Source organism: Mixophyes fleayi, chromosome 4 (genome assembly GCF_038048845.1).
Source record: "Mixophyes fleayi isolate aMixFle1 chromosome 4, aMixFle1.hap1, whole genome shotgun sequence".
Classification (NCBI taxonomy): Eukaryota; Metazoa; Chordata; class Amphibia; order Anura; family Limnodynastidae; genus Mixophyes; species Mixophyes fleayi.
Genome location: NC_134405.1, coordinates 47969850 through 48035216, shown reverse-complemented (window position 1 = coordinate 48035216; position 65367 = coordinate 47969850). Strand labels below are relative to the sequence as shown.

Here is a 65367-nt window from a genome sequence, read left to right as displayed (position 1 = left end):
GAATCAGCACAGGGTAATCGGTTACATGTCAACCACTTGTCTTTTGCCTGGCCTGATACTGCTTTGGGCATGAAATCTGGTTGCAAATTGGGCACAAATATAATTTTGAATAAGTAGCTGTAGTTTTACAAGGGTTGATGCTTTTTATTAAAAATTGCAGCAAAAATAAATTTCATATCCAAATGTCATGTCCAAAATAAAATAGACTACATCAAAGGGTAAAAAGGACCAATAGGAACAAAACTTCACATTATCATAACCCCAATTTTAGTACAATCCCTCCACAAAACTACTGCATCACTTCACAAATAAGTTAACTATATAAATCAAGGAAACATGACATCTCCTAACACAATACTCTGCATTACAACAACACCGACATCAATCTATAATATCACCCATACACTGTTTACTGTCAGTAAATGAAAACAAACTTTAAATGTATGTAAACCTTACTAAAAAAAAAATATTTCCACAAGTATTGAAAGAACAAGATAAATATCCAATAATCGAGAGACTGCCAGATGTTAGCTACCACCTAGGGAGATCTCAACCCCCGCCAGAATCTGTCCCAGCTTGGAGCATCCACTAGGCCCTTCTCCATTTCCCTTATTTTCCAAACCTTGTGCAGAATACTATCTCCCACCTCACTACTAGAAAGGATTTTGCCCCTAATGAACACTAAACACAGTGCATTCCACGTGTAAAATCTAACAATTGCGCAACTAAAAAACGAGTGCTTTACAAATTCCCCCCCCCCATCTATCTTAACCCCCACCCTGCTCCTCCTAATATTTTGCAACAGAATATTAAAACTTCACACTCTTATACAACTCTTGGAGGTATTATACTACAATTTCTGCATATTTCAGTCCAACTTAATGTATGTTTGATTTGCTCGTTCTTTTTATGTGTCTTTTTTATGTGTTTCTATGTATTGGCTCGGTCAAGTGCACAGTCCTTGTCGATTTATAAATTGTAAAAAAAAATCTTAAAAACCCCCCCAAAAAAACCTGAGTGTTTAATTTCACGAGCCGACACTCTACTCGTGATGGCTTTGGCCACTACCTCTCTTCGCGTCCCAGTTGACTGTCAGACAGCTGGGATGTCACATCTGGCCAGGACTTCTCGGTTGCCTGGGCAACAGCCGAGACGCCCCTGTCAGATTAGCTGTGTTCCTGCATTGGGGCAGAATGCTGGGCGCATGGGGTATAATGAATGAATCATTCGCTGCCTATGGCAAATTCTTGGTGCTCCCTGGGCCCCATCCTATTAACAGACAGCACTATTTAAGGCAGGGAGGGCTTAGCCTCCCTGCCAGTTGCAGCGGTCATGTGGTGCATCCCATGTGATCACACACACGTTTTAATTCATGTATTTTAGTTCTAAACTTTGCTCTTACGCTTGTTGCCCTGACCTCTGCCTGATTACCGGACCTCGCCTGATTATCGGACCTCGCCTGTTTACCAGTTGCTTCGGCTTGTAACTTGAACCATTCCAGATTGTTCTGTCTCCTGTCACTCCTCCTTCCACTCGCGTTACAAGAAGAATAAGCTTAAGCAATATCTATAGGATACAACATTGTACTGAATTATATAGTGGTAAAGTTATTGCTTCTGATCTCTCCAGTGTGGGCGAGGAGTGATATAAATGTTGTATCCTTTACATATCGCTTAAGCTTATTTTTACCGTGTGATTTCCAAAGAAGTCTCTTTGGATTATTTTAATACTTGAAGATAATTTTAGTTCATGTTAAATATACCTAATAAAAGTTACATTTTAAATTTGCTATTTGTTTGTAAGAGTCAATAAAATATAACAGAAGTTTAGTGGAACCACCCAAGAGCAACAACAATAAAAAAACACTAGTAAGGCATATCCCTAAACTAACTGACAGAGAGAGAATTTATCAACCATACAATGTTAAAAACTTTCACTACTCACCTTTGAAAAATAAATGTATAATCGTAATAGTTATTTCCAAGAGAAAAAAAATGATAGAATTCTCTCAAGGTGAGAGAGATACCAATAGAGCAATAGAGGAGAATGCCAAAACCCTAATGTTAAACATCTAAAATGAAAATCAGATTAAAAAGAAGAAAATAATTATTTCTAAGGACTCTGAAAATCTTTTAGAGTTCTTATTCGGAACAGAGGATTGTGTGGGAAGCTCTCCAATAAAAGAATCCCCCAAAATAAAATGAAAGAGAATTACCAAAAGACAAGAAGAGGGACTAGCGGGGATAGAAATAGGACAATAACATATGGAAATAACAATACCCACTCATTACAAAAAGGTAGCATTTTTCATATAAGTAGTAGTTAACTAACAGAGAATCAAGTGAGACTACTTACCAAAGGTTTAAAATTTGCACCACAATCTCAACCGAATAAGTTTAATATGTACTTGGACCTTACTTCTGGTATGAAGGAGATTTCTACCAGCAAATGACAGGTACGGCAATGGGTACGCGTTTTGTACCCAGCTATGCCAATTTATTTGTGGCAAAATGGGAGGGCGATCATATTTGGGCCAAAAATCCATAGCTTAATCATTTTGTTTGTTGGAATAGATATATAGAGGATGTCTGGGTACACAGATAAAACAACTAACTCAGTCAGCATGACAGAGTGATCTCCAGCCTTGTTCTTGTCAACACTCTCACCTGTGTTAATGAGAGAATCACTGACCTGATGTCAACTGGTCCTTTTGTGGCAGGGCTGAAATGCAGTGGAAATGTTGTTTTTGGGATAAAGTTCATTGTCATGGCAGAGAGGGACTTTGAAATTAATTGCAGTTCATCTGATCACTCTTCATGACTTTCTGGAGTATGTGCAAATTGCCATAAACGGGTATGTGACAGGATGGACCGCCTATGCCACCCTGTCTGTTGCTGCTGGGAACTGGCTGGGCTTACTTTGCCACAGTTCCCTTACGTTATCCCAAGTGCGCTTTCTTGCAGCAGTAGGGGCTTACAATGCTGCCCCTACTGGACTCTATATCTGGCATCCAGTACCGGGTTTCTTCTGGGTAACTGTCACTGCTAGGGTATCCCCTTGCTGGTGTACCTGGGCTGGTGCTCCTGACCCCTTACTATGAATCAGGGTTGCTGTGGATGGATCCCCCTTGGCCTATCACACTGACCAGAGCTGCAGGGTAGCCGGAAGAGCAGTGGTACCGGAAAAGCTGGGTTCTTACCTCAAAAACAGCTGGGAACAGATTAGGTTTCGGGTCTAATCTGTAGGTCACAGGCTTTTCAGCATGGAAGATAGTTTCAAGCAGGTCTTTGAAGCAAGTGATGTTTATTTGCTCCTCACTGGTTAACGGTACCAGTGATCGGGTCAGATGAAACAAGAACAACAACTTTTAATACAAAACAGTGCTGTTTTTATACACATTTGAACACAACCTCACTTGGTAAGCCAACCCCCTCAAGGTCTGAGCTATTTTTAGAATCTTGATGTAACCTGTTTATCCAAACATGGATTAACATGCAATTCAAAGCTAACTCTATTTACACTTACCTGTGATATCTTAAGAACCTTGCTATGATTTCCTGCATCTTGTCACACCTCGCTTCCTGGGTATCTCCTTGATCAAGTGGCTCCAGCTACTGTTCATACTTCACATCGACTTTATTGTCAGCCGTTGCACACTAAAGCATCATGACATCTTCACAAACTTTCTTCGCAAAGCAGACCATCATTGGCGTAAATCTTGCACTTCTACTGATTTCCTCACATATACTGCTACCTACCAGTCCTATCGAAATGCTCTTTTGCTAAACAAACATACTTGCTATCTCTCATCTCTACTAAGGCTTCCTACCCCACACAACTTTTAACACATTTAAATATCTTCTCAACCCTTCCACCACAAACCCTTCGACTACTATCAGTGCCCAAGATCCTGCATCCTACTTTAAAGAAAAGATTGATAAAGTCTGACTTAGACCCTTTTCAGTCAGGCTTTTGTTCAAAACATTCCACAGGGACTGTACTTACAAATTTGTCAATGATTTGATCAAAGCTTAATCTAATGGCCATTACCCACTTCTAATTCTCCTGGATCTTTCTATTGCTTTTGACACTGTGGACCACTCTCTTTTCATACAAATGCTACAATCCTTAGGCCTTCAGAACACTGTCTTATCCTGGTTCTCATCCTACCTATCTAATCGCTCTTTCAGTGTTAGTTTCTCTGGATCCACCACTCCACCGCTTCTTTTATTAATTGGAGTACCACAAAGCTCAGTCCTAGGTTCTCTTTTCTTCTCTATCTCTACCACTAGTCTTGGGAATCTAGTAAGTTTCCTTGGATTTTAGTATCATCCCTATGCAGATGATACTCAAATGTATCTGTCTTCTCCAGATCTCTCGCCATCTGTGTTGTCCCATGTTACTGACTGTATTTCTGCCTTCTCTTCTTGGATGTTCTCGCCAACTCAAACTTAATCTTGCAAAAAAAAAGCTAGTAATATTCCCACCAGCCAACAAAAGTTGCAATTTCTGTTGACAACATGATAATAAATCCTACTCCAACTGCCTAAGTGTGGTCTTGACTCAAAACTATCCTTTGTTCCCAACATCCAATCTATATCAACATCCTGTTATATACATCTAAAATACATATATCCAAAATACAGGCATATTTCACACGACACTGCAAAAACTTTCATTCAAACACTCATCATCTCCCATATTGACTGTTGCAATATTATCCTTACTGGTCATTACGAAAATCAAACTCTCACCCCTACAATCTATTTTGCATGCGGTGGTTAGATTGATTTTCCTTGCAAGTCATTATACTATTGCGGAGGCACTCTGTCAATTTCTGTTTTTCACTGATTCCAATTTAAACTTCTTATATTAACATACTTGTCTCAAAATATCTCCATACTTGACACCTCTGTTCTGCACAGACTCTGTGTCTCTCATACACTCTCATTACCTGCTCCCATTCCCACTTACAATACGTTTTTCAGGCTCCACCCACTTTGAGGAATGCCTTCCTCACATAATAAGACTTTTCTCTAGTCTCCAAACTTTCAAGCATTTTCTGAAAACCCACCTCTTCCGGCAAGCTTATAAAATGCCTCAACCACCCTCTTAACCTCCCTAGGATACCCTATTACCACCCTTTACACAGGACCCCCTAACCAACATTGCTGTGTGACTGGATCATATAGCCCACTAAGCACTTTATACCTTTGCAATTTGGCTGGACCAATATACAATATGTAGCACTTAACCTCATGTAGCAAACTCCCATTATCCCATAGCTTGTACGCTTGCGAGCAGGGCGCTCTTACCTCACTGTCTGTCTGTATTACCCAGTGTTGTTTAATTACTGTGTATGTTTGCAATTGTAAAGTGCTATGGAATATGCTGTTACTATATAAATAAATGTTGCTGCTGAGGAAATACAAGCTTAAAACATGACCAGACTCCCAGGTGGAGATAAGACTGTCTGGGGCCTTTCTACAATAGTTTGGTGGCCTACTTTTAGAAAAGACATTAAAGCTTTTGAGTTGTGTGTGATAAATAAATCTTGTTCTGCTTTGTTTTGGTCTGCTTCCTCATTTGCCCATCCCTAAATAACCATGTACTGATATATCCTCATTGTTTATTTACCTATATCCAAGCAATTCCCTGTTATTTGGGTGGTTGTAGATTGTGTCAGTAAAATATCTCTTTATTCGTTTATCCCAATTACCTTCTGTCAAACAATTGTCCATGATATTCCTTGATGAGGTATCATAGAATTTCCAAATAATGTCTGACAGAGGTTCCTAATTTATTTCTAAAGTTTGGAAAACATTCTGCAAAGTTTTAGGAATTGTGTTGTCTTTTTCTTCCCTTTACGACCCTGGAAGCAATGGCCAGACTGAAAGGACTAATCAATACTTGGAACAGTTCTGAAGGCGTCTGTTCATCAATCTGATTGGGCTAAATATGTAGCACGGGCAGAGTTCATTCACAAAATAAAAGCAATTTGCGGATAGTCATCAGAGACAAGTTTAAAGTAGATGACAAATTTTGGTTGTCCACTAAAACTGTCACGAGGAAGATTGCGGCACCTGCGGGTATTGGCACTGCTACACTTAGGAGGCGCGGAGTCTAACACACCGCCGGTCTTCACCAGGGTCCCCCGCAAGGAAGTTTGGTTTTTGCGGCAAATGACGTGCAGGTCGCGACCCTCAGAGGAAGCTACCTGCAAGATGGTGGTGGTAATCATGATCGTACTAGCAGAGGTTTGGAACTGTGCAGGTGGATAAAGTACCAAACCAGGAAGCAGAGAGTAGGCAACAAGCCAAAGGTCAATCCGGAGAGTATAATGCTGAACCAAGGGAGAATCCAAAACAGAGTCAGGGAGAGCCGGGTTGGTAAACAGGAAGCAATCAGGATGTGTAATATATATATATATATATATATATATATATATATATATATATATATATATATATGTATAAACGCTGGAGGCTAGGATACTAGGAAACTAGTTGCTTTGGCACCCTAGTGGTGTCAGAGCAGGATATTTATACATGAGAGTCTGCTCTCACTGGTGGGCAGTGGGTCGGCGGTCAGACACACTAACCGCCGTCAGGAAGCAGGGAAGCGCGTCCTGTTGCTAGGCGGAAGGAGCACCCCCGTTGCCTAGCAACGGGGCACTCGAGAAGAGAAGACGACCGTCCCCGGCGAATGAGGAGGGGCGGGTACGGCGTCTGATAAAAACATTTTCACCTCCTCGGCTAAGTTAGGTCCTAACTTCATAGGTCCATTGCAAAAATTTTGAACTGAGAAATTCCATTACGTGTCAATGTAAGCTTTACATTTTGGGTTATCTATTAAGTTTTAGGCATACCTTTATCAAATAAATATGGCAAAAGCATTGGTGACAAATTTACACAGTTTATAGGAATTAGTATATGTTACCAGTGGGTCCTCATTTTAAGCCTTACTCCTTATCCACTCGAAGATGTGTAGATCACTTATTATACCCATATTTATTCCAGAAATAGAGAATTGTCTACTGGACTGGAATGGAGACGACATATTCATCAATACCCACCCTGCCCAGTAAGAGGGGAATATTATAATAATATATAATATTAGAAGGATACATTAATTTTAACTTTATACATGTTTGGTTAAACCTACAAGTCATTCATAGATATAAATGTATTTACTTTATTATTAACACAATTACCTATAAGAATAGTTAGAGAGAGAAAAAGACAGAAGGGGTAGATTTAAAAAAAATGAAAAGTATCATAATAAAATGGTAGTAGTACTTATATTGTATGTTAGATGTCATAGCGTTGGGTGAAACTTAAGAGGGGCATGATTAAAAAACATTCTGGCAATTGTATAGACATTCCTAGTTACACCTCTGGCTAGAACGGCAATGCTGATTCTCCAGCTGAATTAGAGTCAATTTTCATCACATAGTAACAATATTATAGAAATATGCAAAACATTTATATATGTATTTTGAATAATTCTTTAGCACAGTCTTTTCCACTTTTAATAACCAGTTCAATATGTTCACCTTATTTTGGCAAATGTTGTTCAAAACTCATACTTAACTTATAACTCAGAGTGTTACTGTTTAATAGTGATATTAAAGCTGTACAAATGATACAAATAAACAATATGGTTGAACACAATAAATCATACACAATAAATCTGTAAAAGACTGCCCTATAATATATCAGTCTATTAAGCTTTCCACAATCATATATCTGACTTCTTTATTATCAAACTTGGCTGTGCTCCAAATATTAGTTTGAAAACAGGTTTAGATTTAGCTGGGGAGTCCGGAAACGGAAAAAAATGAAATTGGCTTTATATGATTTGCAGAACCATAGATCTTGCATTTCTCTTATGATATTGCAAATCCTGCTGGTCATCAATAGATTTAATGTCTTCACTTGTCCTCATTATATTGGTAAATGGCTTAATATATTCTCTTCATACTGCTCATACTGTGATGTTTGGGATAGACTTGATGATGTTGATTTCTGCTGAGTAAGATCATTTCTCCCAGCCACCTATGGCTCCTCTGTGCTCAGAATATCTTTCTTCTGTGCTTTAGAGGCTTCAATGTATCACTGTTTTATTGGACCTGTTGGACACTGCAACAATGTAACAATATATTATTTGACCTGTGTGACACAGCAACAATGTATTAGTTGATCTGTGGAATTCTGCAATAATAAATTTAAAAATAAATTTGAAATCTTGGTGATTGCAGTAATGTTACAATATTTGACTGAAGCTACATTAGGCCAGTGATGGGTAACAGGATCCACCAGCTCCTTCCTGTTTTCTGCCCTGCTGGTCTCAACTCTTATTCTCTGCTTATATTTTCTATAGTAGAGAATAACTTAACCTTGCATATCACCTGGTCTCCTGCACAACAATGCAAGGAGATCATGCAGCTCCAACAACACATCTGATATCAGGGAAGGAGGATCATGCTGTTGGTACAACAGGATCTTCCTCTATGGGAAAGAGTTGTATAATTCCTGCTTTCTTTATTAAAGCAAGGTGAGGATTTTTCACGCAGGGTGTTATTAGTCACTATGCTTATTTATTATGCTCATTTTTGAGCAAGCACTTTTGGAAAACAAAAAAAATGAAAATATGCCTCAATCTTGGGAAATTTTCCCAAGCTTAATTATGAGTGTAACAATGTGATATTGGATCTGGGTGATGTTGCATTAATGTAACAGTGGTATAATGTATAGTTGGATTTGGGTAACTGAAACAATGTAACAATATATTTTTGTAAGTAATATATTACTGTACATGAGTGGCCCTGGACCAATGTATTATTGAATGTGGGTGACTCAGAAATAATGTAAAAGTGTAAAACTATATTATTAAACCACTCAACACTTGGACCTGGATGACTCTGCAACAATATTATAATAAGATAAAAGTAACAATACTAGACTTACTAATTTAATTGGTACAGTACTGCCCGACACAACCTCAGACTCTGATTTCCTAGAACGGAGCCTGCGGAAGCCTCTACTGTACTCGTCTCTTACCTGTAAGTGTGACAAGAACAAGATTATAATTACAATCAGAGGCCAGGGAGGCATGGTGGTTGGTCCAATTATTGCACATCACTGGACAATATGCCAGAGCTATGTAAATAAAGTATAATTATAACAAAGGTGTAAAGAATTATGAGGCAGAAAATATAATATTTTTGGGATCAGCAGTGGTATTACATAACATTATTATATACATTCCCATTGTCTCCTACTGTCTCTCTTCTCCACTCCCTCTAGAATGTAAGCTCTCACGGCACTGTTCTGTTCCTTATGTCTTATGTCCGACCACTGTCCATCTACCCCATCCACACCTTGTGCGGTCCTTTGCTGATATTTGTTTGAGTGCTTTGCTGTTTGTTCACCCTCATGTGCTGTATTTGTGCCCGTTTCTATAATTGTTTGCGTACCACCCATTCTCTAGTTGAACCTGACATTGCTATTCTTTTAGTATGGTAAACTGTGCTCATGTTTCTGTTCATGCTTACTGTACTCATGTATGTCAGGATTTGTAGGATGAATGTCCAATGGTACATAATCAGTGGCTACCTATAAATAATTGTTGATGATGATGATGATGAATATCATCTTGTGACAATATAACAAATGTAATTTTTAATTGCACATATTGATCAGGTCAAACATATAGCGCTACAATTTAAGTTTGCAATTATTTCACTTAAAGCAAAGATAAAATTAAATAAATGGAAGTAAATTATAGAATAATGCTACAGGCTCTATAATAGGCAGCTGTCTCAGGCAGCAAGTTTTGGGGGACAGCATAATAAAGGAGATTATTTTCTTGGTCTCCTGCACGCTGTAAGTGCGCATGCTCCCTTCAGTTGCGCCCTGTTGCTAGGCAACGGAACGCTTTCTCTGCACACCTGTTAGCGGTCAGCGTGTCTGACCGTCGAATCTCCATCATCCAATCAGGGTGCACCTTATGCTTTATATAACGTCCTCTGACATCTGTCAGGTGCCAGAGTATTGGTTCACTCCTACTCCACCACTTCCTGAACTTCTGATCCTGTGTTCTTCAGTTCTAACTCCGCTTCCTGTTACCATTATCCTGTGTTACGTTTTGTACTTCGCTGCTCAACTGGTCTGACTATTTGGCTTGACCTGACTTCTCTCTGGATCCTCCCCGTGTACCGCATCACTCATTTGGTTTTGACCTGGACTGCCTGACTATGCCTGTCTACTACTGTCGCTACACCGGTGACTGTCTTGGAGAACCGCGACCTGCGTACCTTCTGCAGCTAAGCCCAAACTCCCTTGCTGGGGTCCCTGGTGAATAACAGGGGTACGGTATACGCCATGCCTCCCTGTCAGTTGCGCTAATACCGGTTAGCGGCCATCTCTGCAATTTACGTGACACTTAGGACACGTATTTACTAATACATAGTAGAGTTAAATATATGTATAAATACCTAAATGTAATATCTGTATAAACTGCAAGTTCTAATGTCATAGCTTATAATCAGTGGGTTCTGATGTCATCACTTACAGTATTCATTAAGAAAATTGTTTTATCCTTATTGCAGTATCCTATATATTATTCCTCTCTTTATCATATACTTGTAGAACAGGCAGGAGAGGTCTTTAACTATAGCAGTCGCCTTTCCCGTAGAGCTGGATGCGCTCACAGATACTCAGATGCCCCCAGATCTTTAACTCAGAGTAGTATAAGTTTATGATATTACTTCATCACTGGTGAGGTACAGATAGTAGGTTAGTAGGTAGTAGCGGAGTCCAGTAAAAAGGCAGAGGTCAAAGGGGCAACAACATGCAGCAGAGTGAAGTCCCAGCAAGGGTCAGGGCCGGCAGAAAGCAACATATCCGTAAAACAGGCAGAGTTCAGGGTCACAGGCAATCCAACAAAGTCCTGTAAGCAAGCTAAGGGTCAAACACGAAGAATCAATCAGAATACACAAGAGCAGGAACAGGAGAAGGGAGCAGGAAGCCACAGCAACAGGAAGCTATAACTGGCAGTGAGCTCAGTCCTCACTGCCTTAAATAGTGAGGAGAATCATCAAGCAGAGTGCCCAGCGAGCCCCTTCCCCTATCAGCCATAGGAGGCTGCGCTCACAAGGCCCTGCGCGCACACGCCCAGCTGTTAGACTGCTGGACGGGCGTGGCAGCAGGGGGAGCTAAGCGTCCCAGTTGCTGCCTAGGCCTAAGAAGGAGGAAGTGACTTCCCGGTCATAGTGGTGACGGCCGGGATTCCACAGGCACCAGGAAGCTAGCCGGGGCGGCCAGCAGTGGAGCCGCGGCTCGTAACAATATTATTATATTTTTCATTTAATGACAAAATGGGCTCTATGAATTAATGTACAGTGTGTTGCACCAGTTCTACTCAGCTTCCTTGAAAGTGCAGTTGAAGTAATTATGCCTTAAACACAGTATAATGAAAGTTCTTTTTGTCCCATAACCTGGCGGTTGAGCAGACAATGTACGAGGAAGATGTAGACTCCCTGGAGACTATTGCAGATGGTGAAGATGTAAGACACAACGAGGGATCCACCCCCAAACTGGAAGAGGCCGATAATCCAGGTACTGCCCAGTATGAAGAGCTGAGACAAAGCCTTAAATGTCAGTAGTCTGTGGGTAGAAAAAAAGTTGATTGATTTTGGCACTTTTACCAGCACAAAGCACAAAAAAACATATACCAATATTGTTCTCACGATTAATTTAACCTAGAATAAGGCCAAACCAAGCATTGTGTTTGGTTATGCAGTGGTAGGAGGTTGGATTTTCATGGGGCATTTACACTTTTGCAGACTGCACCTCTTCAGATATTTTTCCCATCCCGCACACCTAGGTGCAGTTCCAGGGCCTGAGTCATTAAGGAGAGCAAAGCAAACAAAGAAATAAGTTTGCTCTTGGACAAACCATGTTACAATGCAAGGGGTGCAAATTAGGCTATTATTTTACACATAAGTTAAATGCTGGCTGCTTTTTAATATAGCACACAAATACTTGATATAGCTTTATTTTTATGCTGAAATTTAAAGTTCCCCTCCAATGCAACATGGTTTTGCCAAGGTGCAAGGTTACTCCTTTTTTATGCTTTGCTCTCCTTAATGATTCAGGTCCCTAGTATGCGATGTAGGCATGCACTCTAAAATGAACTGAACGGACCATCTTTGTGCACCAGTGTAAAACCAAAGCAATAAAACATATCTTATTAAGTATCTAACGTGCAAATTGTTTTCAATATGAGAGTCAAATAAAATTCAACCCCAAACTGAGTGTCAGTATTTAATTAAGTGTGATAATGGTGTGTGTCAGTCTATCGATTGTGTGTAGACTTTATTATTTATTTACTCAAATATATATTTTAGTCAATCGATGTATTCCCCATAAGATTCTTGTTTGTTCTTCCCTGCTTCTCATCATATCCATTAAAAATACCAGATTCTTATTATCCATTAGGTTGACTAGGACTCCAGACTTTTGGGGGTGGGGCAACAGTTTACGGAGGTGCAAAATTGTGACAGGGAGAGGTGACCTGAAAACTGAAATTCATTTTAAGAAATAAGTATTTCTAAGTATATATGAGCTGTTTTCTAAAGTAGAAAAAAAACATGAAAGGAAAATGTAGCAATGTTTTAATCTTCATAGAATCCCATGGTAAGGGCTGAAGACAATGAATCATCCTTGGGCGGGCACTTGAGGATAAGAGAGTAAGAGAATCAAGGAAGGCGACAGGTCAGGCATAACAGCCCCCTCCCCTTCACCCTCAAAAGTGCTCGTTTGCCTCCATGCCTCCATTCTGGTAATCAGTTCTGATTTTAATGAAAACTAAATGAGTAACAAAGATTGCTGTGACTCTTTTAAAAAGCTAGGTGGAGCTAGGTTTCTAAAATATAGGAACATAAACATTGGTGTTTGGGAGAGTGAAGGAAGGCGGATTTAAAATTATGGACAAGTTCGTTGTACCTATCGCATGTTAGCCTATCATGAAAGGCGAGGAGTTGCTATGAGTGTATTAGTCTATAACAGCTCGAACCCTTAATCAGGCCCCGAAAAAGACATCTTTAACAGTTGTTTCACGTGGTTTTACCACGTTTTTTTTATATTTAGCTTAGTAACTAGGTTGCTGTGAACAAGTGTATTTGAATGACCCCTTGTGTTATAAAGTTAGATAACAGGTGTGTGGAAGAAAGGGTCAGGACAGGCGCTACCATTAGGCAAATCTTGGCTTTTGCCTACGGCTCTAATGGTTAGAGGCTACATAAAGCACAGAATAAGCAACATACTGTCACTCATCCAGTGTTTTTAGTTCCCTCCTGTGGAGCCCCCACACAGAGCGCCAGACATGCTGCTGACATGAAGAAGCGTTCAGCCAGCTTCTTACATGTGGAGCTGCTGGCTGATGCTCCTCTATGTCAATGTTACACTGACAGTGTGGCACTTGGCTAAGATGTCACAGCCAAGCTTCACATTCACAATCCCACCTACTAAGGTAAGAAGCAGCGGGCGTGGGGGCCTAATATGAGAGTGGGCACCACTTCTGATCGGTGGGGTCACTGCCTAGAGTGTCCACAGGCAGGCGATAGCCCTGGGAAGGATCCATCAACTGCTCACTAGGCTCTGGCGGCTGGGAGTTTTGAGAGTTATGTAGAAACTAAATTCTGGGTGTAGGTCTTGGTATGTAGAATCAGAACATGGGGTGCACATATATTTTGTGTGAAGAAACCATTTAATACCATAAGTATTTCTGGAATTTGTTACAAGGGATTACAAACCACATGCTATGTATTATATTGATATGAGAAGCCACCTAAGAGTAACTTGTATAATAGGACTCAGCTTGTGGTCTTATGATTACTTTTTGATGTTGAACCTCAACAGTAACATAAATTACACTTGTGTGTACATCACTCCATATAGTTTTATGTATGTTCTTTTAGTGTCATACTCTGTTTTATTTCCTTGTGTCCATAGTTCTAAGTTTCTGACCCAGTGTGGTGCTGCCTTTTGGACTCACCGGGTATGTTTTAGAGTGGACACATCTGAATTTAGTGATGCCAACTTCTTCTTAAGTAGCCAGAATGTGAGGAGCAAGAGTATGGCATTTATCTGCAGAGAAACAGTGAGGTCAGAGGGAGTACAAGAGGCAGGCAGATAGTGTGAGAACGAGTCTAGGATTATATACTCACAGTGATAAATACACACACTGGACCAATGAAACTCCAGACAAGACTGAGAGCCAGCCAACAACTGAAAGAGACAGAGAATATATATATAGCTATCTGTCACTGTAATGTCTATTGCTCAGATATCTGTCACTATATCGAATATCTATTTCTCACAAACCTGTCAATGTTAAAAAACAAAATAATCATAAAAAAAACCACAACCGTCAAACACAAATCTCAGCTTGGTTAAACATTAAAGAGAGGGAGTAGCTCATAAAGGGTAATGGAAGGTGAAATGGAGAATCTCAGGAAGGGAAATCAGTTGAAAAAAGGAGAATCTCAAGAGGGGAAATCTGCGAAGAGATGGAAAATCCCTTGAAGGGATATCAGTAAGGAGAGGGAGATACCTTGGAAGGACAATCATTTGAGAGAGGTGAAATCTTTTAAGGGAAATCAGGAGAGTGAGAACCCCAGGAAGGGAAGTCAGTGGAGATTGAGAGAATCTCAGGAAGGGACATCAGTTGAAAAAAGGAGAATCTCAAGAAGGGAAATCTGCGAAGAGATGGAAAATTCCTCGAAGGGATATCAGTGAAGAGAGGGAGATACCTTGGAAGGACAATGAATTGAGAGAGGGAAAATCTTTTAAGGGAAATCAGGAGAGTGAGAACCACAGGAAGGGAAGTCAGTGGAGATTGAGAGAATCTCAGGAAGGGAAATCAGTTGAAAAAAGGAGAATCTCAAGAAGGGAAATCTGCGAAGAGATGGAAAATCCCTCAAAGGGATATCAGTAAAGAGAGGGAGATACCTTGGAAGGACAATCATTTGAGAGAGGGGAAATCTTTTAAGGGAAATCAGGAGAGGTAGAACCTCAGGGAGCCCAGTATATCAACAGGAGCACCAGCAGATCCAGATTTTGCCAACCTGGGGAAGCTAACTGGGGGATTCAGATGCAATTGGGTCTCTCGCAGTCCTTACCTCAAAGGTACTCATATTCTTGTCACTTCTCAGCCAAAAATTACTTGCCTGTAATCTCCAGCTGTCCCAAGATTTTGTAAGTGGGGAGAGATCTAGTCTTTCAAGGTTTGCAGCCTTTACCCCGCGGGACATTTATTTATGGGTCCTTATCAATATTACAGGGCTCCAGCAGTTTATTGCCACATGGCAACCCAAACAATGGCAGAAACCCTCAAGGAAACACACTTACCAGGGCCCTAGGAAAAGGACGAGGGACCTACCATTGCCGCTAGCTAAAGGTTGCCCAAGAAAACAAGCATAACCAAACTGTAATAAATCCCCAGGGACAAATAAACCATTTTTGGGGGCTATTGGACATGTGTGATGGATGCCCCTGATAGCTTATTATTCAGGAACCAAACCAATCATGGCAGATTAATGATTAATTGGCATGACAGAGATAGCCTGTAGTAAACTTACTTGCTGTCAGAGTTTACGGCATTTGTACCATAGTTATTGGTTTTGTGGATTCAAATAGCAGGAACAGTCTTTAGTTAAAAGAGTGTACTGTTCCTTACACTACACTTACTCCGAGAGCTAAGTTAGAAGCCAAAGAAGGTAGTTGTCCAAAAGCCAGGGATCAGAAGTCAGAGAAGGTAGTCATTCAAAAGTCAGCAGTCAAAACACAGAAAGCAACCAGGAAGGTACAGGATTCAGAATGCTGGTTCACAAAGGCAAGCTCAGTCAGGGTAACTAGTGGAGAAATGGACAATCTCGGGAATAGTAAGCCAGAGAGAATCTAAGGAAGGGTAATCAAGGTTGAGAATTAAATGAAATCAGAATGACAATATTAGGAAGTATAATCTGTAAATAAAGGGATAGTCTCAGGAAGACTAATACGTGGAGGAATTGGGAATCTCAGGAAAGATAATGAGTAGAAAGAGAGAGAATCTTAGCAAGGATAGTCAGTGGACAGATGGAAAATCTGAGGAAGTGTACAGAACGGGATACTCTCCATAAGGGTAATATGTTGAGAAAGTGGGAATCTAGGGAGGCTAATCGCCGAGCAAAGAATCCCTGTATACGTAATCAGTGAGGAGAGGAGCACTGAGACTGAAAATACCAGGAAGTGTAATCCGTATACAGATAGACATGAAATGCATTACAATAAAGCTTGGTACATGTTAAAACTCACAATTTGTCATTCCTATATCCATCCGAGCGAATTGCTGCTGAGATGACGACTATGATAAGAGGAATACCAAATCCAACCAGACAGACATATGGAAAGTGAGACCATTGAGATGTCATGTAATTCATAGCCTGCAGGTTTCGGACAGTCATGAAGAGCAGGATGCTCTCGATAGACATCCAGCAGAAGGCACAGAGGAAGAAGTACTGCAGACTGCCTGCAATCACAGAGCAGAGAACCTGAGAGAGAGACAGTAAGACAAAGAGTCTGAATATAAGTTATATGAGAATCATGCAGTGCTGAATTATAAAGCTAGAAATCATGGGGGCTCTATGAAAGAAACCAGTAAAAACAAATTTTATTGTCCATTAATAGATGTTCAGGAATATTACTTTATATTCTCAAAATACATTTTACAGGTTGTTCATTTTGCACATAAACATTAAAGGAATTCCATATGTTCCAATATCTTATAACTAATAATTTGCAAACATACATCAAATCTTAAATTTGGTGAATCAATAAATACTGTACTGGTTTATATTTGGGTAATTCAGACAGTATAAATTATTTTTTGATCTCCAAACTAATGTTTCAATGAACATGGACAATTTTGCAAGATTGCAATGAACTAAATATTAAATTATTTGTTATGGGATTTTTAAAGTTGTTAAGTTGGGGGGCGATGGAGGGATGGATCAACACCATGAGAGCAGGATGTGGGGTAATGGGAGTTGTTGTGTCCGCACTGTCTAGTGTTCTTTCAAAGCAACAAAGCACTTTAAGGTTTGCTACCTTATAGTTACCTGAGGGCACTAGTTTAGATAATGTCCAGAGATGATCCCTTATGGAGTAAATAAACCCTAGAAAAACTCACTAGTGGACATCTATAAGCCCAACAAAGTCACTCTAAGGGGCAGATTCAATTAGCTGCGATATTCCTCAGATCATTGCGGCCACAAGATTTTCTTCAGAAATCTCAGTTGATTTTTCGTGCAAGGAAAAATGAGCAGAGATTTAACCATAGTAATTGTAAGAATGCAGAGCCGGGATGTTCTGAGGAACATCTTGGTTTATTGAATTCCCCCCTAAATTTACTGACAAGATCCTCTCATATTTCCCAATGATTTAACGCAATAAACAAGCTACCAAGTCAAGAGAAATCTATGCTTACCAAATGTTTTCATGTATTTGTCTGTCTACACAATCAATAAATCAATAAATAAAACTAATATACAGTCAGGGTGATGTATTTCCATTGTACTTGTATTTTCTGTGCTCTCTGTATAAACAGCCACCTACAGCTTATTCTAGAAGATGTCATGCAGCTTGTGGTCAGCAAAAACTGATATTGTTGAACTGGTGTAAGTCTTATGTATTGTTGATTATATGTAAATCACCATATAATGCCAATTTATTATTTTCACATCCATGAAAAGATGCCTCCTACATTGAAATATAAAATAATTGTGTTCAGGTTTTGGGCTCAGTGAAATTTTGATAAGTCGCTTTGACCCCTGGCTTGTTTGACTCTCCTGCTTTACAGTGTCTGCATTTCATTGCACCACTACTAATCCTGCACCTACACTTAGTGGCATATCCAGCTCTTGTGTCTGCATTCCATTACACCCTGTATGTCATCTCCGCTGTCTAGTGATAATGCTCCGCAGAACATTGCATCCTATCTCCAGTATCTCCTGTGTATCGGTCCGCAGACTATTGCATCCTGTGTGTCATCTCCATTGTCTAGTGGTAATGCTCCGTAGACCATTGCATCCTGTCTCCAGCATCTCCTGTGTATCAGCTTGCAGACTATTATACCCTGTGTGTCATCTCCACCATCTAGTGATAATGCCTCTGTAGACCACTACACTTTCTGGGCTTGCTGATCATCCTGTGCCTCGTGCCTCCAGAGTTACCTGGAGTCCTGTTACCTGTGACGCATCCTGTGCATCGTGCCTCCAAAGTCCAAGTAACCTGCAGTCCTCACACTCGTGACTTACCCGGTGCCTATTTCCTCCCGAATAACCTGCAGTTCTGACACCTGTGACTCATCCTCTCCCCCAGCCCTCTTCCACACCTCCACTTCAACCCTCCCCTATGCTCCAGGACCCTGCTAATATCTCCCCACTTCCCTCCCTTCCCTTCTACTGTGTCCTCTGGAACTCCCAATCCATCTGATAAGCCCACTGACTCTGCAACCATCAAACTTCTCGCCCTTTCTTCCTCCTTTGTCTTCCCCATCCACTGTCTTGGTCACTCCCATGACCTTGTCTGCTCTCATCTTTGTGATCTTTTGGACTTCTCTAACTTTCCCTTTCCACTCCTTGACCACCATCTCCTCTCCGTTACTCTGTCCTCTTCCCCTGCTGCCCCCCGCCTGTCACTACTCTCACTAGGCGCAATCTTGACGCTCTTGACTCTACCTCTTTCTCTTACTCTCTCGAAACTCTCCTATCCCCTCTTCCGCCCCTGGCCTTCCCTGACTAGGTGATCTCCCTCTGTAACCACTCCCTCATCACTGCCCTGGATGCCATCACCCCGGCCTCCTCTGTCCACCGTCAACTCTTGTCGCCCCAACCTTGGCACTCCAAATTTACCTGTTTCCTTCAAAAATTCACTCATGCTGCTGAGCGCCTCTGGAGGAAAGCTCATTCCCTGGCTGATTTCGGTCGCTTCATATTTATCCTCTCTTCCTACAATTCTTCCCTCTTCCTAGCTAAACAAACCTTCTTTAAATCCCTTATTTCCTCTCAGTTCTCCAATTCCCGCTGCCTTTTTGCAACGTTCAACTCCCCCCAATCCCTCTTTCCCTCTCTGCCACTGACTTTGCCTCTTTTTCTCCTCCAAAATCGAGGCCTTCAGACTTGATATCTCCTCCTCACATCTTTCTCCTGCCACCCACATCGCTCTGCCTTCCTCTAGCAACCAACTCTGGTGCTCCTTCTGCTCTACCTCCCTCATCTTTTTCTCTCCTCCATCTATCTGCAATCTGGATCCCATCCACTTTCACTTTCTTCGCTCCCTCTTCCCCACTGCCTGCTCCTACCTTGCACACCTCTTCAATCTGTTACTCTCCCCTGGAGTCAACCCCTCTTCCTTTAAAGATGCCCTCATCTCTCTCATTCTCAAAAAACCTACTCTTGACCACACCTCACTAGCTAACTAACGCCCTATTTCACTTCTATCCTATGCCTCTAAATTACTCGGTTGTCTGCATCCACCTCACCAGGCTCTTGGACACTTCCCTCATTGACCCTCTTTAATCTGGCTTCCGACCCCTCCACTCCACTGAAACCACCTTGGCCAAAGTTACTAGGGACCTTCTCTCAGCTAAATCTAAGGGTAATTTCTCCCTGCTCATCCTCCTTGATCTCTCCGCGGCCTTTGACACTGTGGACCACCCCCTCGTGTTGCAAACCCTCCTGTCTCTTGGCCTATTTGGCTCTGTCCTCGCATGGTTGACCTTTTACCTTGCCATCCGCTCCATCTCTGTATCCATTTCTGGTTCCTCCTCCCTCTCCTCCGAACTCACTGTGGGAGTCACTCAAGGGTCTATTCTTGGACCTCTACTCTTCTTGCTGTACAATACCTCTCTGGGTGATCTTATCACTTCTATTGTTCTGCAGTATCACCTTTATGCTGAGGACATTCAACTCTACACCTCTTCTCCTGATCTTTCCCCCTCTTTAATCTTTCGTGTATCCGACTGCCTTTCTGCCATCTCCTTTTGGATGTCCTCACGTTTTCTTATAATTAACATCGCTAAAACCGAGCTCATTGTCTTCCCTCATTCTAGATCTTCACCCCTACTTGAGCTCCCCATCACTGTCAACAACACTACCATCTCATCTATTCCCCACATCCACTGCCTGGGTGTCACCTTCAGAATGTCTCTCTTTTGCCCACCATATTCAATCTCTCGCCCAATCCTGTCGCTTCCAACTCCGCAACATCGCTCACATCTGGCCCTTCCTTTCTCAGGATGTCACCAAGACAAGTATCCATGCTCTCATCATTTACTGCCTTGATTACTGTAACCTTCTCCTCACCGGCCTCCCTCTCCCATCTCACCCGCCTTCATTCTATTCTTAACGCGAGAGACTTATCTTTCTTTCAAGCCACTTTTACTCTGCCTCCCCTCTCTGCTTTGCCTTACCCTGGCTCCCTTTCCCCACAGAATACTCTTTAAACTCCTAAACATCACCAACAAGACCCTCCCCCATTCCACTGCCCCTTATATTTCTAAGCTCCTCTCCATCCATACTCCCGCCCATTCCCTGCGTTCGGCCAATGACCGTCGCCTTTCCTCCTACTGATCATCTTATCCCACGCCAGAATTCAAGAGTTCTCCCATGCTGCCACCCTCCACCAGAATGACCTCCCTCCTTCCATCCCTCTGTCCCTAACTGTAGCACCTACAAACGGGCCCTCAAAACCCATCTGTTCCTCAAGGCCTACCAGCTATCCACATAACCTTATCTTTCCTTGTTCTCCTCCCCTCCCACTTTCCTGTCTCCTTTTGCACTTGATCCCCTCTACTTACTCCTCTCGTGCGTGCTGTCTGTTTCCCCTCCCTTTAGGATGTAAGCTCTTACTAGCAGGGCCCTCTTCCCTCTTGTCTCTCTACCTATTCTTCTGCTCCAACTTTACTTTACTACCTTTGTTTGGAGTTTTGAAGTCCTGGTATTATCTGTCTGATGTTCTGTACTGTATTATTTGTTTATTGTTCTGTACTGTTTTCTCTGTATGGTCCACTGCCTGTATTCTGTTCGGCACTGCAGAAATTTTGTGGTGCCCTATAAGGGTTGATAATAATAATAATAATAATAATAATAATAATAATAATAATACCAGTACCATAAGTGCCAATGTATTTGGTATCTGTTGTAATTTCCCTATAAGCAAATTTGTTTAGATTGTGATGTTGCTTGTTCCATGTGTCTGGACATCAGTAAGATTGCTGCTAACCTTCTATGGCTAGTAACGGAAATGTATTTACACTGAGGATGGGGCTACAGATGTGTAATAAGGTCAGTGACAGTGGCAGGGATCTCTAGAATAATTATAAAGGAGGGAATAGAGATCAAATAATTAAGTGTATAATTCTCTTGCCAAGCTGTCTCAGTATCAACTATGATTTGAGTTTCCATTGTACAAACCTATAGATCATTCTGCTGCTATACGAGAACCATATCAGTGACACATTACAAAAATAGGGTGAAGAATAATAGAAAAGATATTTACCGTATTCCAGATCTGACGTAGACCGAACAGAACAAGAAGTTGTCCCAGGAAGAGACATCCACATAGAACTATCAGGACAAAGGTGTGGGCGCTCATTAGAGAGCGGCATAGGATAAATGTAAGAAGAGAGAGACACAGGCAGACAAGAGACACAGTGAGGCCAATGCGAGAGATCACTTCTAAGCCAACATCCACCTGTAGATGAGAGAAAGATAGTTTCAATCACAAAGACAAGAAAGACTGGATAGTTCTGTGCATTTACACATAGACAGGATTCAAATTGCTAAGAATATCATGCAGTAGAGTCTACCAAGGTTCTTAGAGAACTGGATATTAAAGAAAATGCTGGGAGCTATAATAGAACAGAGACCCAGATGCACAGCCCTGTACTGGAGAATGGTATTGAGCCTTATATGCGACAGCTAAAGTCTATCATTTAACAAAACTTGATGGATGCAACAGTTATCCTGTAGCGCAGGACCATTATGGAGTGACCTTACAATTAACTGTATTAAAGGCTTTACCCACAAATATATCTTCTGACACACTGACTCATCACGTTATTATATCCATGAGAAAACACCATCTGAGCATATACAATAGAACCCTCAGCATTTCAACTTCCACTCTTTTTTTGTGACTTCATTCTTGATGAATTACCTGAAGACTACAGAACCAGAATAGATTACTCTCAAATATCTGAGGATTGTTAACTCGTTCATAAGAAGTCTTGCACACTGTTCAATAAATATATTACTATATCACTGTCCCTATTATATCACTAATTCCTTATATTACAATAATTTATGTTACCTGGATTTCATTGGGAGCCATTAGAACAGCAAAGGTGGAAAGGTGGTTACAGGCACAAAGCGTACTGTTCTCTATATCCGACTGCTTGGTCTTACATCCGATGCTTGACCAAACTCTCTTTTCCATATCCCAAAAGACACATCGGAGAATGAAGGAAGATTTACGATCCTAGAGGAAAAAAATTTAATGGTAATATTTAGTGGCATATGCTAGCCTAATATTACTATCAGTTTTAGACTGGTGGATGGCAGTCCAGTCTGGGGGTGATTTTTTAAATTCTCAATAAATCTTATTTTCTTGATTTAAAGTAGTCGAGGGAAGTAAGTGATTAAACAAAGAAATAAATAAAATAACGCTACCCCCTTCAGGGCAGAATCCATGAAAGATTCTCAGTGAATTATGTTTTCCACCAGCCAGTGCACATATCTCGTATATTATCTATGTAAGAAGATCTTGCAATGTGTACATCTCAGCCCTCCAGATAGGGGATATTTTTATTTTTTTCAAAATCATTTATTTCGCTGTTGAACAACGAAAATACTTTTTTTTTTTTGACAGATCAAGAAAGAATCAAAGGCTTCAGTCAAGGTACATTAAAGATTATATCTCATCATCATCATTTATTCATTTATAAAGTGTCACAAAGCTCTGCAGCATCGAACAGTGGGCATAATAAGTCACACATAAAACAAATCATACACAAAACCAAATAATACATAAAAACAGTACAAATAGGTTAATGAAGAATGTGCAGAGGCAAGACAGAGGGAAAACATGAACATGTTTGTGAGAGGTTACATCTGATGACGACTAAGGTCAAGGACTTTGGTAAGTATATTGGGGTTTAATCAAGATTTTATTTAAATTAATGGGGACATTTTTTGTATTAAAAAAAGGTGTCAGTGTAGCACATGAATATCGTTCCATGCTGGCTCCAATAGGCTTTATTGCCAAACACAACATTGCAGAGGCACTGTGCAAAATTCTCTTATCTGAAATCATGAACCTTGTGATAGAGTGACTAGATTTCTGCCAAAGTGCATTGGTATAGCTGTTTTTTTAAAGAAGTGCAGAAGCTTGCATCGGGAGAATTTAGGTTGAGCAGTCTCCTTCCTTGCTAAGTATGGAGCAAGAGCACCGATGCACCAAGTTTTGCAGAGCAGTGAAAAATCAGATGAACGGCTGGGGAGTGTGCATCTTTAAGTGTGTTCCTTGTTTTGAGGAGGAGAACATAGATATTTTGGGCCTCATTCATTAGTGATCTTATCTTGTGCAAAAGTTAAGATGCTTATTTTTAAGAAGAAACGGGGAGATAAGAGTGAAGTTAAGATGGATTTTTATCTTAACTTAAGAAATTCTTCACTTACGCAGTGGATTTTGCATCTTAGATCCCTTCTCTGAGCATGCACAGAGTGGATTTGCTTAAGATAAGCAAAAAACGGCAGATAAGATCACTAATGAATCAGGCCCTTTGACTCTACAAAATCACTTAACTTTTGCACCAATGCAAAGCTGTCAGAGATCGAGTTTAGTCTTATACTCATAAGGGGAACTATTGTGAAACGCCCTGATGCACTTCAGTGAAGAAGCCTATATTTAGGCACAGATCAAGCAAAGTAAAATAAATATTCAAACACATAAAAGTACTATATGTAAATTTGTCTTCTGTTTGCGTTTAGCATGTTTTCTGATGTGTTTATTCTAGAGATGTGCGCTGACCCTTGTGTTTCGTTTTTTAAACCGCTGTCTGTTCTAAACCAACTTCGTCGACCGGCTTTGCTACCGGTTTTGCCCAACAAACGGGAAAGGTTTTGGTTTTGAATCTGGATTTAATTAAAAATTGTGAAAAATAGGTAAAATAATGCCTAGACTAGGGGATACAATAGATGATCTGGCAGCCTTGCAAAAAAGCACTTTGGAGATCATAAGCATCTTCATTAATCTTCCAAGGTGTGATTCAGGAAAGAAGGAACATACATTATGTCTTTCAGAAATCAATTTGGCAAATCAATTGATTTCATTAAGACCTCTGATACTATGCAAGTGTCAATCTTTGGCATTAAACACTTACACTTTGATGCAGCTAAAACAGAGCATCCGTCATAGACACTTATGCTACAGAAACAGGCAACATTAATTGGATGGACAGTGGTATAAATAATACAGTTAGATATTATTAAAACTAAATAGATGAAGTTGGACTGCACCTATAATAAAAAATTTAAAGATTTTGCACACTAGTAAAGATTCAGAGAAGTAGATAGATACCCAATTGTAAAGTGTAATGTAATTTGATGCCACTATATATATAAATTTAGATGATCGATGAAGGTGGAGTGCACCCACAATAAAAGACTTCAAAACCTAAGAATAATATAAATTTGTAATGTAACAGAGCATCCATAATAGACACTTACGCTACAGAAACAGGCAGCGTTCATTGGATGGACAGTGGTACAATTAATACATTAGACATTGATAAAACTAAGTATACAAAGGTGGCCTGCACCTTCATCTGTTTATTTGCTATGCACTTATCGTTGGGTAAAGAATTCATTGGGAGCCAAGAGTAGAGCTTTCAAAAATCTTCTTTTACTATGTGCTTTTTATGCTATGAGTAAGGTAGATCTGGCTGAATAGAAATTAGTATGTGCCGTAATGCTGCCCTTATAAATAAAGCAAGGGGAATCATCAATGGTATATATTTGCAATATGTAAATATGTCATGTATATCAATATAGAATGTATATAAATATGGAATGTATAAATAATACATATATGTTATATTAGCAGGGCCGGTGCTAGCCTCCATGGCGCCCTAGGCATTTTTACAAAATCGGCGCCCCAGCCCCCCCCCCCGCAACAATCGGCGCCCTCCTCCCTCCTTCCTCCTCACCCCGTCATTCCTTACCTCACCACCTCACCACCGCCGCCTCTCTGCTCCCCTCCACTCGCTGACACTAGTGAGTGGAGGGGAGGAGACGGAGCAGAGAGGCGGCGGTGGTGAGCAATAGCCTCTTCCCCCCTCCCCCGTGCATCTGAATGCTGTACGGCGGCCGTGACAGGTATGGTCAGCGGTCGCCACACAGTTTTAAAGTAATTTTCATTCTGGCGCCCTCCAGGCGCCCTCCAGAGCCCGGCGCCCTAGGCAAGTGCCTAACCTTGCCTAATGGGAGCGCCGGGCCTGTATATTAGTGAAGTGTAAAAAATATGTAAACCAGACAGGTCAGATTGGGCAATAGTTGGCCTTCCCAGAGTTTTGTATAACTCACATTGAGGCAGATTTAGTTGCCAAACATCTGTCTTGACAAGACAATGCAATATAATATTAAAGTCCACATTCTGAGAAATTAAGAGCCACAATTTGGCATATTGGTCACCCAACCAGCAGTCAGTTGACAGATGGCAGCACTAGTAACATGCTGATACAGTTAGGTATTGCAATGAGTTACAAAAAGCACTAAAATAGGGAATTTTGGTGCAAGAATGTACTACAACAAAGACTTCAGAAGATTCTTGGGGAAAAGTGAAATAGCCAAAATCGTGCAAGATGGCATTGTCCTTGGGACAGTCCACCCACCCATATGTTGAAAAGTACAATGACATAGGTTAACAAACCAAGCACTCTAGCGACAGGCACTGTCTCTTTTGTGACTTAAATGCTTAATTTGTTTGGGCCGCCACAAAAGTCAACATGTTGGTTGTTGATTGTTCAACTGGAGATAAAATAAGGATGTTAACAAATGATAACAGTGGTTATCTTCTTCAATGGTAACCAAACATCACCCTCATTGAAGACGTCTACATCAATTACATTTTCCTTTGAATATAGAAAATACACCAAGTAGGTACCCGTTAGGCAGCATGTGTGACACATTAGAGAGGGTCAGCAGCAAATACATTGGAGAGGGTCATCAGCAATACATTGGAGAGGAGACAGCAGTGGCAATATCAGAGCTCATTAGACAGACAGCGTCGGCATCAGTAGACATGATTTAACAGATGATGAGACAAAACCCAGGTGTGATACATACATGTGTTCGACAGCTACAGGATTGACACAATATGATTGGTGGGCAGCAGAATAGACAGGGTTATAAAGTTGACAATATAATAACAACAACGGTATTATTAGGACAACAATTGAATTGTAGACAGTATTTATTAGATTGACAATTCAAATGTAGATAGTATTATTCCAAACTCTATCCCTGTCCCCTATCCCTAACCCTACCCCTATCCCTATAATAATAGTGTCGACATTTGAATTGTCTACTTAATCATACTGTCCACCATGTGATTTGGCGACCTGATAATACAATTGACATATGAATTGTTGACTGTTACACAAGCTGACAGACCAATGCCAATATGTAAAATAGTACAAGATGTAATTGTCCTTGGCCCCATCCACCCATATGTTACAAAAGGACATGCACAAAGTTCAACAAACCAAGCACTTCATCGACAGGGCCTGCCACTTTTGTGACTGAAGTGCTTGAATTGTTTGGGCCCCCACAAAAGAGAACATTTTGGTTGTTGATCGATGAACTGGACAGAATAGATAGCAGTTTAATTATTTTTTTTTCAAATCACTAATGGTCTTTTGGCTAACATTGGTCATCTTCCTCTATGTTGATGACCATATCATCACCCTTATCATCATCCTCATCACTGATGTCATGATCATCATAATATTAATTAATTCCCCTCTGGAATCTACACATTCTGTTGGTAATTGGCAGCAAGAACGGTATTCTTCATAGAGGATGCTGACTGTCATACTTGTTTCCACTTGCAAACGCTTGCTTCACAGACAATTGTGTAAAATTATGCTAAGTCGTCTTGCTTCCCTTCTGTGTCGATGTATCACCCCCAGCAGCAGCAGTTCCTACCTCTATTTATTTTGAAATGACAAAGGCCACAGATGCCTTGACAAATGTTATTTGAGTTTAGATAATACTATTTACAAACAAAAGAGGTCCATTTTTTCTTCTTCTGCCCTGGCATGATAATGCGCTTATCGTGGACATCTGCTTGTGGTAACGCTGGTGGCTGCCTTACTTCAACACAGTCATCATCGTCCTCCTCATTATCTCGTCCATGTACAACACATTTATTTTCAGATCCACAATTATCCCCCTCATCCTCTTGTACATTTGCCATAGTAGCTTCCTCAATTTCTATGGATAAATCATCATCAACACTAATACTACCCATCCTCACATTTCCAAATTATTGAGGAGTTTTCAAAAGAGGCTGCTCTATTATTATAGTGTCTGAATCTGAAATATCAGACTCACCTATAGCACTCATTGATACCCTCCATAGACTCTCCTCGGGATTCTGTGATTGTCCAAGTTGTATATTCAACCTCAGCGTTATCTTCAGGCACTGATTTGGCTGTTTTGGAAGTGTCAGTAACGGACAAACACTCTTTGCGATAAGGTGGTGCATGGGAAGTTGAGGAAGATGCTCAACTACGTTGGGCACTCTGTTTTGGAATGGCCATTCTAGTGCGTATACTAGTACCAGAAGTAGCAGGACCCCTACTAGCAAAAAGTGGACATAGTCTGAGCCTTTTCTTGCCACTGTGGGTTGTGTATGGAATGTTAGCTATCTTCCTTTTTTGGACAAACCACCACATTCATCAGAAAATTCCCTCTTAATCCTTCCACTTACATTAAGAGGAGATGTTTTCTTTGAGATTTGACAAACAGTGTTTGGATTCTGAGGATGCTTTCGTCAACTTTTCCCCGCATTACCTTTTCTAATAATAGAGGTCGTAAGTAGTACTACTGCCAGTACTGGTACTGGGCTACTCCTGATCTGTACAGTGATCTATGGTTGCCAAGAGGAGTAATGCTACTTGAATAGATTGAAGCTACTTGTAGATGCCTGCAACCACACCAGGGGGATGAGACAGGAAAAGGAAGGAATGTTATCTTACGATTCTGATGACACTGCTCCACAATATACTTCTAACAAACAAGTTTTATATTTTATTGGGGGGTTGTGCTGCTCTGAGTAAAAGACATGATCACACTGTTTACTTTTTTGGGGTGTGTAATTGCTGCTGACCCTCACACGCAAACACCCTTTTTTAATGTGGATGTCACTGAATGACCCTTTAAAAAATAGAAAAGAATAAAATATCTATGATATATAGCTTTTTTGGGGGTGTGCAGCTACTGCTGAATGTGAGAAACACCCAGATTTTTTCCCCAAAATTATTTTAGTTGTCACTGTCCCAGACAAAATAAATTTAACTAGAAAAACTTAAAATTTTAAAGAAATAAATCTGTCTGTTTTTTTGGATTCTGCTGCTAATAGTCAGACAACAAAAGCACAGTTTTTCCCAAAGAAATGAATATACTAGCTTCTATCTATCTAAATATACTAGTTGCTATCTAACTCAGTCTCGGTCTGTATATACTGTCTAGTACTAATATATATATTATAATTCTATATATATATATATATATATATATATATATATATATATATATAATATATATATATGTATATATATATATATATATATATATATATATATATATCTATGCAATGCATGAAAAACAGCCAGTAGCCACTGGTCTGTGTAAAGTGTATTTAAGATTGAAATTAAAAGCCTTTGATCAGCAAACTATTGTAGCTGACTATTCTCTACAGAATGGCTATACAATAATGACAGGATTCTACTGCTTTCCTATGTCCCTTGTTCACCCTAAAGGCTATTTTATGAGCAAAGCACTGCAGCTAACTTCCTCCCTACATGCTGTCTGTTCTAAAATAGCACTTGAGAAAATGAGTAAGGACTGTATATACAAAAGACGGCGATCCAAAACTCGCGAAATTTTGCAAATTTTTTTCCCAGAAATGACGTTTTGCCTTGTTTTGAGATCCGAGTTTGGCGGAAGAAAACAAGTCACAACTCTGTTTCAGTCAGATCCCCAACATCGGATTTTACATAATCTGGACCGCTCATGTCTGTTTTATTCCCTTTTAGATTAGTTTTATATACTTTTTATCCACCTCTGATTGGGTCTATATTTCTTTACTGCAGTTTTCCTAGCACTTATTTCCTTGGAGAACCATGTTGGCTTTCGCATACCTTTGTGTTTACTAACGGAAAGCTCTGTTGCATTTAATAATATTTTAGTTTATTACACTGATCCTGAACTCCATGTATGAAATCAGACCCTGTCAGTGATTCACATAATTGATCACTCATTTAGCTAAAGTCAGCTCTTCTAAAATCTAAAAACTTTGTTTTGGTGTGGATCATCTTTGCTACTGCCTATATATAAAACCACTCATACAAATGTTTACTAGTCTCCAAGCTCTCTTCAACAGACACATTTCATACTACATCACCATTTGTGAGAAATAAATCTAGGATTGCTTCCTTGCATGTTATTTCATTATTATTAATCCAGTGAAGCAGCAATGCTATCTATCTACTGTGCAGCTCATTAACTAATTAGTAGATGCTTGGATTGCTTGCATGGGGTATCTCTTAAATAATTAGTTAATGGACATGCCCACTTTAACAAACCAAGCACTACAGTGCCAAGGAGTGCTACTTTTGTGGCTGAAGTGATTGGTTTGTTTGGGCCCCCACAAAACAAGCTAACAATGGGCTTAAGGCACCTAAGCTGTTAATAAACTCTAATGGGACCAGATGTTTTTTGTCTTCATCCTCAGCCTCATCCTCTCCCTCATCAGTGTGTACATCATCCTCACACAATATTAATTCATCCCTGCTGGAATACACCATTACAGAAGTCTCTGTACTTTGATGTAATTGCCAGGAAAGGCCTTCCTCGAGGAAATTGTAGTTCATTTTGATGAACATCATCTTTTCCAAATTTTGAGGAAGTAGCCTCCTACGCCGATCACTGACAAGGTTCCCGCTTGTGCTGATAACTCTTTCCGAGTACACACTGGAGGGTGGGCAGCTTAGGTAGTGCAAAGCAAGATGGTACATGGGTCTCCAAATTCCTTTTCTTTCCTCCCAGTATATAAAGAACTGTCTGATGTGTCCATTTCTCTACTGTCATTAAAATAATCCTCCACCATCCTTTGGATGTTGATAGTAGGATCAGGCGGAGTTACGGCAGAGGTGTCACGATTTTTGGTCAATTCTTATAGATCAGACCAGATGTCAAAAATATTGTGCTGAGTCATCTGCATCATCCCTGGGTCTCTCTGGAAAGCTAAGTTATTTCCTAGCAGCAGTTAAGTGAGAAACTGAAGGAGGAGACGGCGCCCTGTCACGTAACACTTGAGCTGTCATCTTGCTCACCAGTAGCTCCTTGCATCTCTTCAGTTCTGCATCAGTTGGAAACAAAGAGAAGACATAGCACTTAAACCTAGGATCAAGCACAGTCGCCAAAATGTAGTTATCCGATTTCAAGATTTTGATAACTCTTGGATCCTGGCGAAGAGAATAAAGTACTTGATCTACAAGACCGACATACTTAGCATAATTGCTTTGTTTCAGCTCCTCCTTCAGTTTCTCAAAGTGGTTTTACAAAAGTCTAATTTAGGGAATCACTTGGCTCAAGCTATTAGTGTCTGAACTCACTTCACAGGTGACTACTTTGAATGGTTTCAGCACCTTGCACAACATGGAAAGTATTCTCCACTGCGCTTGAGTAAAATAAATTCCCCCTCCTTTCCCAATGTCATGGCTTGTGGAGTAAGCGTGGATGGCTTTTCATTGTTCTTCCATCCACAGAAGCATATACAGGGTGAAACTTCACCTTCTTACCACCTCTTGCTTCAGTTGGTGGCAGGGCAAATTAAATTGTTCTTGTAGCTGCGACAATCTCCTCTCCTACATGCTGTTGCAGAATGCCAGAAATGTCCAGATATTTTACAGGCCACAGACAGCATCTCCTGCACGTCCCTGTCTTTTTTCAAAAAGTTCTGCACCATCAAGTTTATTGTGTGAGCAAAACAGGGAATGTGGTGGAATTCACCCAGCTGTAATGCTCTCACAATATTGGTGGCGTTATCAGAAATGACATACCCTGAGGAGAGTCCAAGCGGGATAAACCATGTTGCAATGACATCCCTTAGTTTTTGTATCAGATTGTCAGTTGTATGCCTCTTAGTGAAGCCGGTGATACATAGAGTAGCCTGCCTCTGACAAATGTGACGTACTTGGGTACATGCTGCTGCTGTTCTTGCTGGTGAAGGCGAATAACCAACCCAGTGGACTGTCACAGTCAAATAATCTTTAGTTTGCCCAGTTCCGCTGGTCCACATATCTGTGGTTAAGTGTACAGTGGTTAGAATGGCATTTTGTAGCCCAATAATTACATTTTTATGAACCTTCTTGAACAGGTGAGGAATAGCTTTTCTAGTAAAACTATGTCGTGATGAAATTTGGTAACGGGACAGAAGACCTCAAGTAACTGTCTAAAACCAGCTGCCTTAATAGTGGATATTGGACGCAGATCTAATACTAGCATAGTCGCCATGGCGTCTGTGATCCGCTTTGTGACTGGGTGACAGCTTTTATACTTGCTTGCTCTTACAAAGGATTGTTTAACAGTCAATTGTTGTAAACTACAAGTAATCTTCTTTTTGGTCTGCTTCTGGGATGAAGATTCACCCCCAGCAGCAGCAGCAACAGCGGGACAAACGCTCAAGAATTCTTCTGAGGAATCCTGGATAATGCAGGAGTCATCTAGCCTTAGCAACTTGGATGCAGGACTAACTCGGATCACTACATATGATATTGATAAGGAGGGTGTTGTGGGTGTAGATTGCAAGTGCTGGGATCTAGCTGAGAGAAGGGAGCTAGCTGATGCTGGACTGCTTGTTGTTATTTTAATAACATAAGTTTCAGATTTTCCCAACAGCTTGCCATGAACTCGCTTCAAATGGCGTAACATGGATTAGGTTCCTAGAGGGTTAACTGTGGCTTTACAAATGCTACAAATGGCTAGACAACTTTTGTCAGGATTTGGGTAAAAACAATTCCACACATAATTTTTTGGTCTTATGCCCAGGCATGACAATAACCTTCTTATCACGTGCAAGAACTGCTTCCACTGGTGCAGGATTTACACAAACAACATCATCCCCATCAACATCTTCATTAGCGCAGTCATCAGCTACATAAATATCACCCTCATCCTGTTGCAATTTCAAAGTGATATGCTCAATTTTTTTATCACTGTCTACACTTGGGCTGCTCATCCACACATCTGCAGAAATGCTGAATGGAGGTTTCTTTATGAGTACAGTATCAGAAAGGTCAGGCTCACACATATCACTCGTGGATAGACTCTCCTCAGGGATTTGTGTAATTTCTGAATCTGAACATACAGTTTCTTCTAATGCCCTACTGTTTTCTTCCAGCTCGGCCTTTACACGTAAAAGTATTTGGGCACCACTTTTTGAATCAGAATGACAAGGTCTTGCATTGTTATGACTGACATTACAAGAAGATGCCTCAGTGACAGTTGCAGAACTAGCACTCATAGAGAAAGGCAAATGCTTGATTCTTTCCTTGACACTGCGTGTGAAGAATGGCATGTTGAGAATTTTCTACAGTTAACTTTGACTTGATTACAGGTGTTTTATTCTTTACCAAGGTAATAGGTGTTTTTTTTACATTTTTGTTTCCCTGACTTAAAAACACTATGCCCTTTAACATAGGCTTTAGCAGAGGAAGTAGAGAGAGATTACTATCATCACGACTGGTGCCAGCAGCTACTTGGTGCTCCTGGTCTTCTGTGGACTGATATGAATCCATTTTGATGACAATGTAGAATATGACTGTAGACTTTTAAGAACAGCCAGCCCTATTATTTGAATTTCTGTTTCAGCACTGAACACTGCCACCTCTCCTGTTTGTGGGCGAGTTATGGCACTGTAGAATGTCACTCGGAGTCTTTGAAAAACACTGCCAGCCCTATAATTTGTTTTTCAGCACTGAACAATGCCACCTCTCCTGTTTCTGGGTGAGCTATGGCACAGTAGAATGTCCCTGGAGACTTTTAAGAACACTGCCACCCCTCCTCTTTCTGTTCTAGCTATGATGCTGCCCAACTGCACTAAAGACTGCCAAGAACCCTGCTATCCTTTCTGTGCCTCTCTGGAGGGCAGTACTTATACAATCCAAAACTCCGAAAACACGACAATGGCATTTTGCCTCATTTTCACTTCCAAGTGCGCGCCAAAGTACCATCGGCTATGTTCGGGTGGGCTCGGTTTTCCGAAAACTGAGCCCGAGCATCTCTAATTATTATCACTTTGTTTTTCATTGACATCTCAGTAATTTCCTGTATTCAGTCAATCTCTCTCCAATTTGAGAGTGCCCATTTGTTCTAGATATCCTCTTGTTTTTAAAACACTGTCTTTCCACACTAAACACTGTCTTCCCATACTATATTGATACCATTGATACAGTGTTAAAGTGTCTATTGCAAATAACCCTTGATATTCTTTTCTTAAATAAACTCTCTTCTCAACATATACCTTAAATAATTGAAACCAGACATCATTGTGGCAAAATAAAGGAGTTTATTTTAGGACCAAAAACACCGTATGGTGAAGGAGAAACAGCTGGCAATACAGCAAGCTCCAAAATCAATTATCCCAGGCAATCCAGAACCTGCAACCCCTATGGGCTGAAAGAAGCACAACCGCAAGTTAGTCCCAGGGGCAGTACTTTCACCAAAACTATAATGGACTCTCTGAAGGAAAACAGGTTCAGAACGCCCCAAACGTAATGTGTGCTCACCGAGCATTGGCTGTTGACTGCACAGTGTTTTCTGGCAAAAACAAAACAAACCATACAGGACTCCCAAAAATGATGACAACCAGTCAGGAACTGTCAGAAAAAGAAGAAATGCACTCACAAAATCAGCACCAGGGCCCAGAAAAGATAAAAAAGCCACATCAGGTGAGCATGGCCCGAGGACCAGTGCCAAAGATCCATCCAAACCAGGGAGGGTGGGCAGGCAATTTCCTGGATCCTAGATGCAGATTCCTTCTCAGCCAAGTAATTTTATGGACTGAATCTTGGCCCTCCCCTAGTGACACTACCAATGTGCGTACCCACACCCCTTGCCTGCTCCTTAACCCTTCAGAGAGGTGTAACTTCTGAATACTTATGAATACAACCTCAGCTTTTAATTTCTCTTGTGCTTAATTTAGCCATCAGTTCTTAACCTTTCTCCATCCTATGAACAGTCCAATCTTCTGAGAAAGCTATCTGCATGATTGACTTTTGGAGTTTAGTGCAGGAGAGTAAACGGAGCTCTGTCAGCCAATAAAAGACCTGGCTAATAGAAACTGAATTTCAGGTGCACCTTTTTTCTTCCTAGATGCATCATCTCTCCAGTCGACCGTGGCAGCAAGCTGCTCCCACCTCTGCTGGGGTGACTACTACATCAAGTTGAGTTCCCTCTCATGTTTTGAAACCATCCCAGGACTTTACTAACCACACACTCGCATAATAAGTACATGAAAATTACACATGAGCATCTATACAGACACACAATCTACAATTTCTGTTACTCTACTGTACTGACCTTCATGTGTTTGAGGTAGAAGGACACTGGAGGGTCCAGGATTTCTTTATTGGGACTTGTGATGGCTCCACTAACCACCAGGGAAATGATCTCTTGTTCACCTTCATGATCAGGGTCTCCCAATGCTCCAAGGGCACTGCTATTTAACATGGAATCTAGGCCTTTATAGGTGACAAAAATGGCTCCATCTGGCAAGTACATAAAAATTATAGACTAATATGATAAGACAGGAATTATAGTCCAGTCATTATTAAATATATGATTTTTTTTTTATTGAAAGCCTGAGTATCAGTGCTCTCGTGCCCAAGTGAACGAAAAAAAAGTGCAAAAACTTTAAAAAACGTGCACAAGGGATGCAGAACTGGCCCTCCTCAATAAAGGAAGGGCCCTAGTCCCCGACTCCCGGATCCATAAGGACCCTTAGGGGGCAAGGGTCTTCAGACCCCCTTCGCCGCAAGGCTAGGGGGCTCCCTTTAGTCCTTGGGATCCGCCGAAGCTTCACCCAGGGCTCAGCAACTGTCCACCCCCGGAAGGGAGGACCAACAATGTTTTTTTCAGGGGGGCCGGAACCTAATGGCCTCACAGCCCCCCCTAGATCTTCGGGGGTATAGAGCCCTAAGGACCTATCCGCACCCTAAAATCCGTGAACAAAATATAGAAAAAAGTGTAGTGACAAACAGGTGAGAAAAATAAATAGTGCCGTGCAATTATTAAATATATAATGCACCACTTTAAGAACAAACCACACTTTTCATATTTACCAGTTTTTCTGCTCACAATTGGACATGGAACCTTCATAGTGTTGCCCAGAACAATTAAGGTGACAGAAGTTTTAGAGGAAGTTTCACCACCACAGATGTTCAAGGAAACCTTCATCTCAACCTCTGTGAAATGAAAACATAATCATTGGATATCCACAATAATATTCTTGTATGAAATAGATTGTGAATGTGAAGGATAGAAATTGTAATTTTGTCTGCATGTAAATGAAGAGAACTACATACCCCAGAGAAACAGACCACATATTTTGCATTGCAGATTCAATTTTCAGGATATAAATGCACTATAACTAAATCAATTGGGTGTGGCTTAGGTAGATCTGGGTTGGTTTGGGAGTGGCTTGGACAGTTCAGGAATATTGGGAAGTATATTACTATAACTTGTAGTGACATTTTGGGCACCCATCCACAACAACAGGTGTAAAGAATTTAGATTTGGGCATATTAAGTATTACAGTATTGTTGTTGTTTCATTAAAAGCTAAATCAGGAGAAGTTCTTGACCTGTGGGTCACAAAACCAATCTGCACTTGTGGATTGCATGCTCCTGTTTTATCAAAAATTTATGCACTACAAACAAGTCAAAAGTTAATTAATGTTTTAACATATAAAAACAAAGAATGTTGCCAGCTGATTGTCTCCAACTGACCTATGTTCTCTGTCTATCATTTTGTACAAGCAGGGCCGGTGCTAGGGCCCGTGGCGCCCTAGGCACATTTTCAAAATCGGCGCCCCCACCCTGCACACTTACAAAATAGAGTGTAAGTGTGCAGGGTGGGGGCGCTGATTTTGAAAATGTGCGTCTTTTCTTACCTGCTTCTAACTTGCCTCCTCTCTGCTCCCCTCCACTCACTGATACTGTCGGGCCGTGATGATGATGTCACGCTCGACAGTCAGTCAGTGAGTGGAGGGGAGGAGACGGAGCAGAGAGGCGGCGGTGGTGGTGAGCAATAGTCCCTCCCCCTTCCTCCCTGTGGATGTATCTGAAGCTGTGCGGCGGCCGTAAAAGGTATGGTCAGCGGTTGCCACACAGTTCTAAAGAAATTTTTAATCTGTGGCGCCCTCCAGAGCCCGGCGCCCTTGGCAACTGCCTAACCTTGCCTAATGGGAGCGCCGGGCCTGTGTACAAGTACTACACCATGTTTTCTATCAGTTATATCCCAGGTTTATTCCTCGATAATGAGAGGTGAAATTCTATTGAAGAAAGAGACATGGTTGTCACTTTGCCTCCTAACCCTAAATTCCTCCCTCTACCTACCACTGTCTGGCTGCAGTCATCATAAATGAATTGAAAGCAAGAAGAAGACCTCAGTGATATACATCACTGCACTTTACCTCTTGCAGTTCTTATGAGAAGCACATTGACTGAGGCAGGGACCAGAGCTCCTTTGGTCTCACTGTCATTTACTGTACTCCTGACAAGATGACTGCAGCCATAGTGATATGTATCACTGTTCACTTCCACCGGCAGATACATATGGAATGTGTAGTTTTAGCTAAGCAAAAAGTCTTTAAATAGGTACCTGCCTCCTGACTACTAAGGGATACCTGGGCCAATAGCAGGGAGCTACTGTTCTTTATATAATTAGTAGTATGTGTGTTGCCAACCACATAATAGCTGCTGCACAATGCACACTTATAAAGCAGCCTTTACAGCAAAAATGAATGACTCAGTTCCAATTAGCACAAATTAGATACTTGAGGTCAGATACTCTGACCCTTATCAGACACAACTTAAAATATTTTGTTAACACATTACAAAAATGTTGTGTATTATTATTAAATAATGTTGAATCTCTCAATTCACATACTGGACAGATGGTTCCTAGACATACAGAGAGAGGTGTGTGTGTGTGTGTGTGTGTGTGTGTGTATATGTGTGAAGCACAATATCCTTCTTACAATAGTGCACAGTTATATTGGGTAGGATCTTAGAATGGACAAATCCCAATTGTGATAAACAATGGGTTATGATAGAGGGGTCACATCTACCCTCCTTGACCAGATACACCCCATGGCTGAGTTAATTACCTTCTATTAAACACCCCACAATTGGCCTCACCATCACTAGGTCATCAAAATTATGAACACTCACCTATATTTCTTTACCCATCTCACCCATGTCCCCTATATTTAATAATCCCTCATTCCCTCCGTGTAGCCCTGATATTACATTCAAGGCTTGGGTTCAGGCAGGGATCACACGTGTCGGCCAGCTGATTGATTGCTCAGGTGTGTCTCTCTTTAAGGAAATCCAGACCAAATGGGACTTACCAAACTCAGAAAAATGGAGATACTTTTGAAATTAAACACTTCCTGGTCTCGGATCTTCCCCATATGTCTACAACCAGAAATCTGACAGAATTCGAAATTATGTGCTCAGCCGCAAATAATCCTTCACATTTACTCTACAATATCTATACACTTCATATAGAAAATGTATTTAGCTCCATGCCCAAATTTACTACGACTTGGGAACAGAACCTAGGTGACCTGATTTATAAGGAAGACTGGCCAGTTATTTTCAAGACCAATCATGCAAGTTCAGTCAGTGTATCTGTAGTAGAAATCCATTATAAAGTACTTACTAGATGGTATTGGTCTCCTACCCAATTTGCAAAAATCAACCAATAAATACCTAATTCCTGCTGGAGATGCCAGAATGCTCTTGGAAACTCTTTACACATTTGGTGGGATTGTACAATACTCGTACCTTCTGGAATCAGATTATTGAAATCTCAACCGAAATATTGAGATATGAAGTACCCAATAATCCTGCCTTCAGGCTACTTAACAAAACTAATATTTCAATATCCAGATTCAAAACATCTATCTTGAAACACCTTATTTCAGCAGCCAAAGCAGTAATACCAATCCAGTGGAAATCATCCACCCCTCCATCTATCCGAGATTTGTTCCAAAGACTTGAATTTTATAGAACCATGGAGGAATTCACATTATCCACAACTGATAAGTTTACAGAATATTTCGCCTTTTGGTACCCCTGGCTCTAATTTTAAGATTCTGAAAAATTCACTTTCCTATCTATCCAGCAAACACATCTTCATGATGACTCTTAAACCACACCAGATCCCGCTGTGCTCGCGAGAACGTTCCTGAAACGGAAACACTAAGTCGCGGAGTGCGCATGCGCAAGGAAGAAGATGCGGCCGCGTCCATCTCCCCGGACCGAAGAGTCACCCAATCGAAGGAGAAAACACTGAGGGTCGGCACCTTAGGAAAATCAACTACAGGGTAAGCGATCCCTCGGATATATTACCGAGTAACCAGTGTGTCTCCATAACGATAGACTGATAGCAGAAACCCTCAATGCTGGATATAGTGTTGAAATGTGAAGTGACCATTTACTAGAGATAATCTCTTAGTCATATCAGCAAGGAAACGGCATTTTGGGACATCTTACCACACAGTTTGGAATGGATCAGCAATCAGTTGTAGAAACAAGTTGCAAGCTATCTGGCTTGGATGCTGTACACGCAAAACCATTGACTGTATGAAGAGTGACCTACATAATAACATACTTACCTGCTCATCGCAGGATTGAATACATATGGATATATGTGTCATAATGCTTTGGTCTTCTATTTGTTAACCGGAACTTTGTATATCGGGACACCTGTTCAATTATCTTGATATTTGACCAACATATACTTGTGGTATAATTACAAGCAGTTCTGCTTTGAACTTCAAACACATATACTACGGACTGCACCAAAAGTCTTGTAAACGGATTATGCTCAATTTTGAAAAAAGATGAAATCCTTTCCAAACTACTCTCTGCGAATCCAGTAATCACATTTAGGAAGGCACCAAACCTAAAACAAAAGATGGTAACTAGTCATCTACCGAAAATGATGAAGAACACCTCCAATTGGTTAAGGGATGCTAAACGAAAACATGGATTCTTTCACTGTCTCAATTGCAAATCATGTAACATCACGAAACACGAGGGAACCAAAGGAATAGTGGAATTCACTTCCCAAGCTTCATCTAAATCATTCCGTATACAAGAACATATCTCATGTAACTCCATGGGAGTAATTTAGCTAATCACCTGTCCGTGTGGCCTACAGTATGTAGGTAGAACTTTTAGGAAACTAAAAACAAGGATCAACGAACATGTGAGAAACATTAAGATCGGATTAGAAATCCATCATTTATCCAACCATTTTAAAACCACGCACCATCAAGATCCATCAGGATTAAAGTTTCTAGGGAGCAAACTTGTTCAGAAACCCTGGAGAGGAGGGGATTTTAATAAACTACTCAATCAAGAAGAAGCAAAATGGATTTTTAATTTAAGCACTTTATCACCAATGGGCCTTAATTCAGATTTTGAGTTAACCTCTTTTCTTTAAATAGGTGTTTTCCTATATTTTATAGTTCCACATAGGACTAGTATGCATTTTATCTAGATTTATTGATATTCCTCATTTTACATTTAAACTGTTTAGAATACATTTATAATTACACTTCAAATGCAGACCCTTCTAATATTTGTGGTAACCACTCAACATTTTTGGGTTAACTCTCCATTACATGCCCATTCAGTAATCCAAAAACACATTAGATATGGAATGATTTCCATTTCACACCAGCGCTGTGACAGTTAAACAATTAGAAAGAAATCTGTCTGGGTTGCTATATAAGGTATTACCCAACCAGCGCTGTGACAGATTAAGCAGTTAGAAAGAATTCCGTCTGGGCTGCAATACAAGGCATTATCCAACCAGCGCTGTGACAGTTAAACAGTTAAAAAGAAATCCTTCTGGGACGCTATAAAAGGCACTACTCAACCCTCATTGGATTACCCCTGATGAAGTCCGAGTGACGAAACGCGTAGGGTTCCAATGAGAGTTGAGATCGGTTACCGGGACAACAGAACCCGGAAGTAGCGACGGAGATACAATCGCGCTATAACGTGGCAGCAGGAGCCTAGTCGCGTCTAAAAGACACCTTTATGTGCATTGTCATTCTTACTAAATGTAAGTGCAATTTTAATGTTGTTTATTAAATACACTTTTGATTGGAATACTACACCATTTGGGGACTTTTTTCTTCTTTTACCTTCCGTTTGGTGGTTGGGACAACTGAATTTGGAAGCCTATATGGAGACATGACCGCGATGTAACGTGCTTCGCGTGTGAAAGATACCTTGATGGGATTTGTTACCCTTACCAAATGTAAGTGTATTTGATTATTATTCACACATATAAACTTTTATTGGAATACTACACCATAAGAGATTCCCCTTTTCTCCCTGTCTTCCGCATATTTATGAACTGTATGGTGGATCCGGAGAGGAACGGATGAGAGTTTATTGAGTGACTATTTGGAACTATATTCAGATGACCTGAACAGACTGTATATTGGGATTTTATTCACTTTATACTGTGGACGTTGAAGTGCATTTTGTATATATTTTTATATATTTTATACACTATATATTGTATTTTTTATATTTATATTTATTTATTTTACATGCCATCATATAATCCATTTATGTTGTGATATTCAGAAAACCTGTTCATTTCATTACCCTCCCAGCTGCGCCTAATTCCAAATTTCTGATTATGCTCAATTGCCTGTCCCTGAGGACTTGATGTATATGTATGTATGTAAAATGATTATTTGATTTTATATATCAGTGCACTGATTCATACATGTTGTAATATATACAATGTATTGAAATAATACTCTGTGTTTTATTATACACCATCTTGGCGCCTTTGGATATCCCCGTTGTTTCACACCTATACGAACCAATGTTCAGAACCCCCAGAATGATGTTACTAACCTTCTGATTAACCTTGGAGACACTTTCCCCTTCCTCCTACCTTTACATTCTTTATTTCTCTTCCCTCTTCCTTCCTTCTTAATATTGACATCATAAAATATATTTGATTATCTCATTAAGCCATAATGTACTTTACCTTGATAATTTACCAACTTTGTATGTAATTGTGGTACAGTTACTATAGATATCTTTAAAGCTAAATAAAGAAAAAATACATACAAAAGAAGATGATTCAGGAAAAAAAAATGCTGTGTAATTTGCCCCCTTCAACAGGACTAGTAGCCAGGGTTAGGTGAAAATGGTGAGAGATGAAGGAATCAACCCCCCCCCTCCATAGAGGGTGAACAAAGACCTAGATTTCAATTCAGTGAAAATTAAACTTGTAACACAAGATTTTAATGTGCTGCAAAGCTATCATATATGTAAGAATATATCACTGGCAAAACAAGTTTTCTAATTCCCCTCTAAACAGTGAGGAGACATCTAAAAGAAGATTCTGCAACGTTAGTAACAACTAAACTTTTCTGTCCTATGTCTGCTCTTTAATGAGTAGATTTGTGCTGCAGCAAACATGTTAGTGCATCGCTCCAATCCTGACCTCACTACTCGATAAAATAATAGGAGACTGAGACCACGGCAGTTAACAACTATTGAAATCCATTATTTACTGATAGTTTAACTTCAAACTATGATATGTTAATGAATATATGTTGCCTCTAGATACATGTAAAACAATATCAGTCAGTACAGAGTGGTGCATGGATTTACCAAAATATGAACCATGAAGGCATTTCTTTGAAATTCCTATTTCTAAATACCTGTCTAGAGAGCATCCAGGTTTTGATTCTGTCTCCAAGATTCTCATCTAGGCATATGGCTTTTCCTGATTCACACCTAGTGGTTATTTTATGTTTACAATACCTATTGAAAGGAAGTCAATTAGGAAGTATAATACTTGATCAAAACAATTGAGGTCTAGCATCTGTATATCTTAAGCTTGTCTCCTCACAAAGAGTCCGCTCAACCTAATTACCTTCTACTGGGCTAATTGACCAAATGTTTTAAAAAGGAAATAAATATTTATCTGAGGGGAAAATCAGGTTCACTTCTATGTATCAATGCAATATTTTATTTGGGCCCTGACATTTAATATTCTATTTCCTCATAACAGATGTATACTCTCATCCTGACAATTACTACTCATCCTCACATTTCCAAAGTTATGCGGTCGACGGCTAGACATTTATTTGGTTGACATTCAACATTCAACAGTTCAAATGTCAACAGTATCATTAGGTCGGCAATTCAAATGTATACAGTATTATATGGTTAGGATTAAGGACAGAGTTAGGGATAGGGATATGTTTAAGGATAAGGTTAGGGATAAGGATAGGGATATTATTGTCAACCTAATAATATTGTGTACATTTGAGTTGTTGACCTAATAATACTGTCTACATTTCGATTATCAACCTAATAATACTGTTAACATTTCAATTGTTGACCTATTAATACTGTTGATGTCATTATTGTCAACTTGCCTATTTATATTATGGTGTCAACAATATAAATGTTGATCTGCCAAACTTATGTATCACACCCTTTCCATATGGTTGCGAATTTTTGGAAGGAACTTTCCTACAATTACAGTGTCAGAATCTAAAATGTCAGACTCACATATAACACTTGTGGATACCTTTAGACGCTGCTCAGGATTCTGTGAATGCCCGATTTGTTCTTCAGCCTCAGTGTTTTTTTTTACATGCACTTATGTGGCTATTTTGAAGGTGACAGACCTACACTTAGGGTGAGAAGATGGTACATGTGAAGTTACAGAAGGTGCATTACCATGTTGGGCACTCGCTTTTGCAATGGGTATTCCAGTATGTGTAAGAACAGTAGCAGGACCACTACTAGCAAAACATGGTCATGGTCAGAGCCTTTCTTGACACTGTGTGTGATGTATAGAATTTTAGCTATTTTCACTTTTTTTTTACAAATCCCCACATTCATCAGTAACTTTACCTTTAATATTTACATCGAGATATGATGTTTTTTGAGAATGACAAATGTTTGAATTTAGAGCCCTTTCTTACAGTTTCTTCCCATGTGACCTTTTCTACTCTCGGTTTCACTGACTTCACTAAGAAGCATATCGCTGTCAATCTTTTGGAAACACTCAGGAATGTCATAGCAAAATAACTCACCCTGATAAGACTCTCCAAAGGATTCCTCATTGCCAATAAAGTGGCGAACATATTGAGTGCATTATGACTCTGTGAATTTCAACGTGTACCATGCTTTACACATAACTTGGTTGTACAGAATCTCTTAAAACATGAGGGATGGGTGTAGGAGATGCTGTTATGACCCGAAAACTTTCTGGGCATTTTTGGCATTCAGCGACCACATGTAGATTATTGCAACTGCTACTTAAAACATTTCCTGCCATGCCACCGACTGAAGCAAGAGGGTATGTGGTCGATGACTAGACATTAAATTGGTCGACATTCAGACATTCAACAACATTAGGTCGACAATTCAAATGTAGACAGTATTATATGGTTAGTGTTGGAGTTAGAGTTAGGGATAGGGTTAGGGTTAGGGATAGTATTGTCAACCTAAAGATACTGTCTACATTTGGATCATTGACCTAATACTATTGTCCACATTTCAATTTTCCATCTTATAATACCATCTACATTTGAACTGTTGACCTAATTATACTGTCTACATTCGAATTGTCAACCTAATAATACTGTCAATATCATTATTGTTGACTTTCCAATCCTGTCTTTATTATGGAGTTGACCATATAAATGACAATCATGTATTATCGAACATATGTATCACACTCAGCATGCTTCAGTGATTATCTCAAACCATTTCAGTTGTGGGGTGGGCCTACCCAGGGATATCTTCTTTTCTAAAATGATCATCCTATCAGCCAGTGCTCTGCCTTTATGTTTCAAATGTGTCCTTTACTTTATTAAACTGCCAAACTGTCTGTCACTGCTGTGCCACAATGTTTCATAGGGATTGTATCTATTATTAAACTCCCATGTATTTGTGGCACTGCTAGGTCACTATTTTAGCCAGCAGCCTTCGGTCAAAACTGGTTAAAATTTTGACAATTGTGAAGAGATTATTTGAAAATAAATGTTGATGCCATAAATACTAATGTATTTAATTTTTTTTCACAATTTTTAATGAAATGCATATCCAAAGCCAAAACTAACACACATAAGGATTTTTGGCCAAAACCAAAATACGAAGATGATTTTAGAAGCAAAACCAAAACACGGGGGTCTGCTCATATCTCTAGAAATACAATGGTTCTTATTCAATGCTTTTATTTTCTCACCAAGTTCGGGGGTGTTGATGTTTTGGTTCCTGAGGTCTTTCGTAAAAGTTGCCAACAGTGAGGTTTCCACATTCTGTAGTATAGCGATGACAGCTGTGCTGAGCTCCGAGATGGACAGATTCAATGACTGTGCTTGGTTGAGAAGTTCTGTGAATTGAAGTGCCACATCCTATGGTTGAGAAGAAGAAACAAAAAGGGCATCAGTTAGAGTTGAGAGCAAAGCAGAAAAGGAGCAAATCTGTGCCTGGACAATACGATGTTGAACTGCAGGCAGGGGGGAGGTGAAGGGGGGTGCGGGCAGGGAGTCAAAATTAGAATTGAGCTAGGTTTGTTCTAGCTCATCTCTAAATTGCAGTGCAAAAATAAAGCCACCCAGTACTTGTGTGCTACATGCAAATGTAGCCAGTATTTTCCATGCCTGCAATAAAATTATTAAATGCTTCTGCAATATGGTTTGTTCAGGTGCAAATTTGCTCTTTATTTGCATTACTGAAAGAGGCCAGAAGCTCAAAACTAGACTCAATAAGAAAAAGTGGAAGTGTTGTATCATACTAACAGATCACTGACACTGGAAGGTAATCCAGCTATATAACTACACCCAATGAATTAATTATATCTTTCGTAGCACATTTTTGTCCGAGCCATGATGCCAATCACACTGGTGGATTAAAGCAACAGCGCTCCAGTAATTGCTCTCTTAATTATGTGCAATATATTTAGAGCATGGGCTCAGTCAAACCTGTATATGTACTTGTATCTTCTTGACAACGTGCCAATCTCTGTTACCAAACAGTTGCCAAACAGTATTGGCTATTGAATACATGATATTATTTTTTGTTCATGTGTATTGCTTATGTACATTTAATTCCAAGTAAGGAAGTTATACCACACTCATTTCAATTGGATGACTTTATTTATGTGGGTATATAGATATACAGATTGAGCTATTGATTATATAAATATATATATATATATATATATATATATATATATATATACAAGTTAACCCGTGCATGATACTCATGCATTCTAGTCAAATCAAGCTACTTAAGGTTTTAAAAAGGTTCTTGCCATGCATTTGGGGCTAGGCCAGGCCTCCTCAGGGGAAGAGCGTTACTTCCCGACGTAAGCGCCCTTTTTTAACGTGGTTTTGTCCACATATCACCACCTCATCATTTTTCTCCATCACCTCATCCTTCATCTTTATCGCCACATCTATCCAGATGTCTATTTAGACACAGGGATCTCTCTCAGCGGTCCTGAGTCTCACACTCCTCTCGCTCTGTCACCCCCGGCAACCACCAACCACTCCCCACTGTCACCCCCGGCAACCACCAACCGCTCCCAACTGTCACTTCTCCTTCAAGAAATATATATATATTTTTTTAAATCTTTATAAACACTTTTAACAATTAACAAATTAAATTAACAAATTAGAAACATCTTAATATACCAAATTTCAGCCCTTTCTGAGTTTTTTTTCCACACATACTAAGAATTTAGTAGGTCAGTGTATAACTTCGCCCAGCAGGTGGCGCTGCAGCCTGTTTTTTTTTTTTTCACAAACAGACGCACGCCACTAGGCTTTTATATAGTATATATATATATATATATATATATATATATATATATATATATATATCTATATATATCTATATACCTATACACACACACATTATTTTAGGTACATATTCCTTTATTTACCTATTGCACTCATCCAAACCATCTTTGTGTCCTTACTGAAAACAAGAATATCACAGCTAGACAGTGCAACACATTGAGAAATGAGAGAGCTGAGCACCTCATAAACAATTACTTTCTTACCTCCACAGAAGTACCGGTATTATTTGTTTGACAAGACTTTTTCTGTATATCTGCACTGGATTTCAACAAAGAGCAGAGTGCATCCTATGGTAAAACAAATCAGATGATTTTAATATGATTTCGATATGTACATACACAAAATGCCATTCATGTATGTATTCAATCATTCTTATTAAAGGATTCCAATGTTGTCTTTACTGCAAACATTTATGCAGAACCAATGCTTACACATTATATTACACATTACATATATATTGTTTATTACAAACATAATGTTCATAGAGCCTCAGTTTCAGCCCTCGTAACGTGCTGCCCAAGAGGCCCCCACTGAGCGGGTGGAATGGAAGTAAGCCTACCTGGTACAAGTCGGTCTGAACTCACAAAGGCCTGTCTAATCGTGGACTTGATCCAACGAGTAATTGTTTGCTTGGTGGCTGGCCAGCCCCCTTTATGGGAATCGTATAACACGAAGAGGGCATCAGTCTTTTAACAAGACGAAGTTTTAACAACGTAGATGCATTATGCCCTGATCTAGTGAAACTGAAGAGGAAGGCCCAGAGGAGGATGTCCCCTCCTGAAAAGCCGGGACCAGAATCTCTTGATTTATGTGGAACCTTGAGGCCACTTTTAGAAGAAAGGAAGAAAAAGTTTGAAGGACCGCCCTATTTTCGTGGAAAACAAGGTATGGATTCCTGCATGATAGTGCCCCAAAGTTTCATCACCCGGCGAGCCGACGCTATGTCTAATGTTCCACGTCAAGAGACGCAACTCTGTAGAACCGAGAATTTTGAAAGGAGGTTTCTGCAGGATCAGATTGAGATACCAGGGAGCTAAGCGAGGAACATAAGGAGGCTGGAAATGCAATACCCCTTGAAGAAAGGTACGTACATCCAGAAGGACCGCTAGACTGATAGAGCCAAGACATGTAGCTATAGTGGACTATGGCAAAGGCCCGCCTCATAACCATTCTACATAAATGCCAGAAAATGGGAAATCCGGAGATTTTTGTGTTAAAGGTGCGACGCTCAGAACACTTGACATAAGCGTGCCACACGCCCACATCCTGTGGTATATGCAAGCCGAAATTAGATTTCTGGCTTGCAGCAATGTATCCACTACCCTAGGTGAAAAATGTAAAAAAACCTTTTGACCGCCAGAGACTGACTTCAACAGCCACGTTGTTAAAGCCAGCCAAGGTAAATCATGGTGATGATATGGAAGGATAGCCTTGAGGAACCCCTCTTTTTTTCAGTCCGTGTCGTCCTGAAGCACTGCAGAACCAGGGACTGGTAAAGTGGTGTGATGGGCCAATCGATCCACAGGGGTGTCCATCCTGGGTATTAGCTCCCAGCATGCCACTTCTTGTTGTGTAGTGGATAAAGGTTACCACCCAGTAAGGGATTGAAAACGTTCGATCTGATTCTTTCCAAGCAGATTCAGCTATGTATGTTAATGGAAAACAAGAAGCCTTGTGTTTCTTACGCTTAAAAAGATTTTGGTCTGAGGATACCTGGTCTTCCACTTACATGAAATCCAGGGCTGCATGCCTTGGTTCCTAGAAGTTCCATCCCAGTCTCCCAACTGAGTGGAGTTAGAGTCCTCCACTAGTTCCCCTTCCTCTTTCGAAAAACCGTCTGAAACAGAAAGGAGTGGGTGAAAAGACTGGTGCCAGGTGTCTAGGGGAATCTAGAAACCGATTTAATTGGTCTAAGCATTTCGCTAAGGAAGAGGACCAGGTGGGTTCCCTCTGGAGGTCGTAGTAAAAATATATTGATGCCCGAAACTCAGACAACACTTACCCTGAGGGCAGAGCTGTTATTCCTGACAGTTTTATTACAAAGGATTCTACATTGTACAGTCACCGCCTCCTTCCATGATCCATTATCCTTCCATGATCCCCTTAACAGCAAGAATAAGAGTGTTACGTTTGACGTCATTTTTTGGTGCCGGGATGTTGATTGATTGCAATTGTTGGATGTCACTTTTTCAAACAGTTGGGATTATAAATCTGTCAGGAATGACAGCTTCACTCTCAACATGTCAGGGAAAGTGTTGTCTGAGTTTTGGTCATCGATATAAAGTATCAACCCCCCCCCACCGGTTAGGCTGGGAAGAGGGAGTGAGGACCTGGCCTGCCTCTCCCCCAATTACTTTCGGTGTTACAACTACCTCTGTAGAGGCTGCTAAGGGGGAATCTGCAGTCGAGGCCACAGAAGTTACTTAGCTCTCTGCCTGGCAGTTAATGAGCTGTGTAAGCTCATGGTTACTGACTGTGCCAGGGAGCATACCCACGCCGGTTCCTCCATCGCTAGCGCATCAATAACTCATACTTGCTCCTGCCGGGCTCCCACCTCACACTGCGCATAAACCGTCCTCTGGTCCGGCTGTCCAACTGGAAGTTTGGCTGTACACTTGAAACGGAAATAAATTTTTGCCTGGGCAGTTTTCCACTTTTCTGACATAGTAAATTTTCTCACAGTGTGCAGGTAACAAACACACACAGAACTTGGCTAAACAGTGTAGGATACATGTACTGTCCATAGCTAGGAGCCCCCAAAACAGTACCTTACCATATAACCTCTGTTATCAACTGTGAATATGTGTTTCAGGATGTACTTCTATTTTAAGTAACCTGGGAACAAGACCTATCTGTACATATAGAATTCTCTTAGTGTTAGACGCTATATGTGAAGGGAAAGAACAGACTATCCCCTATAACAAGCGTGTATTAATAGTCTGAAATGTCTGGTAATGTTTTCAGGCAAAAGGTTCTTATTGAGGAAAGGGATTGGTGAGGAAAGAAGTCAGAAACAACTTCTTTCTGTGATGATGCACAGATTCTGTCCATCTCTACCAGTCTGTCTGCTGTATCTTCCTGCAGCGGGGCCTACCAATGCTGTGGGGGGAGCCTCACCCACTTTCATCACTGTTCTAGTATATTTTTGTTGGTAGCCGATATGCAGTGCTTCCTCTCTGAAGACCGCTCACGCCTGTTAGGCAGTTTTATAGTGAGTGAGTATTCTCTGTTTTTGCCTCAATCACTGGTACCAATTGTGGCCAAACCTGAGATGCAAGTTCTCCAACCGCCTCAGCAGGGAACTTGGTATCACTCAATAACATGGCCATCTTGAGCGCAGAGTCCCAGCGCTCCCTGCCTACAGGCAGCGTCTGACCTGTTCTGGAACTTACAGTGTCAGCCACGCTTCTGTGACCAACTGTTAATGACTTGGTAAGTGGAGAGAAATGAAAAAAAAAATGGACACAGATCTGTACAGATGAAACAACTTCCATCCTTAAGCTAAGAGATAAATGAGCAGCAAAAATACCTTCTGTCTATCCTAGTAAATATTAGAAACTGTAGAAAAAAAACAACTAACTATGTAACAAGTACTGCAGAGATCCTTGCGTACTTAAACTACACTGAGGCTAGTAGGGGTTGCAGAGAGGAAGAGTCAGCAGGAAATTAAATTGCGCCAGGGAAAATATTGTTTAGCTAGACCCTAGGAGATTGGGACCTTTTCTCCAAACCCTCCCTCCCCTTGGCTGCATACTACCCCTCATTAGGAAGTGCAGGTGTCCCACTTTTGTTGCTAAATTAGTTAACTCTCTAAGTGCGAAACTCCATGCACCCTCCTACAACCCCATGGTAGCAGTGCCCCCCAGATAGGATGAATGAGAAATTCAATTATTACATATAACAAAATTACTATAAACAGTATATTTTAATTTTGTTATATGTGATAAGTTATTTTTGTAGGATGGCACTCAATATAGATAGCATAAAAAAACAGAATTTTGAAAATCCAATCATGTGTGTGAACAATATAATCAAATCCTCATTTATTAAAAAATACAATTAATTGTAAAAATATATATAACAATAAAATCACGCACTGTGGTGTTCTAAATCAATTAAGAGTGACCTCTCATATGAAAACAATAAAATCTCTTCAGCGAATACATACTCCAATAGAAATGTATCTTTCCAAAGAGATCCTTGTAGGAATAATATGACAGTCGATGGGAGCTTATAAAATTCCTCAATATCAATATCTTTAAGAAAGATGTATCGTGACAGGATGGACCGCCTATGCCACCCTGTCTGTTGTTGCTGGGAGCGGCTTTACTTACTGTGCCTCCCTTTGCCTTTCTTTATCCCAAATATGCCCTCTAACCTCTGTAGAAGGGGCTTAAGCTGCTGCCACCACTGGACTCCTTACCGGCATCCAGAACCAGGTTCCTTCTGGGTAACTGCTAGTGTACCCCGTTGCAGGTGTACCTGGGCTGATACCCCTGTCCACTCACTATGGATCAGGGTTGCTGTGGATGGATCCCCCCTCGCCTATTACACTGGCTAGAGCTGCTGGGTAACGGGCAGAGCTGTGGTACATGAAAGCTGGGTCCAAACCTCAGAACAGCTGAGAAGAGTTGGGTCTAATCTGTAGGTTACAGGAATTTCAGCATGGAGAAGTTTTCAAGCTGGTCTTTGAAGCAAATGATGTTTATTTGCTTTCACACTAGTGTAAAGTTTTTAATACAAAATAGTGCCTTTTATATACACATTTGGAGACTAGTCTTAGCAGGAGGTAATTTGTCCTCCTGCCCTTTAACCAATCTGGGTTGATTCATGTAGCCTGCATATGAATCAACCCAGAGAGGTCAACACCTTTTTACATAGAAGCTAGTGGCAGGGGGGAGTATACTTCTCCCCTCTCCATGAGCTGCCAGGGAGAGTGGGGTTCAGCCCAATCTCTTCCCCTGGTGCCTGTCTGTCTGGGGCGAGAGATTTATCTTTTAAATCTCCCACCCAAAGTTACTTCCAGGGGCTTTGCTCCAGGGTCTGGCTCTCTCTCCTGGCCGAAAATAGTACCAGAGAGAGGAGAGACCAGGTCCCGGAGCAGCAGCCCCTGAATTTCGCTAGCAGAAGCACTTTGAGCTAGGTACTTACCTTCCTTAAACCCCCTGGAGGCACTGCACCTCCTGGACTCATTGGATTCCAGGAGGCTGGTTGCTAATTCCCTTTGGTAGCCACTAAAGCTGGAAGCTGGAGAGTGAAGGGGATCCAGGGCTTCCTCTGCAGCCCCAGCACAAGGTAAGTACTTTTCTTTATTACACACCTATACACTTTACATTTTACATTAAAAACACACATATTTACATTTAATACACATAGTTACACAAGCGCAGGGAGTTAAGCCTTTCAACACTGAGCACCAGTTCTTTAACAGCGCTGCAGCGCCTACACATATACATTTCTATTTAGTTGCTGGGGTTTAACCCCTTTCATGCTGCAGCAGTGGGTACTACTCAGCCAGCACTGCAGCGCACACATTAAAATACATTCTTATTTTAATACAATACATTTATATTAATAACACAGTTCTGCAACCAAAAAGCTGTTTTCATAATTTTATCTGATTCTTATGTTTTTTGGTGCGCTGAATTCGAAAATGACCACCGTTTTTTCCTGAGACATCAGGTTTTTTCACAATCTTAACGTGCCTTGGTCAAACAGGTAGCTGAAAATCGCTAAATTTCAAATTCATAATATTTGGGAAAAAAAACTGAACATGGAAAAATAAATTTATTTTCACTGCCAGTGCTCCCAAAAACATGAAAATACATGTTTATTGGTCCTGATGGTGATCACTGCATTGTTGAGTGTGCTTGCTAGGGCCTGCCCGGACATGTTCTTTCATGGATTAACTTGTTCTCTGATTCCTCCACAATCTTGTATTTCATTTCAGTCGTCATCCTGCTATTGTCTGTGTGGTGCAAAATCAGTGCAATGCCTCCAAGAAAGTGTGTAAATTCGCCTGACAGTTTCTGTTTCATATGTGGAGAGTTCAAGGTGAAAAAACAGCAGTTGAATATTAAGGATTTTGTTAAGAAAGTTTATTTTGTTTATTTTAAATTTAAACTCGGTGACCAAGATAAAGTTTGGGCTCCTCATAAAGTATTACGTACAGTAGAGACCGACAAAATCACTGGAAGCAAAAAAATTGGCCACCAAGAAGGTTGTTGGTGAAAAGAATGCTCTCAGAGATACATTGGTACTCCCTGAGAAGGTTTTTTACCACCACTCCATATAAAATTAGGATTAATGAAGAAATTTGTTAAGGCACTTCCCAAAGATACCGAATGCTTTAAGTACTTGGGATCCAAATTTCCAGGTTTAGCGGAGGCAAAACTGAAAGAGGGGGTTTTTGTTGGCCCGGATATTAGAAAACTCATATCCGACAAAGACTTCATCAATTCAATGACTCCAACTCAAAAAGCAGCGTGGGTTGCCTTTACTGTGGTCATAAAAAACTTTTTGGGAAACCAAAAGGACCCAAATTACAAGGAAATGGTGGAAACAATGTTAAAACCGTTCCACAAGCTTGGTTGCTCCATGTGTTTAAAATTCCATTTTCTCAACTCACACCTTGATTATTTTCCTGAAAATTTGGGAGCAGTGAGTGAAGAGCAGGGAGAACGTTTCCATCTAGATATAAAAGAAATGGAAAGAAGGTATCAAGGGAAATGGAGTGTTACGATGATGGCTTACTACTACTGGATGTTGTACAGGGATCTTCCGGAAGCCACCTACAAGAGGAAAAGCTCAAAAAGAAGTTTAGAGTTTAAAAAAAGACGATTTCACAAGCAATCTACTTGAGTGTGGTGTTAATTTTGTCGTCACCTGGGCAAATTAGTTAATATTTTTCATGTAAATAAAATATTTGCTTTAAGAGATTTTTTTAAACGATGACCACTAATTTGTTCGAAAACCTGACGTCCCAGGACAAAACGACTGTCATTTTTGGATTCAGCGCACCAAAAAAATGTAAGAATCAGTCAACTTAACCAAAACAGCTGTCCAAAAATTTGACCTGGTCACACATATCCTCCGGAGCACAAATTGACAAGCTTCCAGAATATAATAAATAATCAATGCTTTTCTAAGAGACAAGTGATAGTGTATTTCAAAGTCAGAAATTTAGCAAGAGATGTACTTGCATGAAAATGTGAATACTCCTCCGAGTTAGTAGAGGTGCGGAATTTGATGCACGGCATTTATGTTGATAAATAGTCATAATAACAAGGTCTTAAGTTGTATTTATAAGAAACACATATTCAGTGTTAAGTCCCTGACGCATTTCGATTTTGATTTCAATCGCATGCGGGCGGCAGTTGGAGAAGGCTGCACGTTAGATCAGCTCTGTGTCTTTCCTCCCACACAATTATCTGTCCACAATTATAAAACATCTAAAAACTTGTTAAGACAGTGGGAAATTATTGTGGGGGTACAAAGGAGTGTCATCATCACTCCAAAGACAAGGCCATACCATCTATCCCTGGCTTATCTGCATCAACTGACCTACTGTGTACCGAACCCCGGTTTGTCAGTTGGCCCTTCTCCTGCTGAATCCCTGGCTTATCTGCATCAACTGATCTACTGTGTACCGACCCGGCTTGTCAATTAACCCTTCTCCTGCTGAATCCCTGGCTTATCTGCATCAACTGATCTACTGTGTACCGACCCGGCTTGTCAATTAACCCTTCTCCTGCTGAGTCCCTGGCTTATCTGCATCAACTGATCTACTGTGTACCGACCCGGCTTGTCAATTAACCCTTCTCCTGCTGAATCCCTGGCTTATCTGCACCAACTGATCTATTGTGTACCGACCCGGCTTGTCAGTTAACCCTTCTCCTGCTGAATCCCTGGCTTATCTACATCAACTGATCTACTGTGTACCGACCCGGCTTGTCAATTAACCCTTCTCCTGCTGAGTCCCTGGCTTATCTGTATCAACTGATCTACTGTGTACCGACCCGGCTTGTCAATTAACCCTTCTCCTACTGAATCCCTGGCTTATCTGCACCAACTGATCTACTGTATACTGACCCGGCTTGTCAGTTAACCCTTCTCCTGCTGAATCCCTGGCTTATCTGCATCAACTGATCTACTGTGTACCGACCCGGCTTGTCAATTAACCCTTCTCCTGCTGAATCCCTGGCTTATCTGCACCAACTGATCTATTGTGTACCGACCCGGCTTGTCAGTTAACCCTTCTCCTGCTGAATCCCTGGCTTATCTGTATCAACTGATCTACTGTGTACCGACCTGGCTTGTCAATTAACCCTTCTCCTGCTGAATCTCTGGCTTATCTGCATCAACTGATCTACTGTGTACCGACCCAGCTTGTCAATTAACCCTTCTCCTGCTGTATCCCTGGCTTACCTGCATCAACTGATCTACTGTGTATCGACCCGACTTGTCAGTTAACCCTTCTCCTGCTGAATCCCTGGCTTATCTGCATCAACTGATCTACTGTGTACCGACCTGGCTTGTCAATTAACCCTTCTCCTGCTGAATCTCTGGCTTATCTGCATCAACTGATCTACTGTGTATCGACCCGACTTGTCAGTTAACCCTTCTCCTGCTGAATCCCTGGCTTAACTGCATCAACTGCATATAAAACATTGTTTTATATGCCATTATTTTGTTTTTCCTGATTGTACATTTACAAGTTTCTACTTTTTACCTGTTATTATTCTACTATTTATATGCCTTTATCTTGTTTTTCCTGATTTTATATTTACCAGCAACTAGTTTTAACTGTTATTATTCTTGCCTATTTCCATTGTCCTTATTACCTCTCCTTCTATTATTCTTTGCCTTCCATGCCCTAATTGGTTATTGTCCTCCATCTTGCTATTGTCTTCCTGCTTATTCTTACCTGTTATCCGCTGTCCTTACTATCTTACTGTTCTGCTATCATTCTTACCTGTCTTCATTGTCCTTATTATCTCACTGTACTGTTGTTCCATGCCCTCCACGCCCTAATTCGTTATTATCTTCCACCTTTTCATTGTCTTCCTGCCTTTGTTCTTACCTGTTTTTCACTGTCCCCACTATCTCACTGTTCTGTTACTCTCTCTCCCTACTATGCCTCCCCGCTCTCACTCCATACCCATACTCTCCCCCCGCCCTATCATCATCATCATCATCAGTTATTTATATAGCGCCAACATATTCCGTAGCGCTTTACAATTGGGGACAAACGTAATAAACTAATAAACAAACTGGGTAAAACAGACAAAGAGGTGAGAAGGCCCTGCTCGCAAGCTTACAATCTACCTCTCCCGTTCCTCCCCGCCATCCCCCGCGCGCTGCTCATCTTGCTAACCTCATCCCCATTCCCCCCCTCTCCTCTCCCCCTTTCTTCTGTGTCCTCTGGAATGCCAGATCTGTCCGCAACAAGCTGACTGCTATCCACGACCTCTTTCTATCCAACTCCTTTAACCTTCTTGCCGTTACTGAAACCTGGCTCTCCGATTCTGATACTACTTCCCCCGCTGCCCTCTCCTATGGTGGCCTCTCCTTCACCCACTCCGCCAGGCCTGGTGCCCGCCCTGGCGGTGGAGTTGGCCTCCTCCACTCCTCCACCTGTACTTTTCGTGTCATTCCCCCTGAACCCTCCCTCTCCTTCTCCTCTTTTGAAGCTCACTCCATCCGCCTCTTCTACCCCATCCATCTCCGCGTCACTGTCATCTACCGCCCCCCTGGCCCCACCTCCCTCTTCCTTGACAACTTTGCTAGCTGGCTTCCTCACTACCTCTCCTCCGATCTCCCCTCGATCATTCTCGGTGACTTTAATATCCCCATCGACAACCCCACCTACCCTGCTTCCAGCAAACTGCTCACCCTCTCTTCCTCCCTTGGTCTCACCCAATGGACCTCCTCCTCTACCCACTGCCTTGGTCACTCCCTTGATCTTGTCTTCTCCTACCTATGTAATCTCTCCGACTTCTCCATCTCTCCCTTTCCTCTATCCGACCACCATCTTCTCTCCTTCTCTCTCTCCTCTTCTCCTGCTCCCCTCCCCCTGCCCAAACCTACTCTGTCCATACGCAATCTCGATGCTCTTGACCCTGCCTCTCTGTCCTCCTCTCTTGATACCCTCCTTTCTCCCCTTTCCTCCCAGGCCTGCCCCAACCAGGCGGTCTCCCTCTACAATCACACCCTCACCTCCGCTCTGGACGCGGTCGCCCCTGCCCACTCCGTCCACCCCCGCTGCTCCAAATCCCAACCCTGGCACTCCAAATTTACCCGCTTCCTCCAAAAATGCTCCCGTTCCGCCGAACGTCACTGGAGAAAATCCCGCTCCCTGGCTGACTTCCTCCACTTTAAATTCATCCTTTCATCCTACAGCTCTGCCCTCTCACTCGCTAAACAATCTTTCTTTAAATCCCTCATCTCTTCCCAGTCCTCTAACCCCCGCCGCCTCTTTGCCACCTTCAGCACTCTCTTGGCCCCCTCCCCTCCCCCCACCCCCTCCTCCCTGACTGCCTCTGATTTCGCCTCCTTCTTCTCCTCTAAAATCGAGGCCATCCGACTTGAAATCTCCTCCTCCACTCTCTCTTCCACCCCTCCCACTCTTCTGTCCTCCCCCCCCAACCACCTTCCCCTCCACTCCTTCCGTCCCACCACCGGCGAGGAAGTCCACTCTCTCATTTTATCCTCCCCCCCACTACCTGCCCCCTGGATCCCATCCCCTCCCACCTTCTTCGCTCCCTTTCCCCCACCACCTGCTCCCACCTCGCTCACCTCTTTAATCTCTCCCTCTCCACTGGCATCTTCCCCTCCTCCTTCAAACATGCTCTCGTATCCCCCATTCTTAAGAAACCTAATCTCGACCCCACTTCTCTCTCGAACTATTGCCCCATATCTCTTCTCCCTTTTGCCTCCAAAATTCTCGAGAGGCTCGTCTGCAGCCGTCTCACCTCCTACCTTTCTGAATACTCCCTCCTTGATCCTCTCCAGTCTGGTTTCCGCCCACTCCACTCCACTGAAACTGCCCTGGCTAAAGTCACCAATGACCTCCTCTCTGCAAAAGCCAGGGGCCACTTCTCCCTTCTCATCCTCCTTGACCTCTCTGCAGCCTTTGACACCGTTGACCACCCCCTCCTCCTTCACACCCTCCAGTCTTTCGGCCTCTCAGGCCCAGTCCTGTCCTGGTTCACCTCTTACCTTACTCACCGTTCCTTCTCTGTCACCACCTCTGGGTCTCTCTCCCCCCCATCCACCCTTCCAGTCGGGGTCCCTCAGGGCTCTGTTCTGGGACCCTTACTCTTCTCTCTATACACCTCCTCCCTGGGTGAACTCATCAGCTCCTTCGGCTTCAGCTACCACCTTTACGCTGACGACACTCCACTATACCTCTCCTCTCCTGATCTTTCTCCCTCCCTCCTCTCTAGGGTGTCCGCCTGCCTCTCTGCCATCTCCTCCTGGATGTCCTCTCGATTCCTCAAACTTAACCTTGCCAAAACTGAGCTCATAGTTTTTCCTCCCTCTCATACCCCATCCCCTTCTGACTTCTCCATCACTGTCGACAACACCTCTATCTCCCCTGTCCCCCAACTTCGCTGCCTTGGTGTCATCCTCGACTCCTCTCTCGCCTTTGGCCCCCACATCCTCTCTCTTGCTAAATCCTGCCGCTTCCAGCTGCGCAACATCGCTCACATCCGGCCCTTCCTCTCCCAAGATGCCACCAAATGCCTTATCCACTCTCTGATCATCTCCCGCCTGGACTACTGCAACCTCCTCCTCACTGGCCTCCCCCACTCTCATCTCGATCCCCTTCGATCCGTCCTTAACGCTGCAGCTAGGCTTATTTTCCTCTCTCGCCGCTCCTCTTTTGTCTCCCCCCTCTACCTAGCCCTTCACTGGCTCCCATTCCCCTTCAGAATCCTCTTTAAGCTCCTCACACTCACCTACAAGGCCCTCGCCAACTCCACTGCACCCTACATCTCCACCCTCCTCTCTATTCATGCTCCATCCCGCCCTCTCCGTTCTGCCTCTGACCGTCGCCTCTCTTCCCCCCTTATAACCTCCTCCCACGCGCGTATCCAAAACTTCGCCCGCGCTGCCCCCCTCCACTGGAACAAGCTCCCTCCCTCCATCAGATCTTCCCCTAATCTGTCCAACTTCAAACGGGCCCTAAAAACCCACCTTTTTCTTAAAGCCTTTCTGTCTCCCACTTAACTTCCTACCTTATCTTCTGCCTCTGTCCCCCTACTCTCCCTCTCTCCCCTGCGTCTCTCTGTCTGTCCACCCCTCCCCTTAGATTGTACGCTCCTCTGAGCAGGGCCATCTCTCCTCCTGTTTCCACCACTTCTAACTCTGCTCTCCAGCTACTTAGCCCTCCTCCTCGAGGGTCCTCCACCCCCCGTCCACTCTCGCTCCCTCCTCCCCCCTGGGGGTCTCCCTGTCTTCCGCGCCCTCCTTCTTGGGCCCCGTCGTTTGCGGATCCTCCCTCCCCCTTCCCCGCCCTCTCTAGCTGTGCATTGAGCGTACTGAGTTGCTGTGTTTACTGTACTGTGCTGTCTCCCATTGTATTGTGATTTTGTTTGTCTCTGTACGGCGCTGCGGATGCCTTGTGGCGCCTTATAAATAAATATTAATAATAATAATAATAATAATAATTTCGTCAGCGATTTTATCAAGGGATTGACCATTAGATTGGAGGATCTGGGCAGGACAGGGCATTCCTTGATCAATATGGTATAAGACCAGGGAAGCAACTCACTCTGAGCTTAAATGCAAAAATGAGATACCGGGTTATGGGGCAAGATATTTAGGTAATCTTCAAGCATATACTACACTAGAGGGGTATTCCTAAATTAGGGGGCTGCCAGGGGCAACTGCAGAGACTGTTCATACTCCCAGAAAGAGATGTATAGTTGGCCTATGCTTTTATTGGACATCTTTACTACCAACCACAGGTCATTTTTATATTGAGAAATACAAATGTAATAAAAATATTAAATCATATGGATGTCCAGATGCATCTCCACGCTCTTAAATTAAATTTATTAATGACAGAAATGAGGACCGAGGAGTATTTTAGGAGAAAAAAGCAAAATATGAAATTATTTGAGAAAATGGTTCAAAATTAATAGTAAGCAGGACTCATTTGAAGACTACTATCTTGTTTTGTCCAATTTTTGGACAGTGGGCACGCTCCATTATATGTTGTTTTAAGGACAAAAAATGTACTGCTTGTCCACATTTATGTTGCTCAAATTAATTAGTATATTCCTATTAATTTAACACTAAGTGCTAATAACACGAAGGACTTGATAATCGAGGCCACTTGAAATAGCAAACGTCGTTATAAATGGTAACTGCCACACAAAATACCTAAATAAACCCAAGAAATTAAGAAAATTAATTGAGTAGTAATAGACAAGTACACAAAAGAGTCATTTGCAAACATTTTACCAAAGTTGTTTGTGTGTTTTGCGTGTGTATTTGCAAAGGTGAGGAGCAGCGTTAGCCATACATATACTGTATATATATAAATCTATCTATCTATATATATGTATATATATATATATATACACACACACACACATTATTTATATATATATATATATATATATATATATATATATATATATATATATATATATATAAAATGTAGTATATATTCTTATGTAGTTATATTCTGAGACCTCCAAACACTTCTATGCAAATAAACCTGCAGTGATGGGTGATGGTTCGGCTTTGAACACAGAGAAGGGAGTACTACGGGACAGCTCGACAATTTAGTATAACGTTGCATAGGTCATTTCTAGGGCTGGTAATTATCCAGGGATTTCTGAGACTTGTCAACCATTACAGTTCTATCTAATTTGTGTTTTTGTATGTGATAATCACCAAATTAACTTCTAATAGAAGGTGCACTATTTCTTTCTATTTGAGCATTATATTAAACTATTTAATGTTACAGTTACTTTCATCATAGTTATTTTTAATATTTATTTATTTTTAATTTTGTAATAATTATTTTTAATAAAAGGAAATCTATCACAAGCACATAAGGACATACTTCACAGCAAATATATATTCACACCATTCATCATTAGTAATTTGAGGTGACAGGTGAACTCTAAGTTTGATGCTTTGCTTCTGCTTTAAAATTTAAATATATGAGTTTAGAATTTTTAAGTGCTGAAGACAAGAGACAGTTATAGGTTACAACTTTGCACAAGTAGAGTATTTACTAGAACTACGCACCTGGCGATTAAGTCTCTCACACTCTTTCACCTCAGCAATAGGCTGTGATTGACAATTCGTTACAACTGGGAAGAAAACAGATACAGTGAAGGTTTACAGTGACTGGCAACGCATTCTGGAAGTCTCTTACATTTGCCTAATTACAACCTAAACGAATTACACACAAGATTAGTTCACATTGTAAGTTTGATGAAAGCTTATGGTAACAAGCCTGTTCAGCTCAAGTGATACCTTCACATCGCCTTTCTAACAGCTATTCATCCTGCTGCAGATGTCTTTACATAGGGGTAGTGACTTTATGCACTGACTGATTGTCAGCAAACTGGATGGCCTCCAATAAATCAAGAAAGAAGTCAAAGAGATACTAGAAATGGGGTGAATGTCCATTCCCATAGTCCCTGTGCAGCCAGTGCCATGTTTGACCCAAAAAGGACCAGTCGACAGTTCTGTGTGGACCATATTCAGGGCAGGATGTCAGGGCCTGATCAAGGCTTTCTTAGTTGACATTGTCATTTTAATTGACATCAGGGAGGATCACCTAGAACACGTATATGACCATCATTGGGGAAGCAGGGCTAACAAATGTCAGATGGCTACAGCTGAGGTACAATAATGGGCACCACATTGGAGGGGTAAAATTTGTATAGAACCGGTAAAAACAGCTCATTGGGTGTGCAAGCTCCCCTCGGTATCCAGAACACACCAGCACAGAAACAGAGCAGGTTTTTTTAACCTGTACTGGAAAACCATTTGAGATATATGTAGGTAGGACTGGCTGAGAAATACGGTTCTAGCTGGACTATCAAAGCCTCAGAAGCCATAGAAAAGATAAAGAATGGGTTGAACAGCTACCAGCTCTGCTTACCAGAACCATATTGGTCTATGCGCCGGAGAGTGTGCCCACCTTGCCGACAGTTACAGATGATCCAGCTTAGAACTCTCAGATACCCCAGGGTTTGGTACTTTTTATAATCTTTACCCTTTGTGTTATGTTGCAAACACTTAGTGCAATTATTTAATTAATTCTTTAATATGCTTTAGCTATTTTGGTGAATATTATTTATTAAGATATTTCCTAGGTGAGAAATATTCACATAACATTACTGTGTGCCAAGGGGACAGTTTCCACCAAGCTGCATGAGTTAGTAGCCATTTTTCACTTCCAGTTTTGTGACAGTGTAATCCAAAGTGCATTATTGCCTGTCCACCCAGCTTGACCCCACAGAAGATGTAACATTTTCCACCAATGACTTTACCATGTTACCCTGTTTATCCATTCACTTAGCAATACAAACATCTAATATATAAAAGCCTAGCGGCGTGTGTTAGTGTGTGTGTGTGTGTGTGTGTGTGTAAAAAACTGCCGGGTGACAGAGTGCTCAAGCTGCAGCGCCACCTGCTGGCCGGAGTTATATACTACACTGACCTACTAAATTCTTAGCATTATCTTCTACTATATAACATCCTAGCGGCGTGTGTTAGTGTGTGTGGAAAAAACTATTTTCTCAGAAAGGGCTTATCCAATTGACCTGAAATTTGGTATACTGACATTATTTGACAAAAAAATTATAATAGTGAAGTCAGTTAACTTCCATCATCCCCCCTTCCCGCTGTGGGAGGGGTAGTAAAGGCTAAATTTACGAGTTGAGGGCTCAAACTAATTTTTGTGAGGTAATTTTACCTCATGAACACACATGCTGTGTTAGTGTGTGTGTGTGGAAAAAATTACCGGGTGACAGAGTGCTCAAGCTGCAGCGCCACCTGCTGGGCGGATTTATATACTACACTGACCTACTAAATTCTTAGCATTATCTAATATATAAAAGCCTAGCGGCGTGTGTGTGTGGCGATGAAGATGACAAGAACCTTTTTAACACCTTAATTAGCTTGATTTGACTAGAATGCATGAGTATCATGCACAGGTTAACTTGTACTATAATATTAGCGTAACATCCCAAATGGAAAAGTAACAGCATTTGTGCTGCTGTTTTGTCTTTAGAGTCTTTAAACTAGAATATTTACTGAATTCCATAGGCAGGGGAAACATATAGTATACACAGTACTGCCCCAACCATGCCAATGGTATACACAGTTTTAACTCCTTCACACCTAAAATATTCACAGCATTATCTCCCTTGTGTTAAAGTTTTCACAATATGAACCCATCTCATGTCTGCAGCTTATGCAGTACAGGCACCTCCTGCATGAAGTATACACATTATTGTTCCCCCATATCCAGTTCACCTGCTGCCAAGTGCATTGTGCGACAAATAGCTTTACTGTTGTTGATAGATGTGACCCTGGTTCACTTCCTACTGAGAACTTCAACAACCAACCAATCAGCTGTTGTGGATCACTGAAGCAAATACAATCAGACACCATGTAATGAAAAAATTCCACTTGTATGTTCTTCAGAAGAACGAGATTGAAGGGCAACCCACAGACATACAGCAGAGCTTGTGGTAATGACTTTCACACCAGGGCTCATCAACATCATGGTGAGTTGGGCCTTTTTTTTTAAATCAAAATGTGCACTAGGCAGGGCAAAATCACTGTGCACCTCAAGTTCTGCCAAGGCACATGGGTTAATTGAGCAGATGACAGAAGTAGGCCCACTGGTACACTTAGTTTTGTGAAGCAGAGGAGAAACAAAATTTAATTTTGCAAGGTAAAATTATTGAAGTTAGATCAAGGGTAGGAGAAGGTGCATTTCTGGGGCATTTCTTGCTGTGCAAAAGGACGCATGGCCATTTTAGCTGTGCAAAAGTATCTGGAAATCTAGTTTCATCCTATACTCTGAGCAATGTAATTAAAAGCTTCACACACAATATTGCCACTTGTAATGAATACAGTCACAACAACCCATCACTCTCATAATTAGTTTAATGCATAAATGAGGCACAACTTAGTAATATTTTATGAGAAAAATTGAAAATGGGTATTTAATGTAAGGGGTGGCTCTAAGGAAGAAGGATTGTGGACTCTACAGTGAAGTTTACACTCTAGTACCCCTTGCTTTTGTCCAACCACTCAGTTTTGGTCTCAGATACACACAATACCTCAGCCTCTATTTATGGCTGATCCCTGAGTACAGCAGTGGCGCACGCAGGGGGGGTTTCTGAGTCTCCAGAAACCCCCCCTGCGCTAACTAAGTGGCCACCATAGCGTCACTGTCCTATACAGCAGCCGCGGCGCTGTCAAACAAGCGTCCGCGGCAGTGCTGTATTGTATACAGCACCGCCGTGGACGCTTCTTTGACAGCGCTGCGGCTGTTGTATAGGACAGCGCTGCCGAAACGCGCTGCTCTATCTCGTGTTGTTTTTTTGGGTCGGGGGGGTGGGAAAGAAACCCCCCCTGACAATCCTGCATGCACCCCTGTACAGTGACACATAGCAGCGAAATGGGATGACATACATGAAGTACCAAGGGAAGCAGGGCCGGCGGAACGTGGTAAGCGGAGTAAACAAAGCAGAGGTGCCATGCCGGAGAACCACTTCCTCTACCTACCTTCCCCGCTAGTCCTCCCGCAAAACAATAGATAAATTAAAAAAAATGAATGACTACTGCACCCTCCTCTCTGCTCCATGCTCACTGACAGAGTTGGGCGTGATGTCATCCCGTGCCGACACAGTGAATGCGGAGCTGCACAGGGAGCAGCACGCACTGAACAAACGAAGACAGAAGTGGAAGAGAAGATCATAGAAAGGTAAGGAAAGGATAGAGGAGGGCACAGTAAACATAAAGGAAGGTACAATGGACATAATGGAAGGCACAGTGAAAGAATAAAGGAGGACAAAGTGAAAGAATAAAGGAGGGCACAGTGGCCATAAAGAAGGACACAGTGAAAGAATAAAAGAGGACACAGTGGACATAGAGGAAGGCACAGTGGACATAAAGGAAGGCACAGTGAAGTAATAAAGGAGGGCATAGTGAAGTAATAAAGGAGGGCACAGTGAAGGAATAAAGGAGGGCACAGTGAAAGAATACATAAGTGCACAGTGAAAGAATAAAGGAGGGCACAGTGAAAGAATAAAGCAGGGCACAGTGAAGGAATAAAGGAGGGCACAGTGAAGGAATAAAGGAGGGCATAGTGAAAGAATAAAGGAGGGCACAGTGAAGGAATAAAGGAGGGCATAGTGAAGGAATAAAGGAGGGCACAGTGAAGGAATAAAGAAGGGCATAGTGAAGGAATAAAGGAGGGCATAGTGAAGGAATAAAGGAGGGCATAATGAAGGAATAAAGGAGGGCACAGTGAAGGAATAAAGGAGGGCACAGTGAAGGAATAAAGGAGGGCACAGTGAAGGAATAAAGGAGGGCATAGTGAAGGAATAAATAAGGGCACAGTGGAAAAATAAAAGATGGCACAGTGACATAAAGGAGGGCACAGTGTAATGATGATTATGGGTGCAGTGTGATTATGAAGGGGCACAATGTGATGAAGAAGGGTACAGTGTAATGATGAAGGAGGGCACAGAAGAATGATGATGAAAGTGGCACGATGTGATGATGAAGGGGGCATGGTGTGATGAAAGAGGGGGTA

At 41.3% G+C, this 65367-nt stretch overlaps 1 protein-coding gene across 1 annotated transcript; it reads right to left on the bottom strand.

Annotated features, from left to right (window-relative positions):
- Window positions 1-8900: 8900 nt before the first annotated feature.
- On the bottom strand, window positions 8901-49221 carry LOC142150642 (adhesion G protein-coupled receptor E1-like). The gene is made up of 13 exons (XM_075205838.1): window positions 49090-49221; window positions 47141-47242; window positions 46760-46843; window positions 44936-45104; window positions 35737-35859; window positions 34976-35163; window positions 22419-22586; window positions 21606-21800; window positions 16362-16597; window positions 14234-14294; window positions 14062-14153; window positions 11501-11669; window positions 8901-9062 (listed from the first exon to the last, which is right to left on the bottom strand). The coding sequence occupies exons 1-13, from the start codon at window positions 49219-49221 to the stop codon at window positions 8901-8903; spliced, it is 1881 nt and encodes a 626-aa protein (XP_075061939.1).
- Between the last annotated feature and the right edge of the window lie 16146 nt (window positions 49222-65367).

Excerpts from the sequence above, each read along its gene's own strand:
- LOC142150642 (XM_075205838.1), bottom strand. The coding sequence starts at position 49,221 with ATGTCAGAAAAGTGGAAAACTGCCCAGGCAAAAATTTATTTCCGTTTC. Across the intron at positions 14,295-16,361 it reads GGATATAGGAATGACAAATT|TTGTTGGCTGGCTCTCAGTC; the intron begins GTGAGTTTTAAC and ends TGTCTCTTTCAG. Across the intron at positions 14,154-14,233 it reads CAGTGTGTGTATTTATCACT|ATAAATGCCATACTCTTGCT; the intron begins GTGAGTATATAA and ends GTTTCTCTGCAG.